Source organism: Arvicanthis niloticus, unplaced genomic scaffold, assembly GCF_011762505.2.
Source record: "Arvicanthis niloticus isolate mArvNil1 unplaced genomic scaffold, mArvNil1.pat.X pat_scaffold_127_arrow_ctg1, whole genome shotgun sequence".
NCBI lineage: Eukaryota > Metazoa > Chordata > Mammalia > Rodentia > Muridae > Arvicanthis > Arvicanthis niloticus.
Genome location: NW_023045272.1, coordinates 106,953 through 178,792, shown reverse-complemented (window position 1 = coordinate 178,792; position 71,840 = coordinate 106,953). Strand labels below are relative to the sequence as shown.

Sequence of the window (71,840 nt, the reverse complement as noted above, 5' to 3'; positions counted from 1 at the left end):
TATCTTCTTTTGGGGCTGTTGGAGATTACTTTCTTGCTTTTTCTAGGTTGTAGTTTCCCCCCTTGTGATGGAGTTTTCCACCAATTATCTTTTGAAGTGCTGGATTTGTGGTAAGATATTGTGTAAATTTGGTTTTGTTGTGGAATATCTTGGTTTCCCATCAATATTGATTGAGAGTTTTGCTGGATATGTAGTCTCGGCTGGCATTTATGTTCTCTTAGGGTCTGTATGATATCAGTCCAGGATCTTCTTGGCTTTTATAGTTTCTGTTGAGAAGCCTGGTGTAATTCTTATAGGTCGGCCTTTATATGTTACTTTATGTTTTTCCCTTACTGCTTTTTAGTATTTTTATTTTTTTTTTGTACATTTGATGTTTTGATTATTATGTGGCAGGAGGTATTTATTTTCTTGTCTAGTCTATTTGGAATTCTGTAGGCTTCTTGTATATTTATGGACATCTCTTTCTGTAGGTTAGGAAAGTTTTCCTCTATGATTTTGTTGAAGATATTTACTGGCCTTTTAAGTTGGGAGTCTTCATTCTCATCTATACCTATTATCCTTAGGTTTGGCCTTTTGATTGTGTCCTGGATTTCCTGGATGTTTTGGGTTAGTACTTTTTGTATTTTGCATTTTCTTTGACAGTTGTGTCAATGTTTTCCATGGTATCTTCTGCACCTGAGATTTTCTTTTCTATCTCTTGTATTCTGTTGGTGATACTTGTGTCTATGACTCCTGATCTTTTTCCTAGGTTTCTATCTCCAGGGTAGTCTCCTTTCATGATTTCTTTATTGTTTCTACTTCCATTTTTAGATCCTGGATGGTTTTGTTTAATTCCTTCACCTGTTTGGTTGTGTTTTCTTGCAATTCTTTAAGGGATTTTTATGTTTCCTCTTTAAGGGATTCTACCTGTCTACTTGCATTCTCCGTAAATTTTTTGAGAGTGTCATTTATATCCTTCTTAAAGTTCTCTAACATCATCATGATAAATGATTTTAATTCTGAATTGTGCTTTTCCAGTGTGATGGGATGTTTAGAGCTTGCTATGATGAGAGAACTGGGCTCTGATGATGCCATGTAACTTTGGATTCTTTTGCTTACATTCTTGTTCTTGACTTTTGCCATCTGGTTAACTCTAGTGCTGCCTGCTCTCACTGTCTCTGACAGGAGCCTGCTATTCCAGTTATCTTGCTTGTGTCTGAACTCCTCAGTGTCCAGATGTCTCTGTGATTTTTCAATTCCGAGCTCCAGTTGCTCTAAGTATAGTGGCTTTTTTAGGATGTCTCAGGATATGGTGTTTCCATGGTAGCAGACCAGCTAGGTGTCAGCTGCTCTGGGTGCAGTTTCTCCTTTAGGATGTCTCAGGATATGGGTGCCCACTGCTCTGAGTTCTGTGGTTCCTCTAGAATGTCTGTATGATATATGTATATGTATATGTATATGTATATGTATATGTATATGTATATGTATTTCATATGGTGTCTGTTGCTCTGAGTTCACTTGTTCCTCTAGGATGTCTCTGGCTATGGTGTCTGTTGCTCTGAGTTCAATGGCCCCTTAAGGATGTGTCGGGATCTAGTGTCCACACAGGAGCAGACCAGGCATATGTCTTGATACATCACATACTTAAGAGTCTTTTCTGGCTATTGCTGGTACCATTCAATTTGAAAGATACTGTGTTCACTATTCAAGATGCAGGTGAGTTTGACTGAGGCTCTGAAGGAGACAGAGGCTGAGGGTAACTGATTCAGTACAGGTTGGGTAAAAATATAGAGACTTAACTCCTGGGATGAGAGATAAGTGTAGAATATATCTCACTGCCTGATGGTTTCCATGAATTAGGATCAGGGTGCAGGTGTTTCTTCTGACCTGTAATAAAAAAGGAAGAGGAGAGTCCAGGCCATGGTGTAGACAATACTGAGATCTTCTGAGACAGACATGATGTGGATCTTTCTTACTATTCAAAAAGTCTCATAAAAATAAGAATGACCTTTATGCAAGATTTTCTTATTCAACCAAATCCCTTTTTAAGTGTATGAATTATGAAAGGTCTGGGTGTTGGTTTTGGCCTGAGGCTTCCCAAGGTAGTGGGCTCATCTACTGGACCTGTTGAATCCCAAGCAGTTACAAAGAGATGGACATTTGCGTTCTAAGCAGAGATTCTTCAGTGGCACGAATATATACCTTCTGACCAGATTCAGTTCTATTGATCTTGTTTTTATATGAATTTTCCCAAACATTATATCCTGTTTTTATTTGTGTTGAATGTTTTTGCTTATTTTTTATAGTGTTCAGGAGAAAATTTAAATTACTAGATGAAAATTATCTAAGATCTTTATGAACTTTTGGAGTTTCCTACTAGCACTGTTTACATTGTGTCCCCCAAAATTTGGTGTGTTTTGTCTTTATTTTCATTAAATTCTAGAAGTCTTTAATTTCTTCATTTCTTCTCTGACATAGTAATCACTGAGTAGAATTGTTCGATTTCCATGAGTTTGTAGGCTTTCTGTTGTTTCTGATGTTCTTGGAGTCCAGTTTTATTCAACTGTGACTTGATAAGATAGAAAAAGTAATTTATTTGCCTTGTACCTGTTGAGGCTTGCTTTGGGACAGACTGTATGATCAATTTTGGAGAAGTTTCCATGAGGTGGTAAGAAGAAGAAAGTTACTGTAGATGTCTGTTAAGTCCATTTAATTTATAAGCTCAGTTAGTTTAATAACCTTCCTTTTTAGTTTTTGTCTTGAAGACTTATCAATTGTTGAGAGTGGAGTGTTGAATTATCCTACTATTAATGTGTGGGATTTGATGTGCAGATTAAGCTTTAGTATTTTTTCTTTTATAAATATCATTGGCATTGTGTTGGGAGCATAGATGTTTAAAATTGAGACTTCATCTTGTTGAATTTTTTCTGTGATGAGTATGAAGTGTCCAGACATTTCTCTTTTAATTAACTTTGGCTGAAATTGTGTTTTATTAGACACTAGAATGGCTACCCCAGGAGTCTTTTGAGGGACTTTTACTTCAAAAACATAGTCTTTTACTCTAAAATAATGTGTATGTTGAGATGTGTTTCTTTTATGTATCAGTATGATAGATCCTGTTTTCACATTCATTCTGTTAGCCTCTGTCTTTTTATAAGGAAGTTGGGTTTAGTGAATTTCAGAGTTTTTTTTTTCCATTTTTATTCGATATTTTATTTATTTACATTTCAGATACCATCTCCCTTCTCCATCCCCCACCCTCATTAATCTGCTATTCCACCCATTCTTCTCCTTTTTTGCCTTTATACTGTTTAAGTTACATGCAAGTATTAAGGTCAGTTCTAGATTGAGGAACTAGCAATATAATAGATGCAAATAGTCAAAGAACAATCAAGACAATAAACCCAGATAGTCAAAGAACATGCACAACAATAAACAGTGTCCCATGATTACTCTTGTGATCACTATTTCTAAGGACTTACCAGGATGGTCAAACTATCTGAGCCTACTTCCAAGTCATTTTCATGCCTGAAGCATACTTGTTTGTTCTAGCCTAAGATTTAGATTTTTGCCTGAAATTACTTCTTTGTTACAGCCTAATGTCAGATTCCTGCCTGCAGTCTATTTCATTGTCCTTGGTCTATGTCAGATTCTTTCCAAGCAGTCCATTTCCTTGTCCTTGGCCAATGTCAGATTCCTGCCAGGTAGCCCCAAAAGCTCTCCACATCTATGGCTTTTTATTGCATAAACCAGACTGATCCTGTCTTAGGTCATTCTGACAAGAAAGCCTTCCTTACCTGTCTTGGAATATGCTATGCATTATCATAAGCAATGAACTTCTGTCTTAAGTTGGTAAGGCCCTGTGCAATCTTACCTGTCCTTGGCTTGCCAGTCTGTTAAATTAATAACTCTCTGAGGGTCCATTTTCAGTTTCAAGTCATGTACTTTGGCTGTCAACCTGTTGATGTAGTTAGAAGTAAGCTTTAACACCATGGGCAGAAATAAAAGTATTCCCAGGACAAGAAGGGCTAGCATGATCAAGCTGTATATGCCATTTCTGAGGTTTGACCAAAATGGAAATTCTGACCTCAGGCCATGAATAACTTTATCAGCAGTAGCTGCTGAATCAAAGCTCAGCAAAGCAGCATTCTTTACATTCATAATCTCACTATGCAAAGTGAACACACCCAGAGACATGTTAGGATTATGCCAAATACCCTGCAGGTGTCTTTAAACTTTTTTATAATTATGATGACAATCATTGTAAATTTTAGAAGTAACACTACTCCAATGATATTTGTTATAACACTTGAGTTGGCTCCTAATTCTTGAAACCTGAACCTCCTTCAGATAACTTAAATAAGATATAGAGCATCACTCTGTTGTTCCAGACACTTATATAAGTCCTTTTTAATACTCAATTCATTAGTAACATTTGTTTGCTAGATGATTAACAAAAGTAGCTGTCTTAACTTCTTGTGTCAAAGCTATTGCAGAAGCAGTGGTGCTAGCAATTAATGAAATTAAATCTGTTATATCAGCAATAATCAAGCCCCTTACCCTCTTGCTTCTGCTTAAAGCTTAACTCACTTGTTCCAGCACTTTCAAGCTTTTTTCAGAGAATCATGGTTTTCTAATATTCAGGGCAGTAAGACAGAAGCTGGTTGATAGACCCCCCATAACAGACATGCCAGGTTTCAACACACTAACACAATTAGAAAGTATACAGTCAATGCAACTTACAATAAATACTGTAGAAGAGACAAAACCAATTTTAGCTTGACAATTAAAAGAGCCTTAAAACACGGACTAACCTTTGTTTGAAATCCAGATCATGTCCCAACTTTGTCTCTTGCTATCATAACATCCAAGTGAACTAAAGCTAACTTCCAAATATATCTTTGGAAATATCCAGATCTAGCCTTCCAAATGAAGACTGTTATTTCTAATACTGGATTGATTTCTAGACCAATACATGATTGAGTCTGAATAGCTGGTCTCCTTTAATGAAAATATAAGAGACATTATAATTTCTTTCTTTCTTTGATTCTCTGTCCCATAAGTTCTAAAAACTTGAGGCAAGGCAGCTTGTCCTATCTGGGATATAGGCAAACAAAGTTGGGTCCAGAACATATGTCCAATACAGCTCCCCAGTCACCCTTGTCAGGGCACTCAGCAAGCTCACAGGTCAACATCATCCTTTGTCTCACCAACAGCATGTCTCACCAATCATTCTGGCAGACACCATGCTCCTATAGCATCCTACAGAAAAACACAAACATGCCCTCTTTCCCATACTAGATACCTGGTCAGGATCATGCTATATGCTTATAAGTGGAGCCTTCCTTTTCACCTAGGCATAAGTATGCCTAGCTGAATGGTGCCATAGACACTCAGCAGAAAGTTCCTTGGCATTCAATTTTTTTAAATTTAAAATAAAAAAGTATAATTTAAATAAATTTGTGGTATTCAGGTATATACCTTCCCATTTTTTTATTTTATGAAGATATTGATTTAAAGTTCCATGGGTCCCATCCACAATACCTTGTCCTTGAGGATTATATGGAATCTCCATAATAAATTGTTGACAAAAAGTCTCAACTGCTCAACTACAATTGCCAGATCCATTATCTGGTTTTTTTTTTTTTATTGGATATATTACATATTTACCTTTGAAATGTTATTTCCTTCCCTATTCCCCCCAAACCCACTTATCCCATCCCCCTCCTCCTAATTCTATGAGGGTGTGCCCCCACCCATCCACCCATTCCTGCTTTTGTGCACTCAAATTTCCCAACACTAGGGCATCCAGACTTTCAGGGACAAATTCCAACCTCTTCCGCTGATGCCTGACAAGGCTATCCTTAACTACCTATACAGGTAGAGCCATGAATCCCTCCCTTTGTGTTTCCAGGCTGGAGGTTTAGACCATTGGGTCTCTGATTGATTATTTTGTTACTCCTTCTAAGAAGGACCAAAGCACCCACACTTTGGTTTTCCTTCTTCTTGAGCTTCATGTGGTCTATGTGTTGTATCTTAGGTATTGTGAGCTTTTGGGCTAATATCCACTTATCAGTGAGTGCATACTATGTATGTTCTTTTGTGATTGGGTTACCTCACTCAGGATAATATTTTTCAGTTCCATCCATTTGCCTAAGATTTCATGAACTCATTGTTTTTAATAGCTGATTAGTACTCCATTGTATAATGTACCACATTTTCTGTATCCATTCCACTGTTAAAGCACATCTGAGTTCTTTCTAGCTTCTGGCTATTATAAGACCTGTTTTGTGACTGATTATATGGTCTATTTTGGAGAAAGTACCATGAGGTGCTGAGAAAAAGGTATATTATTTTATTTTAGAATGAAATGTCCTATAGATATCTGTTAAATCCATTTGGTTCATAACTTTTGTTAGTTTCACTGTATCTCTGTTTAGTTTCTGTTTCTATGATCTGTCCTTTGCTGAGAGTGGGGTGTTGAGGTCTCCCATTATTGTTGTGTGAGGTGCAGTGTATACTTTGAAGTTTAGTAAAGTTTCTTTTATGAAAGTGGGTGCCTTACCTTTTGGTTCAGAATTGAGAGTTCATCTTTGTTGACTTTTTTTTTTTTTTTGGAAAAGTATGAAATGTCCTTTAAAAAAATCCTTTTTGATAGCTTTAAGTTGAAAGTCAAGTTTATTCAATATTAGAATGGCTACTCCAGCTTGTTTCTTAGGATCATTTGCTTGAAAAATTGTTTTCCAGCCTTTTAATCTAAGGTCGTGTTTGTTTTGTAACTGAAGTGTGTGTCCTGTATGCAGCAAAATGCCGGGTACTGTTAACATATCCAGTCCATTATTCTATGCTTTTTTATTGGGGAATTTAGTCCATTGATGTTAATAGTTACTAAGGAAAGGAGATTGTTGCCTCCTATTATTTTTCTTATTAGGGGTGGCATTATGTTTGTGAGGCTATCTTCTCTTGGATTTGTTGAAAGACTATATTCTTGCTCTTTTTTTGGTATAATTTCCCTCCTTATATTGGAGTTTTCCCTCTATTATCCTTTGTAGTGCTGGATTTGTGGAAAGATTTTGTGTAAGTTTGGTTTTGTCATGGAATATCTTGGTTTCTCCGTCTATCGTAATTGAGAGTTTTGCTGGGTATAATAGCCTAGGCTTGCATTTGTATTCTCTTAGGGTCTGTATGACATCTTTCCAGGATCTTCTGGCTTTTATAGTCTCTGGTGAGAAATCTGGTGTAATTCTTATAAGTTTGCCTTTATATGTTATGTAGCCTTTTTTCCTTACTGCTTTTAATATTCTTTATTTTGTGCATTTGATGCTTTGATTATAATGTGTCAGGAGGTATTTCTATTCTGGTCTAGTCTATATTGAGTTCTGCAGGCTCTTTGTATGTTTATGGGCATCTCATTCTTTAGGTTAGGAAACTTTTCTTCTACAATTTTGTTGAAGATATTTATTGGACCTTTAAATTGGGAATCTTCACTCTCTTCTATACCTATTATCCTTAGGTTTGGTCTTCTCGTTGTGTCCTGGATTTCCTGGATATTTTGGGTTAGGAACTTTTTGCACTTTGCATTTTCTTTGACAGTTGTGTCAATGTTTTCCATGGTATCTTCTGCACCTGAGATTCTCTCTTCTATCTCTTGTGTTCTGTTGGTGATGCTTGCATCTATGACTCCTTATCTCTTTCCTAGGTTTTCTATCTTCAGGGTAGTCCCCATTTGAGATTTCTTTATTGTTTCTACTTCCATTTTTGCTCCTGAATTGTTTTGTTCAATTCCTTCACCTGTTTGGTTGTGTTTTCTTGTAATTCTTTAAGGGATTTTTGTGTTTTTTCTTTAAGGGCTTCTACCTGTTTAACTGTATTCTCTTAATTTCTTTAAGAGTGTTATTTATGTCCTTCTTAAAGTCCTCTATCATCATCATTAGGAGTGATTTTAAATCTCAGTCTTGCTTTCCTGGTGTGATGGGGTATTAAGGACTTTCTATTGTGGGAGAACTAGGTTCTGATGATGCCAAGTACCCTGGGTTGCTGTTGCTTATGTTCTTGTTCTTGCCTTTCACCACCTGATTATCTTTAGTGCTACCTGCCCTGTGTTTGACTGGAGCCTGTTTTTCCTATTATCTTGGTTGTGTCAGAACTGTTTGGGGTGGGTGTTGCTGCTGTGTTTAGAGCTCCTGGGAGTCCTGTCTCCTCTGGGTTTTGTGATATTGGGTACAGAGCTGAATCCAAAGATCTACTTAGTGTTCAGACATAGACCATAAGAATTTTAGAGTTCTTAATGACCACTGATTGTTAATTCTTCATATATGTGTGTGTGTTTGTTTGTATATGTGTATATGCGTATATGTGTATATATACATATACACGTGTATATGTGTGCATATATATTATTAGTTTGTATATTAGTTTGTTTCTCTGTGTGTGTTTCCATTATTTTGTTTTCATTGGTGTGGGATTATTTATTTTCTATATTTTCTTTTGTGTATTGAATCTCCTTTGTTTAGAGTTTTTTCAAGTATTTTCTGTAGTGCTTGATTTGTGGATAAATATTATTGAAATTTATATTTCTCTTGGAATATCTTGCTTTCTTCATCTATGGTGATTGAGAATATTGCTGGGTACAAGTCTATGTTCCTATGTATGTTTTCTTAGAGGTTGTAAGATATCTTTCAAGGTTCTCCTAAGTTTTAGAGTCTCTGGTGAGAATTCTCTTGTAATTATAACTCTGGTTATGTGGTCTTTTTTCCTTGGAGATTTTAATATTCTTTCTTCTTCTGGTTTTGTGTTTGATTATTATGTGATTGGAGGGTTTTTGTTCTGGTCCTATCTCCTTGGTATTTTGTAATCTTCTTGTATGGCTATAGACATTTCCTTCTTTAGGTTGGATAAATTCTCTTCCATGATTTTCTTGAAAATATTTTCTGGTCATTGGAACTGGAACTCTTACCTTTACCTATTTTTGTTATTCTTAGGTTATGTCTTTTCATATTATTCCAGAATTCCTGCATGGTTTGTGTCACAATGTTTATAGAGTTAACATTCTCCTCGACTGATATTTCAGTTTCTTCTACTGTGTCTTCTACCTCTGAGATTCTCTCTTCCATCTCTTTTATTTTGTGTGTGATGCTTGCATCTGTTGTTTCTGTTCTTTTTTCTTGGTTTTCCATCTCCATGATTGTCACAGTTTATGTTTTCCTTATTTTCTCTGTTTCCCTTTCCATGTATTGAACAAATTTATTCATTTCATTTCCATGTTTAACTGTATTTTCCTGATTTTCTTTAAGGGATTTTTATTAGTTTCTTTTTTAAGGGCTTCTACTAGTTTGATTGGATTTTTCCCCTTTCTTTGATGCTTTTATTCATTTCATTTTTAAAAGCTTCTATCGTCTTTTTAATCTTGGAGGATATAAAATAATTTTGTTGTGTTTCCATTGTGTTGGAATGTCTAGGGCTTTCTGTAGTGATATTCATTTGTTCTTAAGGTGTCATATTGCCTTAGATTGAAATATTTTTTCAAATTACACTGGCCTTTAGCCATGATTGTCCTTGGATGTTCTTGGTATAGCAAGTATTGTGAAGGTTGGCCAAATCTAGATGTTCCCCATGCACAACCTCTCTGAAGAATGACCATGGACTGGATACTTTTGGTTAGTTGGCCTGGATGTTTCTTGTGCTGTGGGCCTGGATCTTCCTTGTTGGTGGTCTTGATGGAGGATGCCAGACAAGGTGTAAGACAATGAAGCTCCAGGGCCACTGCACTAATCATCAGTGCAGCTGGGGATGCCCCAGGAGATTTGGAAATTGGGGTAATATATGTAGGAAGGACAATAGAATTGGGGAAAAGGTATTTTATTCTTGTTGTTTCTTGCTTGGCAGGCCTGTTGGAGGCAAGCTGAGAAGCAACAAGACAATTGACTTCTAGGGACAGCCTGCAGCTAGTCCAGGGCAATTAGGTGTATCTTAGAGGACAAGAAGGAGAATTGTGTGGAAGATATCTATCATGGTTGTTCTTTGTTCTGTGGCCCAAGTGGTGGCTGACAGACCACTGGCTAGACTCCTTTTCATATTTTAACTCCTTAATGATTTTCATTCTGAAGTCTTGGTTTACATTAGACTTTTCTATCACCAGAGTATTTTATTTTGTTTTATTGGAATCAGTTGGGCATTTATTTTTTTAAACTTCTCTTTAATTTTCATAAGCTGCATTTTAGTATCTTGTTTTAATTCTTGAAATTTTAAATAAAATTTATGGTTGTTTTTTTAAACTACTTGTTCTTGGGTTGATTTGACTAATTCTCATTGCAAAAGTTTTTACAAAAGTGGTAACATTTAGAGAGAAGTACTGGCTCGATTTTTCATATTGCCAGTGCTTTGATAATGAGATCTAGTCAGTTTTATGTTAGCTCTAATACACTATAAGAAATCAAATTGTGGTAGAGGAAAGTGTATTTTTGTATGCTGGGTCTGGTGGTTGGAAAAGTCTTATGTGGAATAAAATCATATGTGAAGTAAAGTCTTGAGGGGTCTACAGGAATGGCCTCCCTGTCCAAACCTGTCCTCTGAAAACACTGAGATATCTCAAAATACCTCTTAGGGACACACTGAATGCTCTATTACAGAAATTTAGGGTCCTAAGTGCCTAAATGGAAAATTTTGAAGGACCAATGTGAATGACTGAATATGTATCTAACAAATTGGAAAAAACAGGAATAAATCATCTCAAAACCACAATTATTATAAGGAATAATAGAAACAAAGAATAGGTAGAAATGTATGATATGTCATGGAAGGGGAAGGTCATAAAGTAGGGAAACTCCTGGAAGTAGCCTAGAAATAGGTTGTTATACCATAGGGAAGGCCAAACTAGAGCACTGGATGTGGACCTAAACTAAATCTGGTGGGTTGGCCAGGGTACATGGATGGAATGGACCAGGGAGATTCCACTCATACACCTTGGAGAAGAATGTGAGAAATCTAGTTGTAGGCAGAAACTGGATGTGGTAAAATGGTACTACCATTTCTGGAGAAGATTAATTCTACCTCTCACAGCAGTATTTATGTCCTTATAATTTTAATCTATAGATGAAACCCCATTGATTTCCCCATCCATGTTAGCATGCTAATTTGTATTATTGTTCACTTCTTGTTTATATACCTATAGTGTTATAATTTCTGGATATAGACTTGTCATATATAGAACATCCAGTTTATGGAAAAATCAGAAGTAAACCATCTTAAAACCATGTTTATTACAAGGAATAATATAAATTAAAGGTAGGTAGAAATGTATCATGGGAGGAGATGGTTGTAAAGTAGGGAGGATCCTGGAAAAGCCTAGAAATAGGTTGTTGTACAATAGGAAAGGCCCAACTAGAGCCCTGGACATGGACCTAGACTAAATCTTTTAGTTGACTATGGTGTCCTCTGTCACATATGATTATTCTGTCATCTCTTTGATGACTTCTCTTCATTGATATTTACTGAGTCTTTAATAGGTTATTTATTGTAGATGCAATAATTAGATCTGGCCACCCCAAGTAAATTGTTTATTACATAATGAGTCATTATAGGCTGTTGTTATCATCTCTATCTGCTGTAAAAGAAGCTTCTTTGATGAAGGTGAATATCTATACTTCTATACTTCTTAATCATGAATGTCCTGGTAGGTTTTTGTTAACTTTATATACATAAGATATTTGAAAGGAGAAAACCTGAGATGAAAAAAAATTGCTTCCATCAGATTTGTCTGTAGTCAAGTCCCCAGGGTATTCCCTTGATTAATGACTTATATGAGAGAGCCCACTCAGCTCTTTGTGATATCAACAGTGGGAAAGTGGTACTGGTTTAAGAAGACAAGTTGAGCACACCAAACAGAGCAATGTGGTAAGCATTCTTCCTCCATGGTCTCTGCATCAGTTCTTGTCTCTGGGTTCTTTTTCTGAAGTCCTTTTTTTTACTTCACTTGTTGATGGACTATAAGTTGTAATATGAAATAAACCCTTTATTCCTCCAATTGTATGTGATCATGTTTGTCATAGCACTAGAAGGCAAACAAAGAGAAAAAGTATCAGCACACTTGTTTAGAATGCAGTTACAAATTATACTGGTTTAGTGATTGAAAATGTAGTTTTCCATCTAAGAGCTTTATTTCACTAACTATTGTCAGAAAGAAGAGAGAGAAATGGGGCAGGGTGGGAGAAAGTCATAGATTCTGCAGAGGTTTCAGGCCCCAGAGACCAGCATCTCTGTGCAGAACTATCTTTTATTGCTCAGCACAAACTTATGTACAACTTTTCTGCCAATAAAGGTTGGTATGTAATTAAGGGATAGATGGGAAATTAAAAGCACTGTTCTATTGAATCTAAAGTAGACCTCCCAGGAAGGGATTTCCACTGAAGATAGAGGAATCAGCTGTATGCCTGGGCTCAGGCCCTTTGTTCTATCTCATTGGTTTACAGTGAGCCACTTTGGATCAAGCTGTGTACAACAGGATCATGATTCCAGGTGAAGACACTGGAGATCATGGCATCTTTCTCTCCATCCCACTTCTTCTTCCACTAGGTTTACGCTCACATCCCCCACAGATTGAGTCTTTTTTCTATGTTTATATTACCAGACAGACATGGTTTATCTCTTGTTGAGAAAGCTTTAAGTCTAACTATTTAGATCTAGGTAACTGACAAGAAATAAGTGTCACTATGCCATCTGTAAGAGTCATATAGACTATTGTGACTCATAGGTACTGCAACAAGATAAAACTATTGTATGTTTACCTTCCTTAGAAGTTTGCATCACATATTATAGTGATTAAATCTAGTCCTCACAAGGAGGCTTCAGATTAGATTCAGCACAATTACTTCTAGTCCCTTTTCCCAACTGTATGCTGTCTTCAACACTAGGGTACTTCTATTATGAAGTAAATGACAGACAGCAGCAATAGCCTATAGTTTTATGCATTTCTTTCTCTGGCTTGACCAACAACTCAAAATGAGATTACTCATTATTGGGATTTTATTAGACATTTAGAGCTCTTGGGGAAAAAACAATCCCAAGTGGCATAATGTAATTTCAAGTATGTACATACTTACACATATACTTATGTATCTTATATGTAAGTTTATGGAAATGTCAATTAATACAATTCCTTATGGCTTTTTAAGTAATACTCTTAATGTTGTTTATCCTCTTCCTTCTCTTTACGTTTTTTATAAGCATGCATTTTCCCTCTGTAATTAAAGCTTTTTCTCTGTCCTCAATTATTAGCTTCAGACCTATTGTTCTTCTGTGTCAATTTTAACATTTCTCTCTTCTTTCCCTAACTGGCCATGAGACCAAGGACCATTCTGTATTTACTGGAGAAAGTTGTTCTAAGACAAAATTGCTGAAGGTATCAGACTATAGCAGATAAAGAGAGAAGGCCTGGATAAAGACTGTGTTCACAAAAAAAACCCAAAACAGATAAACAGGGAAATAGATAGCTCAAACCTCTTCTCAGTGAGTTGTCCTACTGTGAATACTTAAAATAACTCTAGGGAGTAAGAAGTTCTTTTGAAAACAAACTAACAAAAACCTCCACCTATGAATAATTTTGGGCGTACAAATCCTAATGAAGAAATGAAAAAAAAATGTGGAAACCAAAATAATATGTCAACCCCTAAAAAATATACATCACTTAATAGTGATTTCCTTTTTAAAAATATCTATATTTTATTATGTACGTTTCCTTCGGACCACATAATCTTTTTATCCTTTGGGAATGTCATAATTGTATGGCAATTTATCTTGTTCACAATTATACCAAGAGCTCCCTTTTAATATCACCTTAACACCTCCTAGCACATATCCTCCCCATTTTATTCCATTTCATGTTTTACATGTATAGTGACTTCTATGGTGAACTGTGTCTGTTTACCCTCATCCCCTCTATCACTCACCATCTTTTATTCTTAAATTCTCCAATCACAATATTTATTCTCTCCATATTTATTTTCCTATATTCTTCCAAATTTTTTTCCATTATGGCATTTCTGTTCATCATCTATGGCTTCTTTCTAATCTCTTGGTTTCCAAACACACATAGATAACTCCTCAAAACATGCCAACTATAAGGAGAAACATGTGCTGACTTTGTGTGCTTGAGTTACCTGATTCAGCATGTTTCTACACTTGCATTTGTTTATCAGCAATTTTTGTAATTTTTGCAATTTTTCTTTTCTTTAGCAGAACTAAAAACCTTCAGTATGACAATTACCAATCTCATGGTGAGGCAAGAAATTATTTTCCAGCTATATATCTGACAGAAGAGTAGTATCTAGAATATACAATGAACTTAAGCTAAAGTTCAAGAAATAAAACAATTTAATTAAAAGAATTAACAGAGAGTAATTCAAAGAAATACTAATGAATAGTAAGTAGCCAGAGAAGTGATCAAAATTTTAGCCATCAGAGAAATGCATATTAAAGCTACTTTAAATTTCTATGTTATCCTTGTCAGAATAACAACATCAACAATACAAATGACAGCAAATGCTGTTGTTGATATGATAAAAGACCAACTCTTATACACTGTTTATAAGAGTGTAAACAAATGAAGGCACTTTGTGAAGTAGTCTGGATTTTACAACAGAAATTTTCTAGAAAATATCTGTCATATGACCCTTTCATACTAAAACTGGGTGTGGTGATTTAGATAAAAATAGCTCCTATAGACTCAAATATTTAAATGTTTGGTCATTAAGAAGTAATTCTACTTGATAAGCATTAGGAGTTGTGGCCTTGTTGGAGGAAGAATGTCACTGGGGATTTACTTCACTGTTTCATATGCTTAAAGCAGACTCTGATATTTGCTCCTACTTATTGCCTATGAACATGATGTAGAACTTTCAGCTCCTTCACTGCCATGTCTTCTTATGTGTTTCCTTGCTTCCTGCCATGCTGATAATGGATTAAACCTTTGAAATTGGCAAGGAAGCTCCAATTAAATTTTTTTGTTATGTGAGTTGTGTCTCTTCACATGTCTCTTCACAGCAATAAATCATTGACTAAAATCCTGGAAATATCCTTTCAATTTTGCACCAAAATTTAAAACTATTGCATAAATAAAAATAAGTACAGCCAATTACTGGGGAGAATACAGAGAGAGGTGAAGTTTGACTCAGTAGGTTGTTCAGCAACATGAGGGAGAAGGAGAGAGAGAACAAGAAAGAAAGAGAAGATAGAGAGAGTGAGAGCATGCAGAGTATAAGAATAAGGGGAAAAGAGGAGGTCTGTATTAGATGTGGTATCAGCAGCATGTGATTGAATGAATTGTCACCCACCACCTGGTCATCAGACTGCTGGATAAAAACAACCCAGAATGATTGAAAGAGAAAGTAGTTAAGATTTATACCTGGGGAAATAGCCAGTCCAGTCAGAAAAGTACATTAGGACTAACCCATCAGTAATTGCCAAAGCCAAAGCCAAAAAAATCCCCTAGAGTCTGAGCCTCATTCATCTGTATTCTAGATGAGGATAGCTCTAAATCAACTATTTTACAGCTGTCTATCCTTTCTCCTTCTCCTTTTTTTGTCCCATTAACACACTTCTCAGTCTTCCTCCTATTTTTATCTCTGCAGATATGTTTGTATGTGTGCAGAACTAGTACAGATATTCATGGCTGTAATATATTCTTAATTATAATGGTGCTGTCCATATATACATTCTCCTCCATGTATAGCATATTTGCTTTAAATTTTTATGACTAGGGTAAAAAGATCATATACACAGAGATCAGAGTCCCATGAGGCATATATCCCCCATGCATAGCATTGATTTGTATGTATAACACTTTTATATCTCATGTTAAGAAATCAACAAATAGAAAAGAAGCTTTTGGCTAGTGACTGACAAACTACCACAAGTGAATATGGAGTCTACACCAGGACTGGGTTGAGAAGTTTTATGTAATGAAGGATGCTTCATTGCTCAAGAGTTAGTCAAAAAATGTATACAGTCCCAGTTAGCATGTGTGGTGATTGGTATTTCCTGGCTTTGGGTCAGGTAAGACCATTGCCCTGACCATGAACAGCTTTTTTTTTAGCATATATGAATATGCTTTTTATGGTATGCAGCGCTTTCTATGTAGTTTTATTTAGGGATTGTGTGGCACATACAAATGTGATGTGTATTACGTCAAGAGTGGGCTGCAGCAGGATTGTTACATAAAAGTTTCATGTTTATTTACCAGACTTGGAGACATCTGTTTTTCTGATTGTAGGGGTAGAATTTTTTTCCAAAATGGAAAAAATCTACAGGACCCAGATTCCATTCTGTAGCTCACACTTACTTGTTTTCTCAAATGTTATATAGACTTGTCCACACATCTCCAGGATTCACTTAACTCTCTTCCATACCCCAAAGTACTGTGTATGTCAGGATGAGTTTCTGTTTTACAATAAACAACCTCACAGAACATGGAGCATTTGGATATTTGCACTAATTGAATAGACACTTTCTGGATACAGACATGTTTTCCAGTTCATTGATCTTACACACCGATGATACATAGTCTTCATTATTTAGTTCTTTGAATAAAATTCTGAGAGAAAAAAATTGAGCAACAGACATCTCACAACAATGAGGATGAGGCAGTTGGAAGAAAGAAAAGTAAGCACAAGAGGTTACTCTTGATGATATACTAAACTAGGAAATTGATACAACCTTGAGTTCAACCTTGATTTTTTTATCTTGAAGAAATCATTAAAACAAGACCTTTTTTTGAAGGCCATGAACTTGCAGAGGCAAGTAATAACTGCTCATACCACTGAAAGCATCTCTTCATTGGGTATGTCTAATCTGATGGAGATCCTTTTATATCCACTATTCTGAAATCCTCTGTTTTATATACTGGACTGTCACAACATTCTAGGACTTCAGAAGCAATGACTAGTTGAACTCCTGAAGGAAGTAATTTACAGCACTTGCCCAATGTAGGCTCACACATACAAATAAGGAAATAAGGAATGGAACTTGATGGATGTCTCATTCATCTTTCTCTCTACTCATGTCACTTTTCCCTAATCATATTTTACCTAAATAAACATTGTGACAGTGTATCCCATCCAGTCCAAAACCTATGTAATCCACTCACTACAGAGTCTCTTTTAGAACTAGAATAAAAGGAGAGCTTAGAAATCTCATATGTAGATGAAGTAGGCACAGCCATGTTTATAGGTTGGTCTCTGGTCCTTCTGTGGCTACAGAAAGATAACTCAAGTTATAGGCAGAGTTTGTGAGTCACTTCCCCACCTGTCTAAATCACTGTGGAAGGTTATCATCACTGTATGCTGACCCACAGTAATAGTCACCCTCATCCTCAAACTGGGTTTCACGGATTGTCAGAGTGGCTGTTGTTCCTGAGCTGGACCCAGAAAATCGGTCAGAGATCCCTGAGGGCCGCTCACTATCTTTGTATATTATGTTCACAATCCTCTGGTCTGGCTTTTGCTGATACCACTCAGCATAATTGTTTGGCAATTCATCTCCAGAACAAGTGATTCTGACAGTATTTCCCAAAGTGACTGATGCTGAAGGTGGTTGGACCAACTCATAGTTGGTCACAGAACCTGTAAGAAAGAATGCAGAGAGAGGTTAATGTATAAAGCAACATCCTCTGGATTTCTGTTTGAATTCAGTATCTAGGGTAAGCTTGAGGAGAGGGCTGAGAAATTTACCTGCATACAGAGAGAGAAGAGGTAGAAGAAGAGAGGCCCAGCTCATGATGAAGATGCTTCTGAGCTCAGTGTCCTGAAGTCACTGCCCAGATAATTCCCTGCAGGCTTCTCTTATAGCATCTCTAGTCTTTTGGAGCAGTAAGAAGTCCTTATGCAAATTTATTCTCTCTCTAGTGTTCCCCAAGCAGGGTAAGGGAGGTAAGCACTTTACTAGAACAGTGTCCTCTTTCATTAAAGTACTGCCTAATTCATTTCTTATAAAGCATGTTGCTTGGTAAGTATATAATCACATGCTTTTATAGACTCTATGACCTTTTGTTTTATTTAAGATATTGTGACTGCTTCCTCATATGGTGTTCTTATTACCAAAGTAGAGTAGCAACTCTCATGAAGTTTCATTTTGTCCTGTTTCATCAGTGTTTAACATGATCTCGTTTAAAGCATGCATTGAGAATCCAATTTACCAGATCTATCCAACAAATACCTTTTAGTGTCTCTTTGTTCTGTGAAGGTCCTTATGGGTATAGTTCTACAGAATTCCTCCAAATGGAAAGGACATGTGTCTGATACAGCTAAATACTCATTTGAGCTGTGAGCTGAGTCAGAATGAGAGTTCACACTATTCTTCAGACTATAAAGAGGCTTATCCAGGAACGGTGTTCCCTCCCTGGTCTGAGACTACAGGTGAACACAAGTGTTACAGCCTGACTTAAGATATCTGTTGCAAGTGGAAAGAAAAGAGTGGGTAAGAATTAGAGAAAATGCTCAGGAGGGTAGAAAACAAGTAACTGTTGGACTTCCTGTAGATTGGTAAAAATCAGCAGCCTTCTTGGGTAAAGAGCACAGGGAATACATGCTCTCACACTTAGTCTCTTTCTAGAGTACTTGAACCTCAGGGTAAATCTCTAGGAATTTTTGGTCATGTAGAAGGTTGCCCAGGATAGTTGCTGTGACCAGTCTACTCTCATGTATTTCTTTGCTGTTTCCCATATATCTGCCAGTGTTGTTTAGTTTTATAATGTAAATCCAATCCAATTTAAGCCCTACAGTTTAGGTCATAGAGTAGATTCTCTGTCTTGAAGTGTCTTTTGAGTGCCAGAGTTGCTACAAAGAACCCTGGCTAGACTTTGCTGCAGCTCTATCTCCTCCTGCTGGCACACAAGCCTCATAACAGAAACTTCTGTCTTGGTTGATCATACCATATATGAACTAAACATGTGGGGAGGAGGGAGGGCCTGGGTTTACAGTCTGAGATGATAGAGGTCTTTAAAGAGGAAATGAATACAGAAATTACAAATTTAAGAAATATAAGAAAATACAATAAAATGGATAGACATCCTTAAAGAGAAAACAAATAGATCACTTAAACATATACAAGAAAATACAGTTTAACAGGTTAAAGCAATAAGTAAATCTGTGAAATACCTGAAAGTGGGAAAAGAACCAATAAAGAAAACACAAATTGAGGAATTCCTGAAGATAAAAAATCTAGAGAAGGGAATAGAAACAACAGATGTAAGCTTCACCAACAGAATGCAGGAAATGGAAGAGATAATCTCAGGCATAAAAGATGCAATGGATGAAATCGACACATCTGTCAAAGAAATTGTTAAAGCTAAAAAAATTCTTAATACATCCAGTAAATCTGGAATACCATGTAAAGACCTAAAGTTAGAATAATAGGAATAGAAAAAGGTGAAGAGTGTCAACTCCAAGGTCCAGAAAATATTCTCACAAAATCATAGAAGAAAACTCCCAACCTAAAGAAAAGGATGCCTATAAACATACAAGAAGGTTATAGAACCCAACTAGACTGGACCAGAAAAGAAAATCTTCCTGGCTCAGAATAATCAAATCACAAAATCTACAGAACAAAGAAAGAGTATTAAAAGTGGTAAGATAAAATGGCCAGGTAACATACAAAGGCAGACATAGGAGAGTCACCCCCTAAATTCTAGAAAGGCCTAGAGAGATACCCTGAAACCCCAGAAAACCCCACAAGTGCCAACCTAAATTACTATTCTCAGCAGTACTTTCAGTCATCATAGAGGGAGAAAACATGATATTTCAAAACAAATCAAAATTCAAACAATATGTATTCACAAATCCAGCCTTTCAGAAAATACTAAAAGAAAAACTCCAACCCCAGAAGGATATACACATTCATAAAAACACAGAAAATAAGTAGTTACATATCATCAAAACCAAGGAAATCACATACAAACTCACACATACACATACACGCACACACACACAGTAACTAACATGAAAATAACAGGAAATAACAATCAGTGGTCATTAATATCTTTCAACATCAATGGGCTCAATTTCCCCCCCAAAAGACACAGGCTAACAAAATGAATGAGAAAACAAGACCCATCATTTTGCTGCCCACAGGAAACACACCTCAGCCGCAAAGATAGACAATACCTCACAGTAAAGATCTGGAGAAATATTTGAAAGCAAATAGACCTAAGAAGCAAGCTAGAGTAGCCATCGTAAAATTTAATAAAATAGACTTCAACTAAAATTAATCAAAAGTGATAGAGAAGGACACTTCATACTCATCAAAGGAAAAATTTACCAAGACCATATCTCAATTATGAGCATATATGCCCCAACGCCCAAAACACAAGGGAAACCACATTTGTAGAAGAAACATTGGTAAAGCTTAAATCACACATCAAAGCCTATGCATTAATAGTGGGAGACTTCAACATTCCACTCTCATCAATTGACTGGAGATCCAGAAAAAATAAATAGAGAAAACAATGAAAATAATAGACATTATGAGTCAAATGAACCTAAGAGACATCTCTAGAATATTTCACAAAACACAAAAGAATATACTTTCTTCTCAGTACTACATGAATCATAATCCAAAACTGACCATTTAGTCGGTCACAAAGCAGGCCTCAATGGATAGAAGAAAATTGAAATAATGCTGTGTATCTTATCTGACAATCATGGATTAAAGTTGTACTTCAACAACAACAGAACACCTATATGCCTACACAGTCTTGGAAACTGAACAACTCTCTATTCTGGATCAGGGAAGAAATAAAGAATAAAATTAAAGACTTTCTAGTATTCAATGAAAATGAAGGTACAGCATATTCAAATTTATGGGAAACAATGAAAGCAGTGCTAAGAGGACAGTTCATAGCACTAAGTGCCTCCATAAAAAATTACAAAGTTCTCATAGCAGCTATTTAAAATATACCTGAATGCAGTAGAAAAAAAAGCAAGCACATGAAAGAAGAGTAGAAGGCAGGAAATAATCAAAATTAGGGCTGAAATAAACTAGGTAGAAACAAAGAAAATAATCCAAGGAATCAACAAAACCTAGGGCTGATTCCTTGAGAAAGCCAACAAGATAGACAAATCCTTAGCCAAACTAACCAAGAGACACACAGAGAGAGTACCAAATAAATAAAAGCAGTAATGAAAAGGGAGACATAACAATGACACTGATAAAGTTCCGAGAAACATTATTTCTTACTTCAAAAACTTGGATTCCAGAAAATTTGAAAATTTTAATGAAATAAACAATTTTCTAGACAGATTCCACTTACCAAAGTTAAAATCAAGATCAGAGAAAATATTTAAATAGCCCATAACCCCTAAAGAAATAGAAAGAACCATTAAAAGTCTCCCGACTAAAGGATAAAAGAGCTTCCGGTCTGGGCCAGAGCACTGAGCAGACCTTGGGTGGCAGCTCTGCCCCCAACATCCAAGAAACCAGAGGAAGCAGGGATCCCAGGCGATCAAACTCAGGCAGTATCTTAGGTAAGCAGACAGCAGGGCCTGCCCTAAACAGGGAGTAACTGGGAACCAAAAGGACCCAGGAAGTCACTCCCGGCCTGGAACACTGGTTCCTTCCGGTCTGGGCCAGAGCACTGAGCAGATCTTGGGTGGCAGCTCTGTCCCCAACCTCCAAGAACCCAGAGGAAGCAGGGATCCCAGGCGCTCTAATTTGGACAGTGTCTTAGAAACTAGTTCTCAGATCTGAGGCCTAGATCAGACCTCTGCCAGGTCTGCTGTTGTGTGGACCCCGGATTCCACCTGAGACATACTGGAAGTTCCACTCAATCCAGATCCACAGAGGAACAAATGAACTCAGAGCTTCAGACAACGTTTCCTGAGATATTTTAGAGGAGACACTGCACCCAGAACAGCAGACACCTAGCTGGACTACTACCTTGGAGGCACCATATCCTGAGGCATCCTAGAGGTACCACTATAATCAGTGCAGCTGGAAAAGATCACAGAGACATCTGGACCCCTCGGAGATCAGACACAAGCTAGATAACCAGAAAGACAGGCTTCAGTCAGAGACAGCAAGTACAGGCAGCACTAGAGTTAAAAGGCAAGAGCAAGAATGTAAGCAACAGAAACCAAAGTTACATGGCATCATCAGAACCCAGCTCCCCCATCAGAGCAAGCCCTGAACACCCCATCACACCAGAAAAGCAGGAATCAGAATTAAAATCACTTCTCATGATGATGATAGAGGGTTTTAAGAAAGACATAAATAACACTCTCAAAGAACTTAAGGAGAGCACTGGTAGACAGATAGAAACCCTTAAAGAGGAAACACAAAAATCCCTTAAGGAATTTCAAGAAAATGCAACCAAACAGGAAAAGGAATTAAACAGAACCATGCAGGATCTAAACATGGAAGTAGAAACAATAAAGAAATCACAAAGGGACAATACCCTGGAGATAGAAAACCTAAAAAAACGATCAGGAGTCATAGACACAAGTATCACCAACAGAATACAAGAGATGGAAGAGAGAATCTCATGTGCAGAAGATACCATGGAAAACATTGACACAACTGACAAAGAAAATGCAAAATACAAAAAGCTACTAACCCAAAATATACAAGAAATCCAAGACACAATGAGAAGGCCAAACCTAAGGATAATAGGTATAGATGAGGGGGAAGACTCCCAACTAAAAGGACCAGTAAATATCCTCACCAAAATTATAGAGGAAAACTTCCCTAACCTAAAGAAAGAGATGTCCATAAATATACAAGAAGCTTACAGAACTCCAAATAGTTTAGACCAGAAAAGAAATACTTCCCGCCATATAATAGTCAAAACATCAAATGTACAAAACAAAGAAAAAATACTAAAAGCAGTAAGGGAAAAAGGCAAAGTAACATATAAAGGCAGACCTATAAGAATTACACCAGACTTCTCACCAGAGACCATAAAAGCCAGAAGATCCTGGACTGATATCATACAGACCCTAAGAGAACACAAATGCCACCCCAGACTACTATACCCAGCAAAACTGTCAATCATTATTGATGGAGGAACCAAAATATTCCATGACAAATCCAAATTTACACAGTATCTCAACACAAATCCAGCACTTCAAAGAATAATTGGTGGAAAACTCCAACACAAGGATGGAAACTACAACCTAGAAAAAGCAAGAAAGTAATCTTCCAAAAACCCCAAAAGAAGAGAGTTACACAAACATATCTCCACGGATGTTAGCCCAAAAGCTTGGATTAGCGAATACTCAACCCACAGACCACATGAAGCTCATGAAGAAGGAAGACCAAGAGGGGATGCCTCAGTTCTACTTAGAACGAGAAATAAAAATGCTCAAGGGAGCAAATAGGGAAACAAAACATGGAACAGAAACTGAAGGAGGGGCCATCAGGAGACCTTTCCACCTGGGTATTCACCCCATGTACAGCCACCTAATCTAAACACTATTGTGGATGGCTGGAAGTGCATAATGTGAGGAACATGATATAGCTGTCTCCTTAGAGGTCAGCCAAAGACTAAAACACTCAGAGGACAATGTTCACAATTAACCACTGATATGATCAGGGGTTTCCCAATGGAGAACTTAGTGAGAGGACTGAAGGAGCAGAAAGGGTTATTGACCCCAGGTGGAAAGCAACAATACCAAACAACCAGAGCCCCCAGGGTCTAAACCACCAGCCTGGGAACACATAGGGAGGGACCCAAGACTCTAGAGGTATATGTAGGGGAGGATGGCCCTGTCAGACATAGGTGGGAGAGGAGTTTCTTGGTCCCATAAAAAAAATGAATGAAAAATGAATGAATGAACACACAGTGGGGGGGGGATGTGAGGGCGGGGAGGGGATAGTGAGGGGGGTAGGTGTGGTCACTGCCTCATAGAAGCATGAGGAGGGGAATGGGATAGGTTTCTGGGTGGTGGGAGGAAGTAGGCTAAGGGGATAAAATCTGAAACGTAAATACTACAACCAATTTTAAGAAGCGGGAAAAAAAAAAGTCTTCAGAACCAACATCTTAAAAAAAAAATGTCAGCGCCCTGGGGGTGGAAATTTTTTTTTTCTTGATACTAAAACTTGTTCTGAGAATTGTATATTGCAGAATACACAGCCTTGGTGTATCTACTCATCAAGCATACTGAGCAGACCTGCCCAAACCTCTGATGTCCTGGAATTCCATCTGGATTCAGTGAAGACACAGCATCAGAGGCTTATCAACTTACTCTCCCCCCCACCCCTCTTCTAAAATCTCAATGCCCTTAATCAGCTTGAAGAAGTTAAAGAAGAGTCAGTGCCCCTATTCCCTGAACTTGGGGACTAATGTGGTTAATAATGGTCTGTCTTTCTAGGGACAAGTAGTGGTTTTGTTGGAACAGGGGGGATTAGCTAGGACTTACTGCATAGCTATAACCTACTGGTAGAAATCTGTATACTTATTATCAAGATGAAGTTATAAATTCTTAAATGGTACAAAATTTACTTTGATCTCAAATTTAAGGTTTTCATTGGTACGAGCCTCTTATTAATATAAAAATGAGATGAATATTGATACACTCATGGACATTGTGCCTGTATAACACATTTAGGAATACAATGCCTAGACCCAGCCCTTTTTTAACTTTTTTAACTGATTTGGGATGGTTAACCTATGAGTTAAGGGACTATAGCAAATTCATATTTTTGAGTTTATTGTTAGGGTGCTTTCCATATTTTACTTAGAAATAGCTGAGAGGAGTTAACAGAAAACAGTCCAGGTTACTTTACATGGATAGTTGGTTTTCAAAACATCAGAAGTCCATAGAACTGATGCTACAAATATTTATATATTAATGTTCATATTGATTAGAGACCTGTCTGCTCCTGACAGCTTCCTGTCGTGGATTCTAAGAAGAAATTGAGCATCCTTGGAGTTACTCCAGTTGTGTGGTAACAGCCACTAGGCAAGAATTGCCTCTCTCCATCTACAGACAAATTACTGTCCAGAAAAGGACACACATGCAGAATAGTCGACTGATTATATCTGCCTAGACAGAGTAATCAGTCCTTAATAATCCTGCATCACCAAGGTCTGTCAGATGATTCTGGGCCAGAAGGCTGAAGATTTGATGCTCCAACATTCGGTAGTATAGGGGCTTTTCAGGGTCTCTATAAATTGGCTAAGTTTTAGAAGCTATGCTTTGTGCTTCCCACAATTATAGTTAACTCAGTCATTCTGGATTTCTGATGGGGTTGAAAACTTATAGCTATTTACCATAAGAGAAAAGATTTGAGTGGATGGTAGTCAGCTGACATTCATCCTAAAGCCAGGTTCAGAACTAAATGTTTTAGTTAGGATAGATGACAGAGGTGCTGGTTAGTCAACAAAATTATGGACTGGATATTAGGACTATCTTGTACCTCACTGGTACAAATTGGCATAATTATGCTCTAATTGTATTTTGAGAGAAAAGTTTCATTTTAACAGGAAGGGTGATGTGTAGGAAGAGCTAAGGTAGGAGGAGTACTGAGAGCAAGAAAAGGAGTAAGAAGAGGAGGAGAAGAAGGATAGGAGAAGCTAGGTGATGAAAGAGAGAAAGAGGGGGGAGACAGGGAGGCAGATATTCATGTATCTCCACCAGTCAAAGATAGTTGTTATATCTAGGTTGGTCAGTGGGTTACACCTCTGATTGAACAATTCCAAACTTATAACGCTTATGATTAACATTATTTAAAAAAAATGTATAAATGCAAAAAGGAAAAGGGGGCATGTGATAGGAGTTTTCTAAGGGGGGTAGGGGGAAATGGGGAAAGGGGATGGCATCTGAAGTGTAAATAAAATATCTAATAAAAAAAAAGAAAAAAAAAAGGATAAAAGACCCAAAGCCAGATGTTTTGGGTGCAGAATTCTACCAAACTTTCCAAGGAGAGCCAATTCCTATACTACTCAAACTTTCCCACAATTTAGAAACAGAAGGAACACTGTCAAACTCATGTAGAATGGTTTGATTTGCATTCTACATACTGACTGCCGGTTGAACCAGTGCCATTTGTTGAAAACGCTTTTTTTCCACTGGATGGTTTTAGCTCCTTTGTCAAATATCGAGTGACCATAGGTGTGTGGGTTCATTTCTGGGTCTTCAATTCTATTTCATTGATCTTCCTGCCTGTCTCTGTACCAATACCATACAGTTTTTATCACTATTTCTTTGTAGTACAGCTTGAGGTCAGGGATGTTGATTTCCCCAGAAGACTTTTTATTGCTGAGAATATTTTTCACTATCTGGGACTTTTTGTTATTTCAAATAAAATTGAGAATTGCTCTTTCTAAGTCTGTGAAGAATTGAGTTGGAATGTTGATGGGGATTGTATCAAATCTGTAGATTTTTTTTTGGCAAGATGGCCATTTTTACTATATTAATTCTGCCAATCCAAGAGAATGGGAGATCTATCTTCTGAGAAATTTTTTTTCTTTAGTCACTTGAAGTTCTGTAGAGTGAAAAATTATTAAGGCCATTTTATGAAATATGTGTAGATTTCTTTGAGAGGGGTGAGCTATTTGTGTTGTTTTTTTTTTTTTTTTTTTTTGTATGTGTGTGTCTTTTCTTGGCAAATCATCTGTGTGTTAGCCGTTAATCTACTGTGTTAGACATCTTGAGTTAAAAGTAGGTAACATGATCGCTGGCAGAGAAAGAAATGAAGCCACCGGTACAAGAGTACTGGTGCAGAGAGGCGGGCAGGTCCTTTAGTGTAAGGGACAGCCACCACAGTTCGTGTTCGCGGTTCGTGTTCTGACAACCCACCTACTGTATATAGGGTATCCTCCAGGTAACAGCACATGGAGGGCACCCTTGCCCAGCCCGCACTTGGTGGTCAACAACTCATGGTTCCCCAGCACAGCAGCAGCATGCGACAGCTACCTAGTTTGGTGTGTACTGGGTACCTCTGGGTCACTGCTGTAACAAATCAGTGGCATTCCACCTGCTGCCTATGAAGGTAGATAGGGCCCAGGTGATAAAAAAAAAAAACCTGGCAGTGGAGTCAGGGCAGCTAGACAAACAGGCCCAACAAGGTTATTCACCTGAGAATTATAATTATATATTCTTTATTAAAAGTATAGTGAGTAAATAGCACTGAGATTTTGAAAAAAAAGGGGCAGGGGGAATAAATAAGTAGCGCTGAGACAAGTGATGTCACTCCAGCTTAGAAACACTGAACCAGTGAACCTGACTGCAGACAGGTCAGACAGGTCAGACTGGTTGCCTGCCTGTTACAAGAAGTTACAGGCTGTCCTGTGTCAGAGAGCCAAAAGAATAGGCCTCCATTTTGGTACAGATACAAATTTATAGTAAAAAGTAAGTTAGTTATCAAAGCAATAGATAGGCCAGGATCCCTCAGCTAATAGAGGAATACTCTTCCCCCCCAATAAAAGCCTTTCTTCCACAAGACTCTTGTAGGTTCTGGTCTTCAGGAGTGAAGAACAAGAGAGGACACCGGAAAAAGAATGTTCCCTCAGACATGGGGACATGGGGACATGGGGACATGGGGACATGGGGACATGGGGACATGGGGACCCCAAAAATTGATCAGGCTGTGGCCAGCAGCAGGTTACAGAAGGTAAGGGACCCAAAGGCCCACGCCAGATCCCATTGATAGATCTTATGTAAGAACATGAGACTCCACTAATTTCGCCAAGGCACATGAAGTTAAACAGGGATCAGATGAGTTACCCACAGCCTTTCTAGACATTCTGTCAGTATTGACAAGGCTTCAGAGACTAGAGGAGAGAAATAGAGAAGATTAAAAGATTTAGTGTAAGTTACTGAGAAAGTCTAGAGGAAAAGAGTGGAGAAGAGGAGTAGAGAAGAATAGAGAAAGATTTAGTGTAAGTTGCTAAGAAAGTCTAGAAGAGTGGAAGAGAGGAGTAGAAAACGTTTAGTGTAAGTCTGGAGAAGAAGAGTAGAGAAGGTTTAATGTAAGTCTAGAAAAAAGGTTTAGTGTAAGATAAAAGGTCTAGTGTAAATTGCTGAGACTAGAGAGAGGTAGAGAAAGATGACAGGAAAAGAATTTACAGAAAGCAGAGAAGAGGGACTCCAATCAAAGGGAGATAAACTCTTTGAAAAAGACCAGTGTGCACATTGCAAGTAAAGGATCCAGCTTCGGGGTCCAAGAGGGCCCCAACAAATAGAAGCCAGGGCCAGGAAAACCCAGGATTTGAAAAACACCCCAAATGGCGAAGATATTAGCTCTGTGTGAAGACAGCTATTGAGATAGATGGGGCGGTTTGGAGCCACCCAACTCTTGATAAACACAGGGTCTCCCTCCAGGCCAATGGGCCAAAATGTATTCATGGACTACCGGAAAATGGTGGACTAAGAGATGGGCTGGATATCCCATTCATTTATGGTCATCCTAGACTGCTCCTACCCCCTGTCGGGCTGAGAATTACTCCCTAGGATGGACGTCCAGATACACTTCCTACCCGACCGGCTGTAACTAGCTGACAAGAACTCACGGGTAGAGGAAAGGCTTCTCCTACTGACTCCAGCCGGGAGCCAAGGTAACCTGCTTTACAGACAGGAACAGTTTTCTCCATGCTGGTCAGAGACAAGTCAGCGCTACTGTGGTGGAGACAAATGTCACCTGGACTAACTACCTACCCCTGAGATCATCCGTGCAGAGAGCAACCTTGGAACCTAGGGCCGACAAGCAGGCATGCTTTTGCCACAGCCAATGCCCTCAGGGCTATATGCCAAGAGAGGAAACCCTGATGAAACCAGAAGCTGTAAATATTTGTTGCCCAGGACACCAAAAGGGAGGAGACTCTGGCCTGAGACAATAACCGGACAGATCAAGTGGTTTGATACAGGAGCCCTTCCCGGCTTTGGGGCCTAAGAGATGACCTCACTTAAAGTAGAGTAAGAGAAAAAACTCAGATTGCTAGCCATCCTGCCAGCTACTATCTAGAGGAAAAGAGATAATGGTGCACACAAGAAGGGAGAACTCTACTCCCCAGAAAGCAAAAGACTTACCAAGCTAAATGCCAGATGGACTCTTAAGATATGAGTGCAACCAAGAAGCCAAGAGATTTAAAGTGTATAAGGGACCTCAGGTTTTGAGCCAGAGAAATAATAAGACTTAGAGTAAAGAATAAATACCTAGGAGAAAATAGCCTAGAATAGGGACCTTCCTGAAGTTTCAAGTGTCCTAAGTAATTAGATCAGGAAGCAGTTTTAAGGGAAGTCAGGAATTGTCAGAGATATTAGAAGCTCCACTGTTTATACTGTCTCCAAAGCTCAGGACAGGTAGAGAGAATATACAGAACCCTAAAATTAAACTACCCTCAGGAACTGGCACTGGCTAGAGTGTCCCTTGTTCTTGTTCCACACCCAGAATGTCCCTAACATCCAGACGCCAGAACAACCTCCTGCTGTTTAGCTCAAGGTTGCCTGCTATTCTACAAGGCCAAAGAGCAGGCCTTGACTCCTGTGACATCTCTGCCTTAGAAACAGGGGTAATGTTGCCTTAGAGGGTGGGGCTTAGGGTGTATACACCCAAGGTTAAATGACAGCTTGTGATTCCAAGATTGAAATCAAAATGTGAATCTAGAGTTATATAGATTTGTTCCTTTTGCAATTTCTCTTTATTATATATGTGATTTTATGTGTATGTAGACAACTATGTGCCACAAAATGTGTAAAAGTCAGAGGACAACTTTGAAAGTGTGTTTGAAAGAAATAGAAATGTTTTGAGACCCCTAGCAAATAAAATAGAGCCTGAGGACCCCTGCTAACAGATATTTAGTGCCTAAAATTGATAAATGGTAGACTTGCAGCTCCGGGCTAACACCATGTGTCACCACCACTATCTTTGATAGGAGCAAAGATTATTGTGTACTTGTCCAGCTAGTTCCCAGGGTTTGCTAACACCCTGCAGGTACTCTTGAACTGAGTTTGAGATACACCCTAGACGCTTCTGTAGAGAGCCTATTTTCCTTGACTCTAGCTGTTACATTGAGACTAGTAGTGGCTGCAGTTATAGAGACAGGTGCTGCTAAGAGGACTAGACTTGCTGTTTCTTAAAGAAGTGTGCTGCTCTAAGAAAAAATGTTAAGGTTAGAACAGAGACAGAAAGATAGAGAGGCACAGCAAGGTTGATTCGAGAGTTGGTTCAATAAGTCCCCTTGGTTGACAACTCTATTATCCTCCCTTGCTGGACCCCTTGTGATTTTACTCTTGCTTTTAACCATAGGCCCTTGCATTTTAAATAGATTAGTAACTTTTGTTAGAGGAAGGATAAGTGCTGTTCAGCTTTCTGTGTTGCACCATCAGTATAGAACTTTAGGTCAAGAAAATGATAATTATGATGACACTGGAGTTTAAACTTTTCTAAAGAACCAAATCGGAAAAAGTAGGGTGGGAATAGACTTATTAATAATTGAGTTTTATGATTAAAAACATAACCTAATCAGAAAAAGTGGGGATGTAGAGTGAAAAATTATAAAGGCCATTTTATGAAATATGTGTAGATTTCTTTGCCCTTAGACCTGGGCAGAAAAATGCAGGTCCCAAAACGCGGAACAGAAAATAAGATTTCAGGCCTTCACTACCCCAGGACACTTGCTGGATGAATTACATTCCTCAAGCCTCAGGCAGTAGGCCCACCTATAGGTGGGAGAGGCCCAAGGCAGGAAGACACATTCCTGACTACAGATAAAGATTCAAGCCACCTAATTGGGCCTATAGCCAGAAGAAATGAAGATAGTTAATCTGAAATAGTTGGTAAATGACAGGGTGGGACACAGTGACATGCTAAACCATTCAGGGTTGGTTTCTCTGGAATGTTTCGCTATTCTTATGTTATGTATCCTTGGCAACCCCTCACCCCCTTCTCACTCCCCTGGTTTGTGGTTTTCCTCTTTAAAAGACCCCTTAACCTGTGACTCAAGGCCAAACCTTGCTCTTGAGAGAGAGCTTGTTGTTTGACCGTCGGCCAACTTCCCTAATAAAGCCTCTGCTGATTGCATATAGGTATGGTTTCTTGTGATATTTGGGTGGTCATGATTTCCTGAGACTTGAAGAAGGGTCTCCCGAATATGGGGCTCTTCAGTTCTTGTCATAAAGATCTTTTACTTGCTTGGTTAGATTCACACCAAAGTATTTTATATTATTTGTGACTATTGTGAAGGGTGTCATTTCCCAAATTTCTTTCTCTGCCTGTTTATCCTTTGAGTAGAGGAAGGCTACTGATTTGTTTAAATTAATGTAATAGCCAGCCTCTTTGCTGGAGTTGCTTATCAGGTTTAGGAGTCCTCTGGTGGAAGTTTTGAGGTCACTTAAGCATAGTATCATATTATTTGCAAATAGTGATATTTTAATTTCTTCCTTTTCAAATTATATCTCTTTGACTCCTTTTTGATATCTAATAACCCTTGCTAGGATTTTGAGTAATGTATTGAATAGGTAAGGTGAGAGTGGGCAACCTTGTCTAGTCCCTGATTTTAGTGGGATTGCTTCAAGTTTCTCTCCATTTAGTTTGATGTTGGCAACTGGTTTGCTGTATATTGCTTTTACTGTGTTTAGGTATTGGCCTTGAATTCCTGATCTTTCCAAGACTTTTACCATGAAGGGTTGTTGAATTTGTCAAATAGATTCTCAGAATCTGGTGATATGTTCATGTGTTTTTTCCTTTGTGTTTGTTTATATAGTGGATTAGGTTGTTTGATTTCCATATATTGAACCATTTCTGGAATAAGGTCTACTTAATTATGATGGATGATTGTTTTGATGTGTTCTTGGATTGGTTTGTGAGAATGTTGTTGAGTATTTTTTGTTGATATTCATAAGGAAGATGTAGAAAAATACAAACGGATCCATATTTATCACCTAGTAAAAATCTCAAGTCCAGATGAATTAATGATCTTAACATAAAACAAGATACACTCAGTTAAATAGAAGAGAGGCAGAAAATAGCTTCAAACACATTGGCACAGGGAAAACCTTTCTGAATAGAACACCAATGGATCAGGCTCTCAGTTCAACAATTCACAAATGGGTCCTCATGAAACTGAAAAGGTGCTGTAAGTCAAAGGACACTAAATCAATAGGTGAGTTTTGGAAAAGATCTCTACTAACCTACTACATTTAATAGAGGGCTAATACCCAAAATATATAAAGAATTTAAGAAATTAGAATAAAAAATATCAAATAATCCAATTTAAAAATGGGGTACAGATCTATACATTGAATTGTCAACAGGAATCTTAAATGGCTGAGAAGCATTTTAAAAATGTTCAACATCCTCAGTCATCATGGAATTGTGAATCACAACCACCACGATATTCCACACTACACCAAGCAGAATGACTAAGATCAAAGAGTCAACTGAAAGCACATGCTGGCAAGAATGAAGAGAAAGACAAACAATCCTGTATTGTTGGTGGGATTACAAACTTGTGCAATCACTCTGGAAATCATTATAGCTGTTCTTTGGAAAATTGGAAATGATTCTACCTGCATATCCAGCTATACCACTCCTGAGCATATACCCAAAAAGTGCTCTTTTATACCAGAAGTACTTGTGCTCCACTATGTTCATAGCAGCCTTATTCGTAATAGCCAGAAGCCGAAAACAACCCAGATGTCTCTCAACAGGAGAATAGATACAGAAAACATGGTTAATTTATACAGTGTAATACTATTCAGTTATGAGAATGCTTATTATCACTTATAAAAGGTAAGGAAATAATCCTAGGGAAGGCAGAGGGAGGGAGCAAGGGAAGGAGGGAGGAGGGATCTGAGTAGGAGAAATAAACCAAAGGGGAAATTGGGGCAGAATCAGGTGTGCAGGGAGACAGAAGATAAGCCTAAAGGGCCAGGAGAATGAACATAAATATTCAGCTGCAGGGGTGGCAGACAGGCGGAATCTCTAATAAGTCTAATAAACCTTGGATGTGAAAGCCTCTCAGAACTCAATAAGGATGAACTTAACCAAAATGACTAACAGTGAGAAGATAGAACCTGAAGACACAACCTCCAGTAAATAGAAAGGGCCTCCAGTGGAGGTATGGTGCCACCCACCTACCTTCATATTTTTTCACCAGAATTTCCCCTTTCTAAACCAAATGCATGCTCAAAAATGGAGCAAAGATTGAAGGAAGAACCATCAGTGACTGTCCCATCTTGAGATTCATTCCATAAACCGTCTCCAAACCCTGACATTATTATTGATGCCATGTTGTGCTTGCAGACTGGAGTCTAGCATGGCTGTTCTTTGAGAGGCTCTACCAGCAGCTGACTGAGACAGATGCAGATACTTCATGCCACCCATTGAATTGAGGTCATGAACTGTTATTGAAAAATTGAAGGAAGGATTGAAGGAGCTGAAGAAGACAGAAACTCTATAGAAAAAACAAGAGTATTATCTACCCTGGACCCCTCAAATCTCCCAGAAAATTTCACATAACAAGAAACAATTTTAAGTTTATATTTGAAGGTCAAAATAAATTCAAAATTTTGTGAATATTTGTGAATTGTGAATATTACAGTTGATCATATAGTTTAGCCCTAGAAATACCTTAAGTCCATAGTTAAAAGATAAAGAAAGGAAACTTATATATGGGCACGATAGCTAATAATATAGATTTAGTACAAGAAACACTTTATCTTAAAGGCAATCAGAGGAAGTTTATATTTGAGCCTGTGATTATCCAGTTAGTTCATATAGTTTAGAATGAGAAATGTCTTAAGTCTATAGTTAAAAGACAATTAAGGGAAACTTATATTTGAGCATGATAGCTTATTTTGTAGATTCATCATAAGAAATTCTTTAAATTTAGTTAAAAGACAATCAAAGAAAACTTAAAATTTGAATTTGTGATTATACAGTTTGATCACATAGTGGAACATTTTATTAAAGTTAGGCTAATTTATGAGAAATACGCCAAGTAATGTTAAAACAATGGTATAGCAAGAAGAGGAAATATGAAGCATTTAGTTGTTGGAAACTGAGTTTTGGTAAGAAAGTAAGAGGTTACATCTGTGAAAGCTTACTTCAGAGATTGTGTATAGTTATTGCGAAGTCTGTATGAAATCTGGCAGTCTTATCAGGTTAATGCATTTATTAATGAGCTAATAGAGTGGTGGATTACCTCAGGGTATGTAGTTAGGTCTATTTTCTAGCTGTCAAGATACAGTTATCTTAGCTGTCAATGTAGAAAGAAATCTGAGAATATGTTATAATATAGGAGTCATGTATTAATTAAAATGAGAGAATTCCATCTATGGTCCACTACCTAAAAAGTTTCCAGGTCCCTGTGGTCTTCATGGCAAATTGGGTGGAGTCAATAGCCAAAAGAAAAGCTTTTACTCTGTGAAATATATATGTGTGAAATAAGACATGACCCACCTCAATTTAGGCAATATGAGACATTTGACTTTCAGAGTATCCTGCTTTGTCTACAGTTTAGACCACGTCCTGGCAGTGGGCAAGGCAATGGTGGTATTTTTCAGTGGTTATAATACAACAATCTATGTAGTCTTGTCACTATGCCCATATCTTCTTGGAAACCTTGAAGGATAACAGTTGGGTTTTGGAAGTCTCTGTCTGCTATAAGCTTAAACATTATACTTAGTAGAATTCTGACAAGATTGAGAGCAGTATATATTGGGCATATCTGAGTCAGATAACTTGTGTTTGTTTACTTACTTGTTTGAGAATGTATCTAGCAAATAGAGAACACTATGTTAATGGCAGTAGCAAAAGTAACAAGGCTAACACACACACAGACACACACACACAGACAACACACACAGACACACACACACAGACACACACACACAGACAACACACACAGACACACACAGACACACAGACACACACACACACACAAACACACTCACAGCAGTGATCTTTAACCTTTTACTGTTTAAAAGTTGTTACTTCCCAAGGCAAGATAGAGTGAAAACCTTATCTTAATTTTTAAGTGGCTTTGACAGGTTGTATCAGTAGAGACAAACACATTCAGAGACACACATAGAAAGAGACAAATGGCAGAGTTTGTCTAGTGCACACTTGGTTTAGAGTTGATGTGGACCAGAATGGAAAGAAATCAGAGGTCTGACAGAGGTGGTTTGAGACCATAGCATGGGCCACATGAAGGTATAGTATAGAATACTTTATTCAGGACATGGGTAGTTGAGGGTGTAGTAAATACATAAAAAGGCAGCGAGAGAAAGGAAGGAAGAAAGGAAGGGTGAGGGAGGTAGAGAAGAAGAAGGAGAGAGAGGAGGTTGAGGGAAGGGAAGGGGAAGAGTGAGAGTGAGAGGGATGTGGGGCTGTAGCTTGTGCATGATGTGGGTCCTGTTGTGTTGTGGTTCTTGCATTTCTGCAGCCCCAGGTGGCTGGAACCATGGCTCCGGAGAGCAGAAGCATGGGAATTTGACTGAGTGCATTCCACACAGTGATGGGCAGACACTGGGCTGTGAGAAACTGTGGGTCTCCACCTGGGTGTGGTGAGATCTTAGCCTGAAGTCATGTGGGGGCAGAGTTCCTGAGTGGGGGTGTCTCTGGGCCAAAACAGCTGACCAGGAGACTGATGGTCTCTGTCTTTGGGCTCTCAGATGCCACTGGGAGCCAAGGAAGAACTGAGACATGAAGGCATACAGGCTGGACAGGCCCATAGCTGAGAGGGATGAGTGGGAGATGGTCTAGTGGTGCCCCGTGGGGTGAGACTCTTGGTTACTGGCACTTGCTTGGCTGGGTCACTAGCTTGCTTGAGTTGTCAAGGCTCTTTGGCTAGAACATAGAGAAGTCTTCTAGCAGGAGATTAAGCAGTGGCTCGGTAGTCAAAGGCCTTCTCCATAGTTCTCCATGGTTGTAGTTGCCAGCAGCCACAGTCAAAACCAGGTTCACCTGAAAGAGAGGATGAAAATGGAGAAGGGACAGGAGGATGGGAAGAGATGAAGCCAGGACAAAGTTCCCTGATCAAAGCTCAAGGTTTATTGTTTGACTATCAAATTTAAAGGGGAAAATCCCACCCCCACAAGAAGAGTCTCTTCTTCACTTTAGCCCAAAGGCATGGGTGAGGGGTATGCATCCTTAATCACTGTCCAGAGGTGTTTCAAGCAAGCTCAGCAGGTAGTCTATTTAACTCAGCTCCTGTGGCAGACTGCAGGTCTCCAAGGCTGGCAGTGCCTCCCAGGTCCTATTGTTGTTTGGTCTATTGTGGTAAACAGCTTGTCTGGCCTGCTCAGGCTGGCAGGCTGGGGGAAGGGCACAGTTCCCCCCTTAATTTTTTAAGATGGCAGGGCCAATATCTGGATGGGGCACAATATTTCATCCCGTCTAGGGTCTCCAGTGGCCAGGTGACTGTGTCTGGCTTAGGTTGGCATTTATATTACTCCTATATTACCTGTCATTGAGGAAAACATACATAGCATATTGATGTATGCCTCTGTCTTAGGTTTATAGGAGCTCAAAACACTCTTACCCATTGTTGACTAACTGGCTATCATTGGCACACTATTTAGACCAAGACCACATTCAGACCAAAGGACCTGTGGGTGTATGCTAGCCGCAATTTTTTTTACAGAATTGTGTAACTGCCAAGAGGAAATAGCTGAGCTTGCTGAAAGCAAACCTGTGTGAGGGCAATCATCCTGCTTAAAATACAAGGTTCAAAGGTTAAAAGCAACATGATTATCCAAGCAAAGATTGGAAGTGGAAGTATTCCAGTATCTAATCCAACTGCTAATTAGCAGGGATCAGACACAAGTCTGGCCACCAGGTGGGTGGCTTAATAAAAATTACTTACTCTCCAGTAAGAGTGGACACTGTTAAATCAATTTAAATCAGCTGGCTGATTTTGAGCCATCTTCATCATTAAAATGATAATTATTAGGTTCAAGATCTTTGTCCACTTGATGGACCAATCTTTCAGGTAGCCACTGGGCTTTGTTCTCTTTGACTGAAAAAAATATAGACTGAGCCATGGCCCCAAATTAAAACAGTGTCAGGACCATTCCAAGTATTAGTTAAGGGGTCTCTCCACATGACCCTGGCAAATGAGCTGGAAATAACTGGATGCCAGTGGCGATCAACTGCAGACTGACCTTTAGCATCAGTTTGCAGAAAGTTTAAAACAAATAAAACAAAAGCAAGGTGTGCTTTTGGTGACCTTGGGGGGTATAATTTATCCTTTCTAGTTTTAACAAGCCAATTTTTTAAAGTGTGATGTGCACGTTCAACAATTTCTTGTCCCATTGGGCTATAAGGAATTCCAGTTTTATGTTCAATGCCAAATTCCTTACAAAATGATATAAAGTTGTTTCCAGTGTAGGCTGGCCCATTGTTTTGAGGACTTTAGGTAATCTCATAGCATTAAAGGCTTATAAGCAATGATTAATTACATTTCTAGAGGCTTCTTCTGAATGTAGAGAAGCAAAAAGGAATCTTGAGCAAGTGTCAACACAGACATGTATATATTTTAAATTTTCAAATTCTGCATAGTTACATCCATTTGCCAAATATAATTAGGCATAAGGCCTCTTGGATTAATGCCTAAATGGGGAGCCGGGGATAAAATAAGACAGTTAGAACACTGTTTTACAATCATTTTAGCCTGCTCCTTAGTGATCTTATGTCAGAGCCTTAAAGTGTGACTCGAGAGATGAAATTTATTATGATCTCATCTAGCCAAAGCAACAGGATCCAAAATTAAGGCTTCTCCTATTAAAGCTCTGTCAATATGATCATTGCCTGCAGCTAAATGTCTAGAAAGGCCAGAGTGAGCTCTTACATGGCCAATATAAAAGGGATTTTTTTTTCTGGTAAGAATGAGGTTTTGTAATCTCAAAAACAAAGATCTGGCTGGAGTATTAAACTGCAATACACCACAAGTTTCTAGCAAGGGTACAGACTGAGCCACATATAGGCTATCAGTAAAAAAGATTAAAAGCACCACTTACAGACTGAAAAACATTTAGAACTGCTGTCAGTTCTGCTAGTTGAGCAGAGAGTCCAGGCATCTCTATGACTACCTGTTGGTTATTTAAGAGATACCCTGTTTGTCCTTTAGAAAAATTAAAAGAGCATCATGTAGAGGCTGTAAGGAAGTCATGTTAGGAAAGATAACTTCATGTACATTTAGAAACTGTATCAATTTATCTGGAGGATAATGATTGTCTATAATGTCATTAAATCCTTTTTGAGCAAGCAACCAATCTATACTACGTTGCTTTAACCAAGTATTTTGATCTGCATTAAAATGCTAAATAATGACTTCTGGCTCTTTGCTGAAATAAGTCAATGTCTGTTTTTTTTTTCCAAGTACAATCATATGGGCTATGCCTCATAATATGGTAGGATGTTACATTTAGGGGATATCTTTGAATGTATCCACATGAGTAGAGCCTTTTGCCACAACAATCTTGTAGGTGTATAAGTTGTATCAAAAATTAACAAATGAAAAGGTAAGGAATAATCTATGTAAATGACAAATTGTTCCTCAATGGCTCTTTCTATTTGTTGTAAGGCCAACAATCCTTTTGGGTTTAAGGATTGAGGGGAGGTAGGATCAACACTCCCTTTGAGAATATCAAATAAAGGTTTCAATTCCCCTGTCATAAGCTTTAAATAGGGACAAAGCCAATTGATATTGCCTAACAACTTTTGGAAATCATTTAAAGTTTTAAAACTGTCCCTGTGGATGATTATCTTTTGGGGACAAACAGCTTGATCTGTAAGTCTAAAGACTAAATAATTATAAGGCTCCCGAGTTTGTACCTTTTTAGGAGCTATCTGTACTCCTTTATCAGCTAATGTCTGTTGTAAATTTCTATAACATAAAAGCAAGTCCTGAGGATGTTTCCCTTCTAAAAGAATATTATCTGTGTAATGACAGATGTACATTATTGGCTATTGCTGTCTTACAGGCTCAGTGGCTTGTGCTACAAATTTTTGACATAATGTAGGACTATTAGCCATGCCCTGAGGAAGAATCATTCATTGATACCTTTTTATTGGCTCTTTAAAATTAACAGAAGGAACACTGAAAGAAAATCTTTTGCAATCCCAAGGATGCAAGGGAATGGTGAAAAACAATCTTTTAAATCTACCATTATTTTATAATACCCTTTAGGAATGGCTACTTTAGGAGATGGAAGCCCAGATTGTAGAGCTCCCATAGGTACCATGGTTTCATTAACCTTTCTTAAATCTTGTAACAATCACCATTTTCCAGATTTTTTTTAATAACAAATATTGGAGTGTTCAAAGGTGACTAAGATTTTACTATATGTCCTGCCTGTAATTGCTCCTGCACAAGCAATGAAGCAGCTTCTATTTTTTAGACAAAAACCACTGATCAACCCATACTGGGACATTATTAAGCCATTGAATTTTATCAGCATGGAATGCAGGCAAGACAGTGGCCATCATGGAAAATACCCCAAACCTCTAGTGTCAGAATGAGTCTTAGGTGCTTCAAAAGTTTTAATACCTTGCCCTTCTTTTCCTAGTTTTTGGCCAGGCAAAAATCCTTGTCTTAGCATTTGTTTACTCTCTATTTCATTAGGGCTACACATCATAATACCCATCTGTGACAAAAGATCTCTTCCCCAGAGGGTGACAGGCAAATTTGGCATCACATAGGGCTGAATTTGTCCTGAATTGCCTTCTTCATCTCTCCAATTTAGAAGTTTAGAACTCCATTTCGGGTTATTGACATAACCAATTCCCTGAAGGTGAGTGAGAGTATCAGACAAAGTCCAAGCTGAAGGCCACTCTTGTCCTCTAATAATTGTTATGACAGCTCCCATGTCCACCAGTTCTTTAAAACTTTTTTCCTTCAATTATTACCTTAAGATTAGGTCTTTTGCTAGTAATAGATTGAACCCAATACACATCAGAATAACCAAAGCAATCTTGTCCTCTCTCATTCTTAACAAGTTTGGAAGGAAGTAGATGCAACAGAACAAAAACAAGTTGAGCAATTCTTTTGTCATCAGGCACAGTTATAACTCCCTGGGGGGAAACCAGCCATGATCTTAATTTTTCCCTCATAATCACTATCTATGACCCCTGGATAAATTTGCAATCCTTTTACAATACTACTGCTTCGGCCCAAAAGTAATCTCCATGTCCCTGGAGGCAAGGGCTCAAAAACTGTGGGAAGCGTCTGAACTCCCATTTCTGGTATCAGTACTGTATAAGTAGTCAAACTGAGGTCCAGTCCTGCACTTCCTGGGGTTGCTCTAATAAGTTCTGAAATAGATTTTGCTGGTTTGGCAACAACTTCATGGCCCCATAAGCTGTTGGCTGTGGATTTTTGGGGGCCTAGGGCTGGCCCCAAAACTCATTTCCCAATAAGGAATGGCCCTGATTATCTGTTTTAGATTTGCACACTCCTTAGCACAATGATAACCCTTCTTGCACCACATTCAAATTTCTGATGCGCAACCTGATTGATTGCTTGCGCCCTTTCTCTTGGGACAGTCATTTTTAAAATGACCTGAATCTCCACATCTTTTATCTGTATGGTTCTGTGCAAGCATTGCATGTATAGTGGTCCCTTGAAAAGAAGCAGCCATGGCCAGACCCTGATTGTAAGAGGGCCCGATTTCAGCTCAAAGACAAATGTATCCATGTAAATCCGTCTTTGCTTGTAAGGTCTGATTGCCAAGCAGCAAGCTGCATTAGCAGTCTCATAAGCCAATTATGTAACAAAAGGAATTCCTGACTGAGCATCCCTGAAAATTGTACCAGCTGCCTTTAGCAGCCTATCTATGAATTTCTGGAATAATTTATCAGGGCCCTGTTTAATACTGGATAAATTCGCACTAAGTTCCCCCTTAGTAGGTAATTGATTCCAAGCATGGTGGGCAGCCATTGCAATCTGTGCATACACACCTGCAGGTAACTCAACCTGATTAGCATTACCTTTATATTGACCTTTTCCTAAAAGCATGTTAAGATCCTAATCTGCATTATCTGCCTGAGCATTCATCATGGCAGTTTTCTTACTAGTATTATAGGTGGGAGAGGCTTGAGGCATGTCTGCATTTTTCCTGCTCAGGTACTCTCAAGAAAGTAAGTTTTTCTAAGGCGAGAAATCTACACACATTTCATAGAATGGCCTTTATAATTTTTCACTCTACACAAGTACCATAGGTTGAGTTGAAAGTGCATAGGGGGGCCAATCTTCGTGACATTTAGAAGCCCTTTCCTTTAAATCAGCTTCTTCTTCTAGATCTGATTCATCATCAGAATCTCCAATTTCTTTTATCTGAGCTGTAAAAGATGTACTAGGTCTACACTTCTCTGATTTAGAGTTGAGAGTGCCCCTTTTTGTAAAAGTGTTCTCTGATAGGCGTTCTTGGAGCTCTTCAAGCTGTGCCTGGGCAGTGGATAATGCCTCTAAGGTCTCTTTATCTATTTTATTATCAATAGCATCTTTTACAAGCTCCCAAAGGCAGAGGGCGTTAGGATCTGCCTTGGTGGTTTTTAAAACTTGTCCTGAAGACCCCCATACTAGAGAGACCCTTCCTCAAGCCTCTGGAAATCGCAACCACCCAAAGATCACAAGAAACCATACCTGGATGCAATCAGCAGAGGCTTTCTTAGGGAAGTAAGCCGGCGGTCAAAATGACAAGCTCTTTAGCTCCAAGAGCAAGGTTTTGGCCTAGAGTGGTGGGTTAAAGGGTCTTTTATAGCATGGGGTGGGGAAGGAAGGCATTTTCGCGCGCTTACACATGAATGGTTGCATTTTCGCGCTGTTACACATGATTGGTTGTTTTACAAATTTTGGCACACTCATTCTTCTCAAAAATGTGGTTTTTACCATGCCATTGTGTCCTATCCTGCCATTTACCAACTATTTCAGATTGGCTATCTTTGCTTCTTCCTGCTATAGCTCCACCTAGGAGGCAGCATCTTTTATCTGTGGTCAGGAATGTGTCTTCCTGCCTTGGGCGAGGCTTGAGGAATGTAATCCAGCAAGTGTCCTTCACCTGGAATGTGAAGGCCTGAAATCTTATTTTCAGTTCCGAGTTCTGTAAGGTGAAAAATCTACACATATTTCATAAAATGGCCTTTATAATTTTTCATTCTACAGTCCAACTGTTTCCCAGGTTTTCTTATTCAATGTTCCTTCTTGTGGGAACCATGGGCAGTATGAATTTATTTCTGCCAAGAAGTTTTCTAACATACTATATGAAAACCCTGTGCCTCCCACCTTGTTTAGAATTCTCCTAACCCATAATTCATTGTCAGCTCCTAGGTCAAATTGGCACTGGGCCAGCACCTATTTCACCTAAACCATACCTCTGATAAACACACTTCCTGCAAACAAGGCCCTCAAAAAATAACCATAACTAGTGCTAGTATCAAAATTGTTTGCTACTTACCAAGTGTGCAAGATACTCTCCTTCTTGTTCCATTTCCTGTAGAGCTCTACACAAGACAACATTCTTCAGCTGATCTCTTTTCCTCAGGCCCTAGGTCTGGTGCCATTCTGTAGCAGCCAGCAGCCACAGTCAAAATCAGTTCACCTGAAAAAGAGGTTGGGAATGGAGAAGGGACAAGAGGGAGGGAAGAGATGAAGCCAGGACAAAGTTCCCTGATCAAGGCTCAAAGTTTATTGTTTGACTATCAAATTTAAAGGGGAAAACCCCACCCCCACAAGAAGAGTCTCTTCTTCACTTTAGCCCAGAGGCATGGGTGAGGGGTATGCATCCTTAATCACTGTCCAGAGGTGTTTCAAGCAAGCTCAGCAGGCAGTCTATTTAACTCAGCTCCTGTGGCAGACTGCAGGTCTCCAAGGCTGGCAATGCCTCCCAGGTCCTATTGTTGTTTGGTCTATTGTGGTAAACAGCTTGTCTGGCCTGCTCAGGCTGGCAGGCTGGCAGGCTGGCAGGCTGGGGGAAGGACACACATGGTAGAGCCCCAAAGACACAAGGAAATCCATGGTTTTCAAAGGTCTATTGTCATGGCAGAAAGTAGATGAAACTGTACCCCTCAATTTCTCAGGGTGGACCTGAGTTAAAAAGGGAGGGACAAGGGGGGTCTAGGAAGGAATGCATAATTGGCTATGCCCTCTGGCCTTTAGGTATCTCATTAACATGGAGATCATGCCCTCTATCTGTGCTAGGTGACACAAACCTCTCTTTGGGAGGGGCTGTAGGGGTGTTGCCCTACTTGACTGAAAGGCTCTGATCAATGTAGGTCTTTGGCCAAGTGTTAGGAGCCTGGAGTCATGGAGTGTGGCAAAATATTTGCTGTCCCTTGCAGGGTCTCTAGCCATCTCTACTCAGTGCTCCACCAGAAACCAAGCTATCCTTTCATGGTCCTACAGGGGTTGGGGAGGGGGAGAGAGAAAGAGATGGGGACGGGGGAGGCAGAGAGAGGGGAATAGGGAGAGGGACAGAGAGAGGGAGAAGGAGAGAGTATTGGCCAGCCATGAGCAAATGGAGAGATGGGAATGGGAATCAGGTGGGTGAGGTAAGGATTCTGAACAAAAGGAGAGCAATGAAGAGAGGAGGTGGCCAGCAGCCACTTTTATAGTATGTCAGGCACACCTGACTGTTTCCAGGTAACTGTGGGGTGGTGCCACAAGGTGGGCATGTTTGGGTGGGTGAGGGGATAGGGACTGGGTGGGTTAGAATGAGGGGATGGAAGTTGGTGGTACGTATGTATGTATGTATGTATGTATGTATGTATGTATGTATATATGTATGTATGTATGGGTAGGAGAGGAGCCTCTCAGAGGCAAATGGGAGGGGGAATCAGGTGAAGAACTACAGGAGTGTCCCTGGAAGAGGACAACATTTAGAGTTTAAATAACAAAAGAATTTAATTAAATAAAAGAAAGAAGGAACAAAAGAGAAATAATGACCAAAAGGGAATAGCCTTCTGTGTACAGCAGAGAGTGGTACTTTTGAATTTGTAAGTTGCAAGTCTTGACCTGTTATATTTCCTTTAATTACACTGTATTTTAATAGATTTTTAAAATTAGAAGAAAGTTACACAAACATAATTCTACTTCCAACAACAAAAGAGACAGGAAGCAACACTCATTTTTCCTTAATATCACTTAATATCAATGGACTCAATTTTACAATAAAAAGACATAGACTATGAGACTGGATATGTAATCAGGACCCAACATTTTGCTGCATACAGGAAACATACCTTTGTGCAGAAGACAGACACTACCTCAGAGTAAAAGGTTGGAAAACAATCTTCCAAGCAAATAGTCCCAAGAAACAAGCTGGAGTAGCGATTCTAATATCAAATAAAATCAGTTTTCAACCAGAAGTAATCAAAAAAGATAAAGAAGGATACTTCATATTCATCAAAGGAAAAATGTACCAAGAGGACCTCACAATTCTCAACACCTATGCCCCAAATGCAAGGGCACCCACATACATAAAAGAAACTTTACTAAAGCTTAAAGCATACATTGCACTCTACACAATAATAGTGGGAGATTTCAACACCCCACTCTCAGCTATGGACAGATCATGGAAACAGAAACTAAATGGAGACACAATGAAACTAACAGAATTTATGAACCAATTGGATTTAACTGACATCTATAGAACATTTCATCCTAAAACAAAAAATTATACCTTCTCAGGACCTCATGATACCTTCTCCAAAATAGACCATATAATTGGTCACAAAATAGGCCTCAACAGATACAAAAAGATTGAAATAATCCCTAGTACCTTATCAGACCACCATGGACTAAGACTTGTCTTTGACATGGACAAAAGCAACAGAAAGCCCACATACACTTGGCAACTGAACAATGCTCTACACAATGATAACTTGGTCAAGGAACAAATAAAGAAAGAAATTAAAGACTTTTTAGATTTAAATGAAAATGAGGACACATCATATCAAAACTTGTGGGACTCATTGAAAGCAGTACTAAGAGGAAAAATCATACCTCTAAGTGCTCACAAAAAGAAATTGGAAAGAGCATACATTAACAACTTGACAGCAAACCTGAAAGTGTTAGAACAAAAAGAAGCTAGTATACCCAAGAGCAGTAGACAGCAGGAAATAATCAAACTCAGGGCTGAAATCAACCAAGTTGAAACAAAAAGAACTATACAAAATATCAATAAAACCAGGAGCTGGTTCTTTGAGAAAATCAACAAGATATACAAACCCATGGCCAGACTAACCAAAGGCCACAGAGACAGTATTCAAATAAATAAAATCAGGACTGAAAAGGGAGACATAACAACAGACACAGAGGAAATTAAAAAAATCATCAGATCCTACTACAAAGGCCTATACTAAACAAAATTGGAAAATCTGGAGGAAACGGACAATTTTCTAGACAGATACCAGGTACCAAAGTTAAACGAGGAGCAGATAAACCATCTAAACAGTCACATAACTCCTAAAGAAATAGAAACAGTCATTAAAAATCTCCCCACCAAAAAAAGTCTAGGGCCAGATGGTTTCAGTGCATAATTCTTTCAGACCTTCTAGGAAGACCTAATACCAATCATCTTCAAGCTATTCCATTGAATAGAAAAAGAAGGAACACTACCCAATTCATTCTATGAAGCTACCATTACACTCATACCTAAACCACAGAAATACCCCAAAAGAAAGAGAACTACAGACCAATCTCACTTATGAATATTGATGCATAAATACTCAATAAAATTCTCGCAATCCAAATCCAACACCACATCAAAACAATTATCCATCAAGATCAAGTAGGCTTTATCCCAGGAATGCAGGGATGGTTTAATATTTGGAAATCCATCAATGTAATCCACTACATAAATAAACTTAAAGAAAAAAAACACATGTTCATCTCACTAGACGCTGAGAAAGCATTTGACAAAATTTAACATCTCTTCATGTTAAAAGTCTTGGAAAGATCAGGAATTCAAGGCCCATAGCTAAGCATAGTAAAAGCAATATACAGGAAGCCAGTAGCCAACATCAAACTAAATGGAGAGAAACTTGAAGCAATCCCACTAAGGTCAGGGACTAGACAAGGCTGCCCACTCTCACCTTACCTATTCAATATAGTACTGAAAGTCCTAGCTACAGAGATTAAACAACAAAAGGAAGTCAAAGGGATACAGATAGGAAAGGAAGAAGTCAAAATTTCACTATTTTCAGATGATATGATAGTATACTTAAGTGACCCTAAAACTTCCACCAGAGAACTCCTAAACCTGATAAACAACTTTAGCAAAGTGGCTGTATATAAAATCAACTCAAACAAATCAGTAGCCTTCCTCTATTCAAAGGATAAACAGGCTGAGAAAGAAATTAGGGAAATGACACCCTTCATAATAGCCACAAATAAAATAAAATATCTTGGAGTGAATCTAACCAAGCAAGTGAAAGATCTGTATGACAAGAACTTCAAGTCTCTGAGGAAAGAAATTGAAGAAGATCTCAGAAGATGGAAAGATCTCTCATGCTCCTGGATTGGCAGGGTTAACTTAGTAAAAATGGCCATCCTGCCAAAAGCAATCTACAGATTCAATGCAATACCCATAAAAATTCCAAATCAATTCTTCATAGAGATAGAAAGAGTAATTTACAAATTCATTTGGAATAACAAAAAACCTAGGATAGCGAGAACTATTCTCAACAATAAAAGAACTTCTGGGGGCATCACCATCCCTGACCTCAAACTGTACTACAGAGCAGTAGTGATAAAAACTGCATGGTATTCCTACAGAGACAGACAGGAAATCAATGCCATAGAATTGAAGACCCAGAAATGAACCCACATACGTATGGTCACTTGATCTTTGACAAGGGAGCTAAAACCATCCAGTGGAAAAGGGACAGCATTTTCAACAAGTGGTGCTGGCTCAACTGGAGGTCAACATGTAGAAGAATGCAAATTAATCCATTCTTATCCCCTTGCACAAAGCTCAACTCCAAGTGGATAAAGGACCTTCACATAAAGCCAGGTACACTGAAACTAATAGAAGAGAAGTTGGGGAAGACCCTCGAATACCTAGGCACAGAGGAAAAGTTCCTGAACAGAACATGAATGGCTTATGCCCTAAGATCAAGAATCGACAAATGGGACCTCATCAAATTGCAAAGCTTCTGTAAGGCAAAGGACACTGTCAACAAGACAAAACGGCAACCAACAGATTGGGAAAAGATCATTACCAATCCTACATCCGATAGAGGGCTAATATCGAATATATACAAAGAACTCAAGAAATTAGATGCCAAACAACAAAATAACCCCATTAAAAATGGGGTACAGAGCTAAACAAAGAATTCTCAGCTGAGGAAACACGAATGGCAGAGAAGCACCTTAAGAAATGTTCAACATCCTTAGTCATCAGGGAAATGCAAATCAAAACAATACTGAGATACCATCTGACACCAGTCAGAATGGCTAAGATCAAAAATTCAGGTGATAGTAGATGCTGGTGAGGATGTGAAGAAAGAGGAACAGTCCTTCATTGTTGGTGGGGTTGCAAGCTGGTACAACCACTCTGGAAGTCAGTCTGGTGGTTCCTCAGAAAATTGGACATAGCACTACCTGAGGACCCAGCTATACCACTCCTGGGCATATACCCAGAAAATGCCCCAACATATAACAAAGACATACGCTCCATCATGTTCATAGCAACCTTATTTATAATAGCCAGAAGCTGGAAAGATCCCAGATGCCCTTCAACAGAGGAATGGATACAAAAATGTGGTATATTTACACAATGGAATATTACGCAGCTATTAAAAATAATGAATTCGAGAAATTCTTAGGTAAATGGATGGAACTAGAAAATATCATCCTGAGTGAGGTAACCCAATCACAAAAGAACACACATGGTATTTACTCACTGATAAGCGGAGATTAGTGTAAAAATTTGAAACAACAAAAATTCAACTACCAGACGACATGAAGCTCATGAAGAACAAAGAACAAGTGAGGATGCCTAGGTCTTTCTTAAAAGGAGTAACTAAAAAATCAAGGGAGAAAATATGGACACAAAGTGTGGGACAGAATCTGAAGGAGAGGTTGTATGGAGGCCATTCCACCTGGGTATTTTTTCCATGTGCAGTCACCAAAAATAGACTCTGATATGGATGTCAGGAAGGGAAAGCTGACAGCAGCCTGATAAGGCTGTCTCATTAGGGGTCCCCCAGAGTCTGACATACCCAGAGGCAGATACTCACAGCTAACCATAATTTGATCAAAAGTTCCCAATGGAGAAGTTAGAGAGTAAACTAAAGGAGCCTAAAGGGTTGGTGGCCTCATGAGGAGAGCAACAATACCAACCAGCCAGAGCTCCTCAGGGTCTAAACCACCAGCCTAGGTGCACATATGGAGAGCCACATGACTCCAGATGTACATGTAGGGGAGGATGGCCTTGTCGGGCATAGGTGGGAGATGAGGTCAATGGTACCTTGAAGGCTGAGCACTGAGTGGGGGGGGGGTAATCTGAGGGTGGGGAGGGGAATTGGGGGGTAGGTGGGTAAACACTCTCATAGAAGCAGAAGGAGGGGGATGGGATAAGGGGTTCCTGGTAGGTGGGGGGAATACAGTAAGGGGATAAAATTTGAAATGTAAATATTATATCCAATAAAAGAGGGGAAAAATAGAAAAGCGGTTAGAACCAATATTCTTAATAAAATGTCAGCCCTCTTTAAAAAAAAAAAACTATCTTGATACTAAAATTTGTTTTGAGAATTGTATATTGCAGAATGATCAGCCTTGGTGTATCTACTCAACAAACAAGCTGGGCAGACCTGCTCAAACCTCTGAGGTCCGGGAATTCCATCTGGAGGCAGCGAAGACACAGCATCAGAGGATTGTCAGTTTGCTCTCCCCCCCACTCCTCTTCTAATATCTCAACGCCCATAATCAGCTTGAAGAAGCTAATGAAGAGTCAGCGCCCCTATTCCCTGGGCTTGGGGACTAAGGTGGTAAATGTTGGGTTGTCTTTCTAGGGGAAAGTAGTGGTTTTGTGGGAATAGAGAGGATTAGCTAGGGTTTATTGCATAGCCATATCCTATTAGTAGAAATCTGTATAATTAGTATCAAGATGAAGATATAAATTCTTAAATGGCACCAATTTACTTTGTTTACAAATTTTAAGGTTTTCATTGGCATGAGCTTCTTAGTGATATAAGAGTGAGATGAATATTGTTACTCTCATAGGCATTGTACCAGTATAACACACTTAGGAATACAAGGCTTAGACCCAGTCCTTCTTTAACTTTTTTTTTAAACTGATTTGAGATGGTCAGCCTGTGAGTTAAGGGACTACAGCAAACTCATGATTTGGAGTTTACTGTTAGGGTGTTTTCTATGTTTTATTTAGAAATAGCTGAGTGGAGTTAACAGGCAACAGTCCAGATTACCTTACATGGATAGTTGGTTTTCAAAACATCAGAAATCCACAGAATTGACATGACAAACATTTTTGTATTAATGTTCATTTTGATTAGAGACCTGTCTGCTCCTGACAGCTTCCTATATTGAATTCTAAGAAGAAATTGAGCATCTTTGGAGTTACTCCACTTGTGGTGAGACAGCCACTAGACAAGAAGTGCCTCTGTCCTTCTACAGACAAATTACTGTCCAGAAAATGACATACTTGCAGAATAGTCAACTGATTATATCTGCCTAGACAGAGTAATCAGCTCTTAATAATTCTGCAGCACTAAGGTCTGTCAGATGATCCTGGGCCAGATGGCGGAAGAACAGATGCTCCAATGTTATGTAGTAGAGGGAGTGTCCAGGTGTTCAGAGGTCTCTATAAATTGGCTAGGTTTTAGAAGCTATGCTTTGTGTTTCCCACAATTACAGTTAACTCAGTCATTCTGGATTTCTGTCGGGGTTGAAAACTTATAGCCTCATAGCCAATTCTGGCTATTTACCTTGAGAGAAAAGATTTGAGTGGATGGTCGTCAGCTGACATTCATCCTAAAGCCAAGGAAAAAGCCAGGTTCAGAACTAAGTGTTTTAGTTAGGAGAGACGACACAGGTTCTGATTAGTCAACAAAATGACTCATACCCATATGAGGACTATCTTGTACCTCATGCGTACAAATTGGCATAATTATGCTCTAATTGTATTTTGAGAGAAAAGTTTCATTTTAATAGGAAGGGTGATATGTAGGAGGATCTAAGGTGGGAGGAGTACTGAGAGAAAGAGAAGGTGTAAGAAGAGGAGGAGAAGAAGGAGAGGAGAAGCTAGGTGATGAAAGAGAGAAAGAGGGGGGAGACAGGGAGGCAGATGTTCATGTATCTCCACCAGTCAAGATAGTTGATATATCTAGGTTGGGTAGTAGGTTACACCTCTGATTGAGCAATTCCAAACTTATAAAGCCTATGATTAACATTTTTTAAAAAAATGTATATGTGCAACAAGAAAAAGGGGGCATGGGATAGGGGCTTTCTAAGGGGGGAATGGGGAAAGGGGATGGCATCTGAAGTGTAAATAAAATATCTAATAAAAAATGAAAAAAAAAGAAGCAAGAACAGATACCAAATAAATTTCAAAGTAGGGTTTCAAAAAAAAAAAAAAAGGCATAAATCTTGAATTTGGGATACAGAAGAGGGAAGAAAGAAAAGAGAAAAAACCAAGAATATCACCATGGAGCTTGAAGCCAAGAATAGAATTGGTAAATGATCTCTAGGCTGCAGTAAGAACAGTTTACAATGGTTAAAGTGAAAATAAGATTCCTTCAAATTTATTTGTGGTTGTTCTATCACTCCTGTTTAAGATGAAAATATGCATTTGTAAAATTTCATAGGTGTATATATGTATTTACACTCAGCAGTATTACTGAAAAATTAATTTCTAGATATTTTTCTGCAAACTTTATAAATGAAGATATGACAGAATATTATAAATGTTATTTTAACTGTTATCAATAATGAAAATGAGGCATACAAGAAGTTTAATAATTTGGGACAGAGTTTAATCATGAAATCAAAATAAAAAACTCATAAGCAAGCTTGAATATCACTCAGAAAGAGAAATGAAATAGATATCACAGGTGAATGGAGGGAGGGAACTTGGTGAGACAGGAGATGAGATGAGTAACAGGGATGGAGATTAGGTGTGGAGAGAGGGGAACAGAGAGGGCTGGGAGACAGAACAGAAATCTGTGTTTTGTAACTCTAGGAATTGCCTGAGACCTGGGACTGGGGAGGCTCCCAGGAGCTTATAGGAGTGGCTATAGTGGCTATACCTGAGACTCCTAGTAGCTGGCAATGTGAAGCCTGAATTGGGCACCTCTTCTAGCCAGTCAAGACTTTCAGGATAGAGAGGGAGACATCAAACAACCAAGAAAATCTTTGAACCAAAACTTGTCCTGCCTACAAGACGCATGGGGATAAAGATGGAGCATATTGAGAGAATGACCAAACAATGATTTGCCCAACTTTAGACCCATGGAAGAGGGTCAAACTCTGATACTGTTAATGATACTCTGCTGTGATTGCAGGCAGGGATCTAGTATAACTGTCTCCTTAGAGGCTTCATACAGTAGCTAATGAAATTAGAGTTTTATTAAACAGCATAATGACTAAAGAAGACCCAAACTGAGATAAAACTGGAAATGAAAAACTTAGGAATTCAAACCAAGACCTCAGAGATAAGCTTCACCAGCACATGGAAAATAAAATCTCTAGCATTGAAGACAAGGTTAAAGATCTTGATAACATCAAAGGCTATTGTCAAGCCTATTATTGGTTGCTATATGCAAATTGATGGTAAGATCCTATTTCATAAGAAACACACACACTATAATATATATACATATATATTATATATAAATATATATATATAATTCAAGATGGTGCTTAATTGGATACTCCACTCCTAAAAAATTTGCTCAGCTGGCCAAGCAGGGAGGTTAATAATACTCAAGGCTGTGTGACTAGTTTTAAATCACTACTGTCTTTTCCTGGGAAGGACTGCTACCAGACCCCTCTCCTGGATGCCCTTTTTATACTCCTTAAGCTCCAGCAAGTGACCACTAATAACACACACACACACACACACACACACACACACACACACACACACACACACACAGCTTATCACTTTACAACTTGTCTTCTAGACACAATTGCTGAGCATATATACCTCCCCACTGGAAAAAGTGTGCCTTTACCAGTTTATTATCTCCATTTGCCCACCTGCTGTAAACTTAGTGGTTAATGCCACCTAGACCCTACCAAACATCCTTGGCCACATGCCTCTAGCAGAGGCCATAGGCCCTAGCTTACCTCAAGGCCTTACATGATTACTGCAATCTTCTTCCTCCAAAGCATGGCCCCCAAACCTCTCTCTCCTTTCACGTACCTCCTCTTTTGCCTAGAACCAGGAAGTCCAGCCTGTACCTTCTGCCTAGCAATTGGCCTCCTAGCTATCTTTACTGACAAATCAAGAACTAATTGAAAGTGCAATATCAATACAATTTACATTAAATACCATAATAACCAAGTAATTTTAACATGACAAATAAAAGAGCCTTAACACATACACTAACACTTGTTTGAAAACCAGATTCTATTCCACCTTTATCTCTTGCTAATATAACATTATACTGAATTGCAGCTGACTTTCAAATATGTCTCTGAAATGTCCAGAACCAGACTTCTAAATGAAGACTGTTTTTCCCAATATTGAATTGATTTCTATACCATTCCATGATTGACTCTACATAACTGGTCACATTAAAGGAAGTAAAAGAGTCATTATAACTTCTGTTTTTGATTTTTTGTCCCACAAAGTCTAAAAACTTGAGGGAAGGCAGCTTGTCTCATCTGGGGCATAGGTAAGCAAAGGTGAACCAGGATCATGTGTCCAATACAGCTTCCTAGTCATGTTTGTTAGGTCACTCATCAAGGTCACAGGTCAGCATCATTCTTTGTTCCAGCATCAGCATGCTCACCAATCACTGTGCTAGCCACCAAGCTCCTTCATCATCCTTCAGACGAAAAACAAACATGCTCTCTTTTCCATATTAAATACCTGATCAAGATCTAGCCATATGCCAGTAAGTGGATCCTCCCTTTTCATCTAGGCATAAGTATGCCTATTCTTAGGGTGCCATAGACACTTAGCAGACCATTCCAATATTTTTCAGAGACAATCTATTCTGCACCCAGAATTTGGGGTGAAAATACAGACTAAACTTTATAGGGAATGGCATGAAATTCAGAGCCTCATTTCAGTTTTACTTAACATCAATGCAGTATCTTCCTAATATTATTTCTACATTTTGAATGTTCAGGCCCTTGACTAAACTAGTTTACAAATATTACTTCTTATTATCATTTGTTAAGTTAAACTACATAAGCCACGTTAGCAAGCCTTATGCCTAGATTTAACACTGGGGTACTCTATATACAAATCACACAACCATGAAATATGGATTCTTCATTGGATAAGGAAATGATACAAACCTGGGCCAAATGACACCATTTTGTTCACCAGTCTGTTCCCCAACCAATATACTATATCATATTTATTCATATACTGTGGATTCATGGACTTAAACCAGGGAATATGCTCTTTCTGTTATATGTGCCCCTAATCAACCAAATATGAGGTATGGATCAATATATATATATATTGTCCTGTCAAATACTCACCTCTTGTGACTGTTTTTTAATTTGATTGGCAATATGGAGGTCCTACCACACTGTCTCCTTAAATGTTCTTATGCTATGATTCTTTGCAATTTTCTGGCACTTAGAGAATGAGACAAGAAATCTACCTTATGAAGAATAGACATTCCAGTGAACTTTCATGAGCATGATAATCCCCCTGCTCCATTTCAAAGATTATTCCCACCCCTTTAGCTGTTCACACACCAGATAGGAATTTATATAGAGTCATCATTGTTACAAAGTTGCCTACTCTACACAACCTCTCAATTAATGTCTCTTTACCCAGGAGTTCAGGAGTTCAGGAGGAATTGTTAGCCCTGTGATCTGTCACCATGAGTAATAAGCAGAAAACATCTGATGACTCTGATAGCTAAGAACTTTGGATGTTTCTTTTCACAACCATAGAACAGATGTGGTAGCAAGGGAAGAAAATGGTTTCTGTCCTGCTTCCTCATTCACATGTGTCATTGTGGTCACCCATATTGTCCTCCAATGCTATAATCTGCACCACAGATATAGGCAGCTTCATCCTCTGGCTGGATGTTGGAGATGCTTAAATAGCGATCAGCCCCAGAGCTGGAGCCAGAGAAGCGTTCAGGGATCCCATCCCCCTTGCTGTAGCTTCCATCATTTTTAAGTAACATCAAATACTTAGGAGCCTTGTCTGGATGTTGCTGGTACCATGAAATGGTGTAGGTGCTGTGCTCCTGACTCAAGGTGCAGGTGAGTTTGGCTGAGGCTCCCAGAGAGGCAACTGCAGAAGGCAACTGTGTCAGCACAGGTTGGGAGAAAGACCCTGAAAAAAAGAGAAACTTGTTATGTATGTCCTGGGATGAGAGGACAGGGAAGAATATATCTGTCTGTCAGATGGTTTTCCTCAACTGGTGATCAGGGTGCAGGTGACTCTCCTGACCTGTACAATGAAGGAGGAGAAACAAGAGAGGTGTCCAGGCCATGGCGCAAACACCAGTAAGCATTACTGCCACAGATGTGATGTAGGCCTCTTATTTTTCTCAGAGAAGTGAGATGGTTATTCATGCAAATTTTTCTGTGTCAACCAAATCCATTCTTAGTGTGTGGCATCAAAAATCTGTATCTCATTTCCTGCCTAAGGCTGCTCAACCTTTTCAATGGCACCAGCTGCTGGGCCTGTTGAATCCCAAGAGAGATATTTTTGTTATTAGCTCGTGTTTTTCAGTGCCACCTATAGATCCTCCTGTGACCAGTTTCAGTTCTAACATGTCTGTGTCAATGTGACTTTCCCCAAGGCTTTGACCACCACTTTCTTATTAAGGTCAGAAGAACTTGCCTCCTCTGGGGCTGACTTTTACATTATCAGTTTTGTTTGGTTGCTCCTTCTCAGTAGGAGCAGTATGTAGACTTTAATATTTAAGGAACTTTTTATCCTAAGGCCTTACTCAAATACACTGAGGATATAGAATGTTCCTTCATGATTTCATTTTCAAAATGAACAAGGAGCTAGTTCCTGTCCTATCTCTTTACTTGGTTTCTTATCAGATTGAGTCATTGAGACTTATAGGTGATTATTGGTGCCTAGAGGGGAACATATTATATTGACAGATTCTCTTTATACATTAGAAATGAATATTCCTATAACATCACAAGGCAAAACAAACCAAGTTACAAAACATGTAATAACTGGATTGAAAAAATGCATTGGGTCTGTATTTGATCTTAAGTAAGAATTATAGTAACAATTGTGTGATGCTTTCAAAGGAAACTCATGGAAACCTGCTTACTACTTATTTAATCTAAAAATGTTATATTTAACTGGCAGTGTTGTAGGGGTACAGATTATTAAAAAGGGGAATAGTCTTAATTTTTAGGTAAAAATTATTGAATCAAAAAGAATAATTCACTGGCTCATTTGGACAACAGAAAGGTTATCAGGGCCAGGTGGGGGTATGCTAAAACCTGCTTATGCTTTACATGTTTAAAGAATTTTTTTGACATGGAAATGTTTGTTAAACATCTATCCTTTGGGCTCCTCTGGAAAGTATACAGAAGTAGAAATGGAAACATTATAAGAGCCATGGATGATAGTTAACTACAAGGAAACAGAATCTTTCAGACACAAGAGGACTGCAACACATATGAATTCACAGACATTGTGACAGCAGGCACAAGATCTGTATAGGTCCTGACCAGATACAGTCTCAGGACAGAGAAAAAGTGGGCAAAATGTCACACCCTTAGCAATCAATTCCTCTGTAATAGATAACTTCTGATTTCTAGCAGAGTTCTGCTACCTATATCAATTAACCAGATGCCAAGACAGGCCCCATGCCCAGCTACAGTGAGCCAACCCAGAAGAGACTCCAGTCTCTCTCTCTCTCTCTCTCTCTCTCTCTCTCTCTCTCTCTCTCTCTCTCTCTCTCTCTCTCTCTGTGTGTGTGTGTTCTGATTTTTTTAACTTTCTCTGACTTTATTTCATTTTTCTGTTTTGTTTTCTTTAATAGAAAGAAAAAACATGAAGTTGATTTAGTAGGGAGGTGGAATGATGTCTGTGAAGTTGGGGGAAAGAATTTGATCAAAATATGTTGTATGAAAAAAACCCTTAAAGTTATTAAACACTCAAGACAACTTGCTAATTGATAAAAAAACAATAGAATGAAAGACAAGGAAAGAGAGCTGGGGCAGGGTGTGTGTGAGAGAAACTAGAGTTAGATTTCTGTTGTTACTGATAGAATCTGTACATGGACGTTTACATTTCACCCTATTCAGAATTTTTGGCAAGCTGTATAGCTCAGAATATAAGTTCCTCTGTTGACAAGACTGAGAATATAAGTTGATTTCAGGAACATACATAGTGGAATTAAATAGCCAAATTACACAATTAGTTCTCTAGTTACTACACTCACATTGTGACGGATAGCCACACACAAACACATATTCAAAAACTGTCTTCCACAGATATATATATATATATATAATTTCTCTCTTTCTCCCTCTCTCTCGCGCGCACGCACACATACACACACACACACACACACACACACACACACACTTGCCAAGGTCCAGTCTTAATATAAGGAGGTTGCTGGGAAAGATAGTAATTGGAGCAGTGCTGATTCAGTAATGACTGGGGATCAGTAGTGGATGCAAGCTGTCAGTTTAGATACTCTTTCTGTTCCCTAAGATTCTTATCAATCTCCTTTCTGACAAGTCTTTTATTTTTTAAAATTACATCCTCAAGGCTTTGATCATTGTTTATAATTTTTAAATTATTATAAAATTTAAATTCTTAAATTTGCATAAATTCTGAGTCCTACATTAATAGTCCCAGCTCCCGCATCCTTAGACCAAAAACCAAGCACAAATCAAAAGCACATTTCCTTATCAGTTTTACATAGCCTGTTTTTCATGGGTAGCTATGCATAGCTCTTCTGGTTTCCTGATACAGCAGAGAACAATCTTTAGTAACTATTTCATGTAAAACCAGAAAGATGTCAGCCTATTAATAATAAAATAATTCTTTATAAAATATTTTAAAATTTATATAAGTAAACCAGTTAGCTCTTTCTAGTATCTCTCCAAGCATTATAATCTTCAGCTCTTCAAGTAGCCAGGAAAAAAACATACTAACTTTTAATATATGTGTATGTATCTGTTAATTCTCTAATCTTTGTTTCCTAATAATAGTAATTCCATAGCCTCATGTAGTCTTTTTATAATAACATTTGTTTCTAGATCCTATATACGTGTTTCTCTTAAAACATAAACCAATCTATCACTCACTTGTATTTTATAGACTCCTTTTCATAGATTTTATAGATTCTATCCCTGCATGTTTTTCTTGAGACTGCTTGAACTCTCTATTCTTGATGTCCCCAAGTTCATCCTTGCTAATTAATGCAGCAGTCATTAAACCAGAGAATGCATGTACCTCTTCAAGGTTCTAAATTCAAAGCCAAGTCTAACAAAGGATCATGTAGGCTTCTATGACCTTGGTGGGTATTTTGTTTAGATTCTTTCCCTTTACCCTAAAGTCCTGTTCCTCATCTTCCACAGCCTCATGACCACCTCCATTCTTCATTCCTGAGACCTACATCTGCTTCATTTATTATGGCATGATTACCTCCAAGTAGTGAGGGAGTATATTCCCCAGAGAAAGATTTAAAGTAACGTATTAAAGGTAACAGATCAGCTTCAGGGCAACTGCAACCTTCAGCACACATGGAGATCATGGGGATCAGTGCCCTGGTGATGTTTCAAGGGCAGGAACTGTGTCAGACTTCCCCTTATGCAGCCAAGCTGGACCAGTCACACACTCACATACATACTCACACACCTACTCCCACTCTCACACCCACACTCACACACATGAAATCATTAAATAAGTAAATAAATAAATTTTATAGACATTTGATCATTTTGGGAATGCCTCTCCTTTCTGCCAGCCTGTTATTTTGATTTACTTTAGACCCTTCTTTGGAATTGTTTGCATTTCCATACTGATACAAATTATTTGGGAAGTAGGGCCTTACACATGAAGAATGTTTGGTCCAATTTCTAACCCATACATACAGGGTCCACGCACCTTAACTTTTAATAATTATTTGTCTAATACAAGCTACAAACTGGTGTGATTTGGGTTTGAGCTTTTGTGACTCTTCTATTTATTTTGTTTCATACATCAATATACAATACAATGTACAACAAAAAACTTTTGGGATGTTCATTTTCTGCAATTTGTGTCAGGGTTAAATTTCTTAAGGTATCCCACTATAAGTGACATGCAAGTGTTTAGTGTCATATAATTGTAAAAATAACTAAAAACTGAGGTTCTAATAGAATCTTAATATTTCACATGTGTGTATTTTCACACATTCATAAGTCAACAGCTTTGAAGAAAAGGAATCTTCTAAAAGCTCATTTCTGTGTCATTGCTTACAGTACTAGTGATATTGAAAGAGGAGTAATATAATTTTTGATTTGAGACAGAGATTTTTTAACTTCAACATTTAGTTTCAGTTATAAAGCTCAAATATCGCTGGGCGGTGGTGGCGCACGCCTTTAATCCCAGCACTTGGGAGGCAGAGGCAGGCAGATTTCTGAGTTCGAGGCCAGCCTTGTCTACTGAGTGAGTTCCAGGACAGCCAAGGGCTACACAGAGAAACCCTGTCTCGAAAAACCAAAAAAATAATAAATAAATAAATAAATAAATAAATAAATAAATAAATCTCAAATAGCAATCAAAATATTTGTCCTTGGGGACAAAATGTGAGTCAAGAAAAAATGTGTACAAATTTAGAAATACTTTAGAAATGATTGCTCAGGTTTTAGTTCCCTGGGATGACAGTAATAACCATAAACAGTGTAGATTAACACAAGAAAGATGTGTTATCTCATACTGATGTAGACAGATTTTAAAAAATCACCAGCTGAGCTGAGCACCCTCTTGAATGCAGTGGGCATAGTAAAGGAACTGAAATAACTCATTTGTTGTTGAAAAGGAGAAAGTTTATTCCAAATTGCCAAGTTTATCACTTTGGAACGTATAGAGATACATAAGGGTACAGAAAAAAACTTTTAAGGGAACAAGTAGTTGGGAAGAGGGGAACCTGTGAGCTGTTACAAATGTATAACAAGTCCTTGTCAGTAGATATTAATAAACACCATGACCATGTGTTAATGAAAGAGGTATAGGGTGCTTTTGGCAGAGATAAGGGGAATGCAATCTTTTAGCAGGGATGAATTATTTTAAACACCTTAGAGAAAATTCTGGCATTTGTTTAATTATCAAATTTTGTGAAAAAGAAAAGAAGTTCGAGGGACCAGAAACCTATATACATCCTTCTTTACCCATGTGTTTTGGAAACAATCTTTAATGAACATTGGTGAGAAGTTGCAAAGCACTGTGTTTACATCATTCCTTACATATAACCTTTTCTATATCTCTGTGTCCTAATAGCCATATGATGGAGGGATGGAGGACTTACTGTTTCAACAGGACCTCATCTGATTACAGACATCTGCAATCATATGTACAACTTATAAATGAGACTACATTCTGTGTTACTCAGACTTATAATTTAGCACAACTTCTTAAGGGAAATATTTATCATCCTGCAGAAAGCTCAAGTTCATACTCAGCAAAACTCCCAGTTACCATTGATAGTGAAACCAAGATATTACATGACAAAACAAAATTTAATCAATATCGTTCTACAAATCTAGCCATACAAAGGATAATAGATGGAAAACTCTAACTCAAGGAGGGAAATTACACCCCAGAAAAAGCAAATTAATACTCTTTTAACAAACTCCAAAAAGATTGCCACACAAACATAATTCCATCCCTAAGAACAAAAATAACAATAAGCAACTACCATTAGGCCTTAATATCTCTTAACATCAATAGACTCAATTCACCAACAAAAAGACATAGACTGATACATCTGGATACATAAACAGGACCCAGCATTTTACTGCATACAGGCAATGAACCTCAGTGATAAAACCAGACAATACGTCAGAGGAAAAGGCTGGAAAAATATCCAAGCAATGGTCCCAAGAAGCCAACTGGTGTAGCCATTTTAATTCAACCAAAAGCTATCAAAAATATGAAGAAGGACACTTCATACCCATCAAAGGACAAAGCTACCAAGATGAGCTCTCAATTCTGATCATCTATGCCCCAAATGCTAGAACACCCACATTCATGAAAGAAACTTTGCTCAAAGCACATATTGAACCTCACACAATAATAGTGGGAAACTTCAAAAGCCCATTCTCACAAATGGACAGATCATGGAAACAGAAACTAAACAGAAACACAGTGAAACTAACATAGCCAAGTGGATTTAACATATATAGAACATTTCATCCTAAAACACAAGAATATACTTTCTTCTCAGCACCTTTAGAAAAACAGAGTCCCAAATAAAGGCAACTGTGTCAGAGACAAGTCCTGTTCCCACTATGACATTTTTCACAAGAAGAACAAGCTGCACAACAGTAACATATATGTAAAGTCCCATGCAGACTCCCTGGTTGGCATTTCAGTGTCTATGATCCCCTATGAGCCTAGGTTAGTTGATTATGTGAGTTTTCTTGTCGTATCCTTTACCCCTTTGGCTCCTACAGTCCTTCCTCCTCCTTTCCATAAATTTTTTCTGAGCTCTGCCTAATGATTGGCTATGAGTCTATGAATCTGTTTGCTTCAGTTGCTGGGTGAAGTCTTTCTAATGCCATTTGGGTTAGGCACCAATCTATATGTGTAACAGAATATCATTAGTTTTCTTTTTACTTTTTCGGTCAATTTTGTTTGACTTAGGTCTCTGGGCTATCCTGCCTCTGTTTCCTTGCTCTATAGGCAATGCCAAAGGTAGGTTTCCACTTAAAACATGAGTTTCTGCAGATAGTTGTGGCTGGGAACACTGAGGGTTCCTCCAGGGAGAAGTTAGGCTTGGCTGCTGTGGCTCCATGGTTCCTCACTGCACAGCATCAATGACACAAGAAAGTCCTTGGGTTTCCAAAATGGTTTATTGGCATGACAGATGATGGTTGAGTCTGAATGTGCACCCCATGAAACCCAGGGCAGACCTGAGTTAAATAAGGACGAAGAGAGGAGGAGGGACTGGGAAAGAATGCTTAATTGGCTCCACCCTCTGACCTTCAGGTACCTCATTAGTATGTAAATCTCTAGGGTCTGAGGCCTGTTCCTCATGACTGTTGGCCATAGACCTCTCTGTGGGAGGGGTTGTGGGGGGGCTGAAGCTAAATGAAGAGAACCAGGGCCTGGGAGCAGAGCCAAACTCCTGTGTCCAATAAGGGTTCGGAGTTCCAGACTTATGCTCGACCAAGCACTCAGCTGCTTCTCACAGCCCACTGCCCCAACACCCCACAAGTTTCAACATGGATCAATTATTTGTTGGCCATTTCAATAGTTTATGCCACTTTTACCCTAGCACATCTTGTAGGCAGGTCAAATTGTAAGCTTTGTAGCTACGTTGCTGTCCCAATGGCTCCACTGGAAGTCTTGCCTGTTATATGAGATGTGCAGTTCAGACTCCATATTGCCTATTGCTAGAAGTTTTAGCCGGAGTCACCCTGATAGGTACCTTAGAGTTTTCATTTCACTAGATTTCTAGCTCATCCCATAGATACACTGCTTATTCCCATTGTCTCTCAGAGTACTCTCTTCCTCTGTACTATCCCTACCCGAACTCTCTTGTATTTGTCCTCACTCACATCCATACATCCACATTATACTCTCTGTCCCCAACCACTGGGGATGCCTATTATATTTCCCCCTCACCGTGAGTTTCATGTTCTCCACTTAACTCTCTTTGATACTTAAATTTTACCAATTTACCTGTGGATTGTAGCAAGGTCATTTAATTTATAAGAATGTTTGCATCAATGTTTATAAGTGTACTTATCCGTTAATCTTCTTCTTTGTTAAATATTTATGTGCTTTGAGTATCAGTATAATGGAGATTGGAAACTGAGTTTCTCCATGTTCCTTTGATTTCAGTAATTTAGAAAATGTTCAGAAGTATTAACATATTTCTGTTTTAAAATTCTGGCAGAATTCTGTGAGAAAACCATCTCACCCTGGGCTTTTTACGTTCCTAGATTTTAATTGCATTTTCCATTTTAATAAGAGTTATAGATGTGTTTAAATTGCTTCTCTGATCTCAATACAACTTTGGTAGGTGGTGGGTATCTAGAAAATTATCCATTTTTAGTTTGGAGTTTTCAGTACAGTAGAGTGTGGGTAATAAGTATGTTTTTATGATTCCCTAGATTTTCTCAGTTAATATTTTTATGTGTAACACAAATATATTAATAAATCCCAGTGAGAGGCCCCTCCTGCCTTAGACCATTTATGTTTTCAGATAAAACACACATAGCCTTTATATTTTAATGTAGCTTAAGCAGCACAATAGCTGAGAAAGTGTCTAACATTTATGTTTAATTTTTGAAGTACATTGTACATTCTAGACACCAATACTAGGTCAGATATATATATATATATATATATATATATATATATATATATATATATATATATTTATATATATATTTATATATATTTATATATATTTATATATATATATATAAATATATATATATATTTATTTATTTATATATATATATGGATTTTTTTCATTATGTAATCTTCTTTCTTGAAGTAATGCTGTGCTTTGCTTTACAGAATATTCTTAGTTTCATGAAGTCCCATTTGATATTTGTTGGCCTTAATACCTGTGTTACAGGTATCCCATTCAGAAAATTTGTTCCTTGACCTATATGCATTTCCTACTATCACCTTTATGTGATTTGAAGTATTAGGTATAATGTTGAGGTCCTTGATGTATTTTGAGTTGTTTTGGCAAGCTGACATATAAAGCTCTCTTTTTATTCTTCTCCACCTAGCTTTCAACTTTGAACAGACCGTTTTATTTATTTGCTTATTTTAAGACTCAAATATTTTATTAATGTGTACTTTAAGAGATCTTATAAAATATCAAGTTGTTGTAGGGGCAAGGGCTTGTATGTGGACCTTTAATTTTATTCTATTTTCTGCTGTGTCCATTATAATTCCACTGTCCAGTTTTTATTATAATAACTGTAGTATAATTGAAGTCAAATGTGATAATACTTCTAGCAGAATTTCTGTTGTTAAGTTTGGTTTTGGCGACCTACATTTTTTGTGTTTCCACTGTAATTTTAAGATTGTGTGTTCAATTTATGTAAAAATTTGATAAGGGATTTTGATGGGGTTTACATTGAATCTGTAGATTGTTTTTGAAAAGACCAGTGTAGTCATGATATTTATTCTATTAGTCCATGAACTTAGGAGGTATTTCAATCTTTTGCTATCATTTGGAATTTTTTCCTCACTCTTTTAAAGTTTTCATTGGATAAGGCTTCGTGAAGACTTATTCCCAGAGTTTGTTTTTAGATTTTTCTTCTGTTATTATGAGTAGGATTTACCCTCCTGTTTCTTATTTCTTTGTGTTAGCCTCTTTTCTATTGATGAGCCATAATATCATAGATATAGGAGAAAGAGTTTATTTGAGTTTAGAGTTCCAAAGTGTTACCATCTATGAAAGTAGAGAGGTGGTAGAGTTGGTATTCATGAGGGCTTGAGAGGCAGTTGAGAGCTTGGATTTTGCAAGCAGAAAACAGACAGAGAAAAGCAGAAGTGGAATGGGTACTTAGACTCTCAAATTCCACTGCCTGTGACAACTTTCTGCATCAAGACCCTGTCTTTTAAACAACAACCCGTGTTACAAACTGGAGACTAAGTATTCAAATACCCAAGAGTATAGATGACATTTATTAGCCAAAACATCATATTCTACTTATAGATTGCCAATAGACACAGGCCATATCATAGTGCAAATTTTATTTTCTCAGACATCCAAAGTCCTCATAGCCTTTGACAGTCTCAATACCATTTAAACGTTCAAGGTTTGAGGTTTCTTTCAGGACTAAAAGAGACTTAGAAAGGGACTTTCAGTAATAAGACAACACAACACAAAAAGTAACTAGAGAAGGGAAGGTTTCTTTCAGCTTACATTCTTCTACCTCAGCCCACCATAAAGCTAAAATGGAGTAAAAATGAAAAATAGGAACTTGGAGGCAGGAAATGAAAAAAGAGGCATTAAGAATAATTGCATACTGTCTTGCTTCTCATGGCTTGCTTAGGCTGCTTTCTTATTTACTACAGAATCTTGTAATGGCAGAACAATACATTGTAATTATCAAAAGGATCAATGGAGGTATACTGAGGAAATATTGGAATAAATCAAGACAAACCAGTTAGAAAACATATAGAATTCTATAGTTTCAAGTCTGTTATCAATGGGCTTGTATGGCTCTGCTTTCTTAGCTTTGTTGCCTGAAATCTGCATTTCTGTTGCATTGACTTCACTCAATGTATGCAGCTCTCCTTGGAAGATATATTGTGGCTCTCGGATTTCTCATATTTTGTTTTTTTCCAGTGCAGTCTAGGCTTCACATTGACAGTTTTAACCCATTGCCTCTCAAAGCTTTATGCACAGAGTTCCTTGCCACAATCTCTGATCTGAAGCCATGAAGAAAGATTTTGGAACATTTTCACTTTGGCATCTTTATGACTGTAGAGTCAGCACCACACAGACAACACTGCCAGCTTGAGATAGACCCCAGACCAGCTTGTACACTTATTTTGTGTACAAGCAGCAGATTTTGTTTACAGTTGCTTTCTAGGAGGTTACCTAGATGAAGTCCTTACCTGATGGCACCATATCTTCTCATCCAATTTTGAGTAGGACTCTCCTTAATGTTGCTAACATCCTTTTATCTTATAGCACAAGCCTTGTCTATAAAATTAAGCCTTCCAGTACCCTTTTCCTCTAAAAATTGTAAAGTTTACATTTCATTTTTCCCATTGGAGACCTGCCTAAAAGTTATTGCTAATAACCAAAGAGTCAATAGTAGGTTGTCTTGAGACAGTCCCTTTCCAAAAATGATTCCATTACTTGTTAGTTTAGCCTCAGGCAAGCCCTTAGTACAATGCCATAAACTGGCCACATCCTTTGCTGAAATTTTATAAGCACTATTTCTAGCCTAGTTACTAGAGTTGAAAACTTCTGAGCTAGGCTTCCCCACCTCTTAGTAGTGCTATCTGCCATGCTTCTTCTAGTATGGGTCATTAATCTACATTCAGAACTTTCAATTGCTTTTCTAGTCCAAAGTTCCAAAGATATCTACATTTTTCAAACAAACACACAAACAAATGAAAGCAGAAAAACCCCAAAACAAAAAACAAACAGCATGGTTTTGTTTGATTGTTGGTGCTGTTGTTTGGTGTATGTGTGTGTGTGTGTGTGTGTGTGTGTGTGTGTGTGTGTATGTGTGTGTGTGTGTGTGTGTGTGTATACAGTTACATCATATAATAATGGAGAAACTGGTGGCTGGAAGCTCATCTGGTTGTCTCTACAGGGCTCTGTGAATGTTGTTAAAGGTGTAGAGGTGCGGAAGATGAAGCACAGTGGGAACAGAACAGTCCTCATGGCCTTTGCACTTTCTGGAGGAAACAGTGATCAAGGGTTTGTGGTTTGTGGATCTCATCTGTTTAGCCTGGGATGCAGCATGGATGAAGGCAGAGTTGTGGACTGGGAAATGGAATGCAGAGGGGACAAGGCAGAAAACACCACTGCCAGGTTTGCCCACAGGGGCTAGCAGGAAGAGAAATGGGGTAGGGTCTCACCTGGTATTTCTGGGGTTGTGGTTAGAAGTGTTGACAGGAAGATGGAGTGCAGAGGGGACAAAAATGACCTCAGAGCTGCTGTGCTTTCTGGGGGACCCAGCAAGTAGGAGTTTGGGGATTGTGGATCTCACCTGGTTGTCCCTGGTAACAACAGGCTTCCAGGGGTGCAGTTGGAGCTATAGCCCAGGAATGTAGTGGTTTTTTTTTTTTTCCTCTGGATATCAATTATTCCATTGTGAACATGGAGAATTCAGGATGGCATAGAATTTTTCTATATCTATATTGGTGATATTTGATTTGATTTTTAAAATATCATCAGTTTTGTAGAAAAGTTCCATGAGATGCTGATAGGACTATTATTTCTCTAGTTTTCTAGTGAAATTCTGTGTAGCTATCTGTTGGTTCCATTCAATTTGTGATAACAGTTAATTATAATGTTTCTCTCTTTAAGTTTTTCCAGATAACGTCTTCAATAATAAGAGTGAGCTACTGAAATTACCTAGTACTAATGTGTTAAGGCTTACATATGGACTTACAACTAGGAGTATTTCTTTTATAAAATTGAGTAGAATGTATGTGTATACATTATTAGAAGTATAGTATCCTTTTGTGGCATAATCCTTTCAATGAGTATTATTTATTCTGATTAATTCTACTTTGTCACATTTAAAATAATTATGCTGACTTATATTTTGGTTCCATTTGCCTGGATTATCTTTTCCTGCCTTTTACCCTAAGATGATATCTATGGTTAATAATGAGTTGTATTTTTTAGAGACAGAAAGCCTTGTGTGTCATTTATTGGGAGATTTGAAATCACTAATATTCAGTTACTGACAGCTATGTATTAATTCCTTTAATTTTGAATATGACTTTTTCTTAAATCTCTTTAATTATCTGTTCCAGATTTGTATATCCTCTGCCACTTCTGGCAACCCCATTTGACCTGAAGTATGTTCATGCTTTCAGTCAGACTAAAGTAGATATGACTTAGTGACTATAGAGTTTTATATGTTTCTATTAAACAAAGTATTTTATTTCCTTTCTATTTTAATATGTAGGTTTGTTGCATATGATGATATGAATTAATATTTGTAATTTTTAAGGCCCTAGAATACAAACTCCAGGCCCATTAGGCTTTAAATTATTCTGTCAAATAAGTTATTTTGGGTCATTTGCTTTGTATGTGACTTGACATTTTTCATTACAGCTTTCTTTCTTTCCTTCTTTCTTTCTTTCTTTCTTTCTTTCTTTCTTTCTTTCTTTCTTTCTTTCTATCAAATCATAACTTTTACATTTTCACACAGGGGTTATAAACACAAAAAGGCAGGATGTGGGGAAGGAGATGCCACAGGAACATAGGTGTTCAGGAGGAATACATATATTTTTCAGAACAGGTATTGGCTGGGTGAAGGTTCAGGGGACAGGTCACTATGACTCTGCCTATGATTTACTTGTCCTTATCTAAATGGTACTATCCACCAAGGCTGCCTAGTTTACACAGTCTATGGCTACTCAGGCTGATAAATTTCCACAGAAGCTGCTTGTTTACAATAGCTTATAGCCATCTGTTTCAGTGTTTTTCCACAGAGACCCAAGACTTTGTGTTAGCAGGCATGTATGTCAGGCCTATTGCTGATTTTAGGCCTGTGGCTGATTTTAGGTCTTCAGTGTATATGCAGGGCTGCCCCGACATCTCCCTTCTCCAAGTATAAAAGGGCCATGGCGATTCTAATCTTGCAAAGGTGGCGATAGAGTCCTGACCTCCAGTAATTAAAGGGGACCTTGCAATGGCTCCAGTCCTCTTGTCCTTGTCCAGTGAGGCATGTGGGACATACCCATCCTGATGTCTTTTTTTCCTGGAGAGGGGATAATTTTGACATCAACCCCTATGCAGTCAGGCTTGTCCCTCAGGGAACCCAGAAACATATTTTTAACTTTTATTTATATTCTCTTGCAGTGCTTAGTTTCACATCCTAAGCAAGAATTCAGATTGCCAGTCAGAGGGGGTTCTGGGTGGCCCCTCTCTGCTTGGTCTAGGGGCGGAAGTCCCCTCTTTTAGGTTGGGTGGAGATGGGTTTTGGGAAAACCCTGGATAGAGTAACAACCTCATCTTGAGTCTCCTGGTCCTCCATAGCTAACGTATGATACTGTATCTGAATAGGTTTTGCTACCAAATTATCTATCTGTTGTTTCACAAAGTTAGTCAGCCTATTTAAGGCTCAGGGACCAAAAGAAATAAGCAAAAATAACCCAATTAATGGTCCCAAGATGGAAGGAAGTAGGGTTGGCAACCATGGAGAGGTTGAAAACCAATTCTTGTACTAGCTCTCATCTTTCTCTTTCTCTCTCTATCATTTCTCAAGGCATCCTCTGACCTTTTTCATGCTATCTATAACCATCCCTGTCTTGTCTATGTAGAGGCATCATTCTTCTCTAAGGGCTGTACACACTCTAGAGCTGTACACAGTCTTTTCTATTGTAAAAGAGTAAATTAAGTGCAATAAAGTCCTTTGCAATTTTTGGAGATCACTTCAGACAGTGAAACAAGAAATCTTTTCAGATTAGTAATGTCAGTATCTAGCAGTTTGATGTCCTTGTCAATAGCCCATCGAAGGTCTGAGTAGTATAAGTCTGGAGGCCAGTATCAGGATTAGAACTTCTAACAGCAGGCAACGCAGGTGATTCATTTTTTACCTGGAAAGAAAAAAGAAGGGAATTCTCAGGGAGATTTCTCTTCCCTGGATGTTAGTTTTTATTCATTTTATTTAAAATTGGGCTTGGCTTTGTGAAGGTATCTATTTATATCATTAATCTTTTTGGTGGCCATTTAGCTGTTCCTTCTGTGGTATCAAACAGGCATATCAATACTAGGCCCCATATGGGAACTGGGTCCGGGCCATTCCTTTTTAGGATAAGAGCATCCTTCCACATAGCTGTGGCATAGTTTTTATTGGTCTCAGTGATGCCAGAGGCAGTCAGCAGCAGATTTGCTAAGAGATTTCAAATTTAGAAAATTACAAGTGAACAAGGCCTGATGGAGAGTATTTCTGGGAGACTCCTGCTGGGGGATACATTTCAATATCAATCAGAAGTATAACCTAATACCCAACCTAGATATATCAACTATCTTTGACTGGGGGAGACATGTGAACATCTGCCTCCATGTCTGGCCCCCCTCTCTCTTTCTCTCTCATAACCTAGCTCCTCCTCTCCTTCTCTTCCTCCTCTTCTTACTCCTCCTCTCTGCACTCCTCCCAACTTAGCTCCTCCTACATATTACCCTTCCTGTTAAAATAAAACTTTTCTCTCAAAATACAATTAGAGCATAACTATACCAATTTATGTCAGTAAGGTGCAAGATAGACATAATACCCAGTCCACCATTTTGTTGACTAACCAGAACCTCTGTCATCTCTTCTAAATAAAAGACTTTGTTCTGAACCTGGCTTTTTTCTTGGCTTTAGAATGAATGTCAGCTGAAAACCATCATCACAAATCTTTTCTCTCAAAGTAAATAGCAACCCCGTCAGAAATACAGAATGACTGAGCTAACTGAAATTATGGGAAGCACAAAGCATAGCTTCTAAAACATAGCCAACTTATAGAGACTGCTGAACACCTGGACAGTCCCTATACTACAAAACATTGGAGAATCCAATCTTCAGCCTTCTGGCCCAGGATCATCTGACAGACCTTAGTGATGCAGAATTATTAAGGGTTGATTACTCTGTCATGCAGATATTATCAGTCATCTATTCTGCAAGTGTGTCCTTTTCTGGAGAGTAATTTGTCTGTAGATGGAAAGAGGCAATTCTTGCCTAGTGGCTGTCCCCGCACAACTGGAGTATCTACAAGGATGCTTAATTTCTTCTTAGAATCCATGACAGAAAGCTGTCAAGAGCAGACAGGTCTCTAATCAAAATGAACATTACTACAGACATGTTTGTAGCATCGATTCTGTGAACTTCTGACATTTTGAAAACCAACTATCCATGTAAGGCAATCTGGACTATTGTCTGTTAACTCCACTCAGCTATTTCTAAATAAAACATAGAAAACACCCTAACAATAAACTCAAAGCCATAAATTTTCTATAGACCCTTAACTCACAGTCTAACCATCTCAAATAAGTTTAAAAAGTTAAAGAAGGACTGGGTCTAAGCCTTATATTCCTAAATGTGTTATATAGGCACAATGCTTATGATAGTAACAATATTCATCTCACTTTTATATTAATAAGAATCTTGTACCAATGAAAACCTTAAATTTGAAATCAAAGTAAATTTGTGCTATTCAAGAAATTATAACTTCATCTTGATAATAATTTTACAGATTTCTAACAATAGGTTATGGCTATGTAATAAATCCTAGCTAATTCTCCCTATTCCTACAAAACCACTACTTTTCCCTAGAAAGACATCCCAGTATTTACCACCTTTGTCCCCAAGCCCAGGGAAGAGGGGCGCTGACTCCTCATTAACTTCTTCAAGCTGATTATGGGCGTTGAGATATTAGAAGAGGGGTGGGGGGAAAGAGTGAATTGATAAGCCTCTGATGCTGTGTCTTCACTGCCTCCAGATGGAATTCCAGGACCTCAGAGGTTTGATCAGGTCTGCTCAGCTTGCTTTATGAGTAGATATACCAAGGCTGTGTATTCTGCAATATACAATTCTCCAAATAAATTTTAGTATCAAGATAAATTTTTAAGAGGGCTGATGTTTTATTAAAGATGTTGGTTCTAACAGCTTTTCTTTTCTCCCCTCTTTTTTGGATATAATATTTACATTTTGAATTTTATCCCCTTACCCCATTCCCACCACCACCCAGGAACCTTTTATCCCATCCCCCTCCTCATGCTTCTATGAGGGTGTGCACCCACCTACCCCCCACTCCCACCTCCCCACCCTCAGATTCCTTCCCCACGCAGTGTTCAGCCTTCATGGGACCAAAGATCTCTTCTTCCACCTATGTCCAACAAGGCCATCCTCCCCTACATATACTGCTGGAGTCATGTGTCCCTCCCTATGTGCTCCTACACTGGTGGTTTAGACCCTGGTGAGCTCTGGCTAGTTGGTATTGTTGCTCTCCTCTAGGGGGCACCAAGCCTTTCAGCTCCTTCAGTCTACTCTCTAACTTCTCCATTGGGAACCCTTGATCAGATTAATGTTTAGCTGTGATTATCTGCCTCTGGGTATGTCAGACTCTGGGGGACCTCTAAGGAGACAGCCTTATAAGGCTGCTGTTAGCATGCACTTCCTGTCATCCTTATCAGCATCTATTTTTGGTGACTGCACATGGGATGAATACCCAGGTGGAATGGTCTCCATACAACCTCTGCTTCAGTTTCTGTCCCACACTTTGTCTCCATATTTGCTCCCTTGGGTATTTTGTTACTCCTTCTAAGTAAGACCTAGGCATCCACACTTGTTCTTCCTTCTTCGTGAGCTTCATGTGATTTGTTAGTTGAATCTTTGTTATTTAAAACTTTAGTGCTAATATCCACTTATCAGTGAGTAAATACCATGTGTGTTCTTTTGTGATTGGGTTACCTCACTCAGGATGATATTTCCTAGTTCCATCCATTTACCTAAGAATTTCTCAAATTCATTATTTTTAATAGCTCAGTAATACTCCATTGTGTAAATGTACCACATTTTTTGTATTCATTTCTCTGTTGAAGGACATCTGGGTTTTTTTCAGCTTCTGGCTATTATAAATAAAGCTGCCATGAACATAGTGGAACATGTGTCCCTGTTGTATGCTAAAACATCTTTTGGGTATATGCCCAGGAAGTGATATAGCTAAGTACTCAGGTAACACTATGTTCAGTTTTCTGAGGTACTGCCAGACTGATTTTCATAGTGGTTGTACTAGCTTACAATCCCACCAACAATGGAGGAGTGTTCCTCTTTCTCCACATCCTCGACAAGGTCTGCTGTCACCTGTGTTTTCCATCTTAGACATTCTGACTGGTGTGAGGTGGAATCTCAGTGTTGTTTT

General features: G+C 38.4%; 1 long non-coding RNA gene across 1 annotated transcript; it reads right to left on the bottom strand.

Moving 5' to 3' along the window:
• Positions 1–35,119: 35,119 nt before the first annotated feature.
• Positions 35,120–42,515, bottom strand: LOC143433829 (uncharacterized). The gene is made up of 2 exons (XR_013070211.1): positions 42,363–42,515; positions 35,120–35,871 (listed from the first exon to the last, which is right to left on the bottom strand). It is a non-coding gene; the product is annotated as an uncharacterized LOC143433829 (long non-coding RNA).
• Positions 42,516–71,840: the final 29,325 nt, after the last annotated feature.